Source organism: Pan troglodytes, chromosome 22, assembly GCF_028858775.2.
Source record: "Pan troglodytes isolate AG18354 chromosome 22, NHGRI_mPanTro3-v2.0_pri, whole genome shotgun sequence".
Lineage (NCBI taxonomy): Eukaryota > Metazoa > Chordata > Mammalia > Primates > Hominidae > Pan > Pan troglodytes.
Genome location: NC_072420.2, coordinates 17,621,749 through 17,693,837, shown reverse-complemented (window position 1 = coordinate 17,693,837; position 72,089 = coordinate 17,621,749). Strand labels below are relative to the sequence as shown.

The window sequence follows — 72,089 nt, the reverse complement described above, 5'->3', positions numbered from 1 at the left end:
ATGTAATTATATATGCAGAGTTCTTAAAATGCCTGAATATATAGTAAGATCTTAGTTATGGATTTTTAATGTTTATAGCCTGGCCAAACGGTGAAAGTCTGCTTTAAATTGGTATTTCAAACCTACCCTCATTGAGGTGTCTCATTTTCTGTGGCACGTTCTTTCATGCGCATCCCTGTGAAGAGATCACCAAACAGGCTTTGTGTGAGCAATAAAGATTTAATTACCTGGGTGCAGGCGGGCTGAGTCCAAAGAGAGTCAGCAAAGGGAGATGGGGTGGGGCTGTTTTATAGGATTTGGGTAGGTAAAGGAAAAAGGGGGTTGTTCTCTGGCAGGCAGGAGTGAGGGTCACAAGGTGCTCAGTAGGGGAGCTTTTGAGCCAGGATGAGCCAGGAGAAGGAATTTCACAAGATAATGCCATCAGTTAAGGCAAGAACAGGCCATTTTCACTTCTTTTGTGGTGGAATGTCATCAGTTAAGACAGGAACCGGCCATCTGGATGTGTATGTGCAGGTCACAGGGGCTATGATGGCTTAGCTTGGGCTCAGAGGCCTGACATTCCTGTCTTCTTATATTAATAAGAAAAATAAAATGAAATAGTGTTGAAGTGTTGGGACGGTGAAATTTTTTGGGGGTGGTATGGAGAGATAATGAGCGATGTTTCTCAGGGCTGCTTGGAGCGGGATTAGGGGCAGCGTGGGAACGTACAGTGGGAGAGATTAAGCTGAAGGAAGATTTTGTGGTAAGGGGTGATATTGTGGGGTTGTTAGAAGAAACATTTGTCATTTAGAATTATTGATGATGGCCTAGATACAGTTTTGTATGAATTGAAAAACAGAATAAGAGAAGGAGAAAAACAGGTATTAAAGGTCTAAGAATTGGGAGGACCTAGGACATCTAATTAGAGAGTGCCTAAGGAGATTCAGCATAGTCCTGCCAGCAAAGATTATTTATTTACTTTAAGAGGGAGTTAAGAGTGGCAGTTTGGGGATAGCACCAGGAGATATCAGCTGTGATGGCTTGGAGAAACAGTGTAAACCGGCAGTGTAAACAAGAGCAGGGCATGTATGAGTAGTTGAGAACGGTGAATAGGAGTATGACTAGACAGAAGATAATAGGAATGACAAGTTTTTTGGGGCACAGTCCAAGTTGGTCTGGTGTCTGGAATGAGACTGGGGCCTAATAAAAAGGAGCGTCTATATGGGAGCTCAAGTGGGTTGTACCTTGTAGCATTCTGAGGACAGGCCTGAATTCTGAGAAGGGAAAGTGGTAAAAGTATTGTCCAGTCCTTTTTAAGTTGGTGGCTGAGCTTGGTGAGGTGTGTTTTCAAAAGACCATTAGTCTGTTCTACTTTTCCTGAAGACTGAGGACTGTAAGGGATACAAAGGTTTCACTGAATACTAAGAGCCTGAAAAAATGCTTGGCTGATTTGACTAATAAAGGCCGCTCTGCTATCGGACTGTATAGAGGTGGGAAGGCCAAACCGAGGAATTATGTCTGACAGAAGGGAAGAAATGACAGTGGTGGCCTTCTTAGACCCTGTGAGAAAGGCCTCTACCTATCCAGTGAAAGTGTCTACCTAGACCAAGAGGTATTTTAGTTTCCTGAGTCGGGGCATGTTGAGTAAAGCTAATTTGCCAGTCCTGGGTGGGGGCAAATCCCTGAGCTTGATGTGTAGGGAAGGAAGAGGACCTGAATAATCCCTGAGAAGTAGTAGAATAGCAGGTGGAACACTGAGAAGTTATTTCTTTTAGGATAGATTTCCACAACGGAAAGGAAATGAGAGGTTATAGCAGGCTAGTGGCTTGTACTATAGCATAATCTGCCTTTGCTGGTGTGTGGCGATTAGGCCTGGTGAAACTGCCATCAATAAACTAAGCGTGATCAGGGTGAGGAACAGGGAAGAAGGAAATGTGGGGAAATGGAGTGAACATCAGGTGGATCAGAGAGATACAGTCATGAGGGTCAGGTGTGGCATCAGGAATAATGTGGGAGGCTGGATTGAAGTCCGCACCAGGAACAATGGTAATTGTGGGAGACTCAACAAAAAGTGAGTACAGCTGAAGGAGCCGGGGAGCAGAGAGTATATGCATCAGGTGTGAGGAAGAAAATAGATTTTGGAAATTATGAGAGCTGTAGAGAGTGAGTTGAGCATAGTTTGTGATTTTAAGGGCCTCTAAAAGCATTAGGGTAGCAGCAGCCGCCGCACGGAGACATGATGGCCAGCCTAAAACAGTAAGGTCAAGTTGTTTGGACAAAAAGGCTACAGGACGCGATCCTGGTCCTTATGTAAGAATTCCAACTGCACAGCCCTGCACTTCAGCTGTGTGTAATGAAAAGGGTTGGGATGAGTCAGGGAGAGCTAGAGTGGGGGCAGTCTCTAAAGCTGTCTTCAAGGAATGGAAAGAGGAGTGGGGAAAGTATTTAGGATCTATGGCGTCAGCTAGGTTTCCTTTTGTGAGTTTATATAACGGTTTTGTTAGGATGGCAAAACCAGGTATCCAAAGGCAAAAGTATCCAACCATGCCCAGGAAGGAAAGGAGTTGTTGTTTTGTAGAAGGGATTGGGGTTTTGGAGATTAGCCAGACACGATCAGCAGGGAGAGCACGTGTGTTTTTATGAAGAATTATGCCAAGGTAGGTAACGGATGGAGAAGAAATTTGAGCTTTGGAGGGGGATACCCGATATCCTTTGGAGAATAAATGCTGAAGGAGCAGGAGTGTGTCTCATTGAGAAGATTCAAAGGAGGAGCTACAAAGAAGAAGGTCATCAATATATTGAATAAGGTGAGAAGCGGAGGGGTGGAAAGAAAGTAAATCATGAGAAAGAGCTTGGCTGAAGTAATGAGGGCTGTCCCTGAAACCTTGTGGCAGCACAGCCCAGGTAAGTTGCTGAGACTGATGGGTGTCAGAGTCAGTCCAGGTGAAAGCAAAGAGAGGCTGGGACGAGGGGTTCAGGGGAATAGTGGAAAAAGCATCTTTAACATCAAGAACAGAATAGTGAGTTGTGGAGGAAGGTATTGAGGACAAAAGAGTGTACCGGTTGGGCACCACAGGGTGGATAGGCAAAACAATTTGGTTGATAAGGCATAGATCCTGAACTAACTTGTAAGGCTTGTCTGGTTTTAGGACAGGTAAAATGTGGGAATTGTAAGGAGAGTGTATAGGCTTTAAAAGGCCGTGCTGTAGCAGGCGAGTGATAACAGGCTTTAATCCTTTCAAAGCATGCTGTGGGATGGGATATTGGCATTGAGCGGGGTAAGGGTGATTAGGTTTTAATGAGATGGTAAGGGGTGCATGATCGGTCACCAAGGAGGGAGTAGAGGTATCTTATACTTGTGGGTTAAGGTTGGGGGATACAAGAGGAGGACGCAAAGGAGGCTTTGGATTGGGAAGAAGGGCAGCAATGAGATGCAGCTGTAGTCCAGGAATAGTCAGGGAAGCATATCACTTAGTTAAAGTGTCTCGGCCTAATAAGGGAACTGGGCAGGTGGGGATAACTAAAAGGAGTGCTTAAAAGAGTATTGTCTAAGTTGGCACCAGAGTTGGAGAGTTTTAAGAGGTTTAGAAGCCTGGCCGTCAATACCCACAACAGTTATGGAGGCAAGGGAAACAGGCCCTTGAAAAGAAGGTAATGTGGAGTGGGTAGCCTCCGTATTGATTAAGAAGGGGACGGGCTTACCTTCCACCGTGAGAGTTACCTGAAGCTCGGCGTCCGTGATGGTCTATGGGGCTTCCGAGGCGATCGGGCAGCATCAGTCTTCAGCCACTAAGCCGAGAAGATCTGAGAAGGAGTCAGTCAGAGAGCCTTGGGCCAGAGTTCCAGGGGCTCTGGGAGTGGCTGCCACGTGAGTTGAACAGTCCTATTTCCAATGGGGTCCCGCACAGATGGGACACGGCTTAGGAGGAATCCCAGGCTGCGGGCATTCCTTGGCCTGGTGGCCAGATTTCTGGCACTTGTAGCAAGGTCCTGGGGGAGGCAGTTCTGGAGGAACGCCTGGCCACTGAGGTTTAGGCGTTTGGAAGTTCTTGTGTGCTGGAGATGTGGCTGGGGTTTGTCTCACAGTGGAGACAAGGAATTGCAACTTTTTTTCTATTATTGTACACCTTGAAGGCGAGGTTAATTAAGTCCTGTTGTGGAGTTTGAGGGCCGGAATTGAATTTTTGGAGTTTTATTTAATGTTGGGAGCAGATTGTGTAATAAAATGTTTATTGAGAATAAGACAGCCTTTTGACCTCTTAGGGTCTAGGGCTGTAAAGCATCTCAGGGTTGCTGCCAAACGAGCCATGAACTGGGCTGGGTTTTTATATTTGATGAAAAAGAGCCTAAATGCTATCTGATTTAGGATAAAGAAAAAGGAGCATTAACCTTGACTATGCCTTTAGCTCCAGCCACCTTTTCAAGAGGAAATTGCTGGGCAGGTGGGGGAGGGCTAGTCGCGGAAAGAAACTGTAAGCCAGACAGGGTGTGAGGAGGGGAGGTGATAAAAGGATTATAGGGTGGAGTAGTGGAGGCTGAGGAAGAATTAGGACCTAGCTCGGCCTGGCGAGGAGGGGAGAGATCAGATGGGTCTGTAGAAAAGGAAGATTAGAAAGAGTCAGCGATGCTTGGGGTTGGGACTGAGGGGACAGGTGGGAGGGAAAGAAGTAAGATTTGGGATGAGTTGCACTGGGAACAGAGACTAGGGAGGCACTGATGTGCAAAAGATGCCTGGACATCAGGCACCTCAGACCGTTTGCCTATTTTACAACAAGAATTATTTAGATCTTGTAGGATGGAAAAATTGAAAGTGCCATTTTCCGGCTATTTGGAACTACTGTCAAGTTTGTATTGGGGTCAAGCGGCATTGCAGAAGAAAATAAGAGCTTAGATTTTAGGTCAGGTGAGAGTTGAAAAGGTTTTAAGTTCTTGAGAACACAGGCTAAGGGAGAAGAAGGAGGAATGGAAGGTGGAAGCTTGCCCATAGTGAAGGAGACAATTCCAGAGAAAAGAGAGTAGAGACACAGAGAAGGGGTGGGGGGTTCTTGCCCTCCAGAAAAGCAGAGAAGGCGTCGGGGTGTGGAAATAAGGGGTTGGGGTGCAGAGATAAGAGGTCGGGTTTCCTGCCCGTCCCCCAGAAAAGCGGGACTTGCCGCTAAGGGTGAAGGACCAAGGCAGGCATCCCTGCATGGCCTGACACCTCTGAAACCTGGGTGAATAATCAGAGAGGCGTCCCTGCCATGATTAAACACTAAGGGAAGGCTGCCTTCCCTAGTCCGTGACCAGCGTCGGAGTTTTGGGTCCACGGATAAAACGTGTCTCCTTTATCTCTACCAGAAAATGAAAGGAATTGAAATTAAGAGAAGGGAGAGATTGAAGTGTGGCGCCAAAATTGAAAGGAGAAAGAGGTTGAGGGATAGGGAGGTTGGAGAAGAGAGTAAAAAGAGGCCGCTTACCGGATTTAAAATTGGTGAGATGTTCCTTGGGCTGGTTGGTCTGAGGACCAGAGGTTGTAGGTGGATCTTTCTCATGGAGCAAAGAGCAGGAGGACAGGGGATTGATCTCTCAAGGGAGATCCCCGGATCCGAGTCATGGCACCAAATTTCATGCGTGTCCCTGTGAAGAGACCACCAAACAGGCTTTGTGTGAGCAATAAAGATTTTAATCACCTGGGTGCAGGCAGGCTGAGTCCAAAAAGAGAGTCAGCAAAGGGAGATAGGGGTGGGGCTGTTTTATAGGATTTGGGTAGGTAAAGGAAAAAGTGCGGTTGTTCTCTGGCAGGCAAGAGTGGGGGTCACAAGATGCTCAGTTGCGGAGCTTTTGAGCCAGGATGAGCCAGGAGAAGGAATTTCACAAGATAATGCCATCAGTTAAGGCAAGAACAGGCCATTTTCATTTCTTTTGTGGTGGAATGTCATCAGTTAAGGCAGGAACCGGCCATCTGGATGTGTACGTGCAGGTCACAGGGGATATGATGGCTTAGCTTGGGCTCAGAGGCCTGACACATTCTGCATTCCCATTTATTTCAGAATATTTCCTAGACTCCTGTTATGATTAGTATGTATTGAGAGTTGGGCTTTATACCTTATTCCATGAAAATTTATGCACATCTCCTTTTTTGAGGTATCATTGTTTGCTAGATGTCCATAATAGGGCATTTGTGAATAAACAAAATACTTGGTGCTATGAAATTGGGGACATGATGACATGGATTGATCCTCTTCAAGTGTAGCTTGGTGAGTGCCAGGCAGTTATCCCATTCTGTGAAGAGAAGAGTAAGTTCACAAGTTGAGATCCTGAAAAACAAACAGCCGAAGGTTGCCCCTCCTACTGCTCTTGGTAATGGTCTTCGTTGCCTATTCTAAAATGTAGGTTGTTACAATAAGAACAAAGCTGTACATGAACATGAACCTGGAGAGGGGCTTGGACTAGATCAACCTTTGTGGATGAGGTTTGAGATACCACTTTTCTGCTCCATGGTGAAGGCCTGTAGCCTAATGTCTAGTCTGCAAAAATTCTGTAAGTGAGCTCCACTCTTACCACATTAATAAGCTAAATGTGTCACAGCAATGTGGTATGGTGGTGGGGGTGTTTGTGGGGAAGAGGCATGTCCCAAGACCAGTTAGACTAAAATCCAAGGAGTAATGAAGGATAGGATAAGCAAACGTAGCAGGGAGCAAAACACAGTTTTTTAGCTAACATGTATTTCCTAAAAATGTAAAAAGTTTTAAAACTGTAATTTTATAAAATGAAGTCTAAAGTATACAAGTAAAACATTTCTAAAACCTACATGAAATTTAATAATATTGATTCTAAAATTGTTGATATGTTTTAATATGTTCCCTCTCCTTAGCCAAAATTGTAAATCAGATTTTGCTTAGTGACAGAATAGGATCTCTAGTGGGCTTGCAATTCCCAGGCAAGGCTTAGGAGGAGATAATGGGGAAGGGGGAAAAAATGCAACACAAAAAGACTAAGTATTTTTTAGTATAGTAGATCAGAGTAGAGCCACAGGAGATTGAACACTTTTTTTTTCTGCCAAATTTTGGACGTGGAATTCAGAAAAAGACCAGATTATGTGTGCTGTATTTTTTGTTTACATCCAAGTTGTGTGTGTGGAATTTTGTGACTCTTCCAATTCAGCAATAACCAGGTAAAAAATGTAATGGAAAAAAATCTTTCTAATTTTCACAAAAGTATAAACTTGCCAGAAGTCTATTAAAACATATTTATGAGTCCTATAAGAAAACTTGAATACATGGAGAGATAGAATGCTGCTATATATAGTCAAATATTATAAATTGATTATTGAAATCATCTATGTATTGCTAAGATAAAGTAGTAATGCATTATTAAGTATTGTTTTAACATCCTATACAAATTACATTTGCTAGCATTTCTTCTAGAAATTTGCAATTACCTTCTTAAATATTACCCTCAGTATTTTTAAAAAATTTTCTGCATGTTGTATTCTTTTTCATTTTTTTGCTTCTTATTCCTTTTAAAATAGTAAAGAATTTTTTTCTTTAAAAATATTAGTTCTGTGATTTACTTGTTGATTTTCCAATTTCTCTAATGCAATTAAATTTGTGTTCCTTCTGTTTCTAAGTTTCATCTTTGCTTTATTGTAGTCCAGTTAAGTTCCTGTGATAAAGACATGATTCTTTTACACTTCTTTTTAATAGACTGTTAAAGCCTATGAATTTGTCTCTAAGAACAGCTTTGGTAATACATCAGTGTTGAAACGTGGTGCTGTAATTTAGAAGGTTCTTAAATGGCCTACAATTATGGTTTAGTTTGCCTTTTGTCACAACAGTTATTTAGGCAAATGGTTTTGCTTATTTTAATGTTGTTATTGATTTGTTGTTTGTTTTTAATATTTTTGGGGAATGTTTTTATGAAAAGATTATTTTTTTGTATTATTAAGTTGTGACCTTATGTAATTCCTGAAATTTCTGTTATTTATTTTTATTATCTTGTTCTTAACTAATACTAGTCTATTTTGGTAAATCATAGATGCTTGAAAAATGTATAGTTTCTGTTTGTAGGGTACAAATCTTTTTAAATAACAGTTATTAACTTTGTCTTTTATTACCTTGATTTTAGTTATTTAAATTATATGATTCTTGACTAGTTATTTGATAATTATACACAATGTTTATATTTTATATTTATTTTGTATGTCTCCTTAAAATGTCTACATATATTTCTTATACTTTATACCTATGTTAGTATCAAAGCCAAGAATGAAGCAGCACAGTTTTCCCTGCCCAATTAGGACAAAAATATTAATACATCTTTCCTTTTATACTCCTTTTATTCCCTCTCTTCACATCCACATTCCCTTTCTACTTTTTGTCAATATAATCTATATTTTAACATCAAATTATTGTTGATTTGTAAATCTTTTTTAAACATTTAAATCTTTTAATTTTCCAATGATTTTCATATTTGTATTTATTCTAAACATATTACTAATTATTCTAGAAACTTACCTTTACGTTGGTTTACCACTGTGTTCCTGTCCCCTACACAGAGCCTAGCACATCATATGCTCTCTGGAATTCTGTTAGGGAGCCATTGCAGACCAACAGGAGAAAGAAAATATGAACCTAAACCAAATGAAACTTTAACTCTCATAATAAATATTGCTTCTGTTAACACGTTACCACCAAGATTATGGTAAATCCATAGAGTGGATTTTACCATGATAATCCCATCTCTGCGTGGTCAAAACATTCAAAGACACACTACTCAGAATGAAAACTTTATGATTTCCCATGCGTTAATACTTATTTTTATTTATTTATTTTTTTGAGACAGAGTTTCATTCCTGTTGCCCACGCTGGAGTACAATGGCAGGATCTCGGCTCACCGCAACCTCTGCCTCCCGGGTTCAAGCAATTCTTGTGCCTCAGCCCGCCGAGTAGCTGGGATTACAGGGATGCACCACCATGCCTGGCTAATTTTGTATTTTTAGTAGAGACGGAGTTTCACCATGTTGGTCAGGCTGGTCTTGAACTTATCTCGGGTGATACGCCCGCCTTGGCCTCCCAAAGTGCTGGGATTACAGGTATGAGCCAACACGCCTGGCCTGTTAATACTCTTGAGAGGTGAGATGCGTACATTAACTTCATTGTTGTTAGCTCTTTTAATGAATTCACCTGTAAATAACGGTAAACATTGGTCTCAAACTCTCAGCTACACATTGTAATCACATGAGAAGATTTTTTAAAGATCCTAATGACCTGTGTCTACTCACCAGACCAATTCAATTCAGTTCTCTCTGGTTGAGAGCCAGGCATCAGTATTTTCTAAAGCTCCTGATTTGACTGCAGAATGCAGTTAAGAACAAAAACATAGGAGAATGAATGGAGTCTAAACCTTCAGTCTAGTTATGCCTCTGGACATAATTCAACATAAGAAAGAGCTTTTCTGGATACTTAAAAAGTGATCTTGCTAGGCCGGGCACAGTGGCTCACAACTGTAATCCCAGCACTTTGGGAGTCCAAGGCGGGTGGATCACGAGGTCAGGAGTTTGAGACCAGCCTGGCCAACATAGTGAAACCCTGTCTCTACTAAAAATACAAAAATTAGCCGGGCATGGTGGCACATGCCTGTAGTCTCAGCCACTCGGGAGGCTGAGGCAGGAGAATCGGTTGAACACAGGAGGCGGAGGTTGTGGTGAGCCGAGATTGCACCACTGCACTCCAGCCTGGGTGACAGAGCAAGACACCGTCTCAAAAAAAAAAAAAAAAAAAAAAAAAACGATCTTGGGAAACAGAACTTTCTAAATGATCGAAAAGCACTTGTATCATTCAATAACCATTTCCTCATTTCCAGCATGCAGATGATTGGGAGTGTCACGCTCTGTTTTGCTGTGAAGATGGAGACAAGAGTGAGTCAAATCGCTTAGTTAAAATCAACTTGGAAAACAGATCATAATCGTTTTTCTATATCAAGAATTTGACCCAGTAGCTACTTTTTGATCAATTTAAAATTGATATGAACAGAGTTAATAAACTTAGTAAACAAACTCAGTCTTCTTAGGAAAAAGACAACGTCTACAGATAAGAGTAAGCAAAATTAGCATTGTAGAGCTGAAACCTCTAATTATTCCTGGCCTCTTCCTTGCTAAGTCAATTATTAAGCTGGTAATATCTATTCATTTTATTATTTGTGCTGTTGTTTATAAATATGCTATTATAAATATGCCTAATGCTTGGCATATAGCCTCTTTTTTTTTTTTCTGTTTTTTCGAGATGGGGTCTCGCCCTGTCACCCAGGCTGGAGTGCAGTGGCGCGATCTCAGCTCACTGCAACCTCTGCCTCCCAGGTTCAAGCGATTCTCCTGCCTCAGTCTCCTGAGTAGCTGGGATTACAGGTGCCCACCACCACACCTGGATAATTTTTGTATTTTTAGTAGAAACGGGGTTTCACCATGTTGGTCAGGCTGGTCTCAAACTTCTGACTTAGTGATCCGCCAGCTTCAGCCTCCCATAGTGCTGCGATTACAGGTATGAGCCCCTGCGCCCGACCAGCATATAGTCTTAACTATATTTTGAAGATAGATTTATTTGTAAGGGAATCTAGATTTTCAAAGATAGATAGAGAGCTTAACTGAAAAATATCAAGCAAGCTGGGCATGGTGGCTCATACCTGTAATCCCAGCACTTTGGGAGGCTGAAGTGAGAAGACCACTTGAGCCCAGGAGTTCAATACCAGCCTGGGCAACACAGTGAGTCCTTGTCTCTAAAAAATAAAAAGGAAAGAAAGCAAAATACCTAACAGAATAGAATCCATGGACTTGCATCTTACAGAAAAATAATCAAGAAGATAATGTAAGTTAAGCGTCTTCTTTAGCGATTTTCACATAGTGCAGTGGTTCTCAAATAGTGGACCTGGGCCAGCAACATGAACACCAGTTGGGAATTTTAGAAATGCAAATTTTCTGGCTCTACCTAGCCTTATTGAACAGAATCTGAGATTGGAGACCGGCAATCTTTGTTTTAATAAGCCCTCTCTGTGTTTCAGTTACACTCTAAAGTTTGAGAATTTCTGACACAGTAGAAATGCTATGAAAAGGCACTCATTTTTACTATGTTTAGAAAAAAAATTTGTCGGTAGCAAAAGATATTTGCCCAGAAGTTCATTTTTATCTCTAGCACAAATAATCAGGGTACTTATCATTCTATTATATTTTTTCATTACATGTCAAAGATTCATAAGTAGTTTGCAACAGCTTTCTTCATACACTTAAGTAATCATTAATTCCTTACATTTGCTTTCAAAAATTCTTTCAAACAGCAGAGTTAGATTTCACATGTACTTTACTTACCTCATCGAGATAATGTTTCTATAATGATCTCGCTTATATGTTGCATAATTAGATCTAGTATCTCTCTAATGAGACATACCATGTTATCTGGAACCAGCTGTTATATCCTGGATAGCAAAGGACACTTTACACTAAATTTTCTGAGACACTCAAGAATAATAAAAGTGGTCATTTCATAAAATTATATTTTCTTCCTTTCTTTAAGAAAGTTGTTATTAAATAGTTGCTTTTGAATTGATATTGATATTCACAACAGCTCAAAGGACTAAGGCAGTCAGCTAGTTTTGGCAGGAAGCATAATGTGTAATAATTATTACACTGGGAGAATAAGGACTCTCACTCAGTTCTCACAACTGTAAACAGTAAACTGAGAATGTAGACCAGTTTTTTCTAATATCGTTGCATTTGCATATTTACCATACATCTGAAATTTTTACATTACAGTTTTAAAAATAATATTTTTATATGAAGCATGTATTTATTTATTAAGAAACAGTTGTAAGTAGCCTTAGCAATCTTGCAGTCCTTTTTTCAGTGACTGCTTATGTGTATTTAATAAATATGAGATGGAGGTAGGTAGACATATATACCTACGGGGCTTGCTTTATTGATTATTCACTCACAAAAATATCTATGTGCATTTTTAATACAGACAAATGAATACACAATAGACATATGTGGATATGCAAAATGAACTGCATGAAGGTGTAGCCACTTGTTTACATTCAGTAGCATTCTCACTTCCCTACTCAAATGTAAATACATAACTATTTATCTAAACTGTATTTGCTTGTTAATGAAACCAGAGCACGCAGCATTTTATGAAAGTGTGGTGAATTAATGGATAAGATTACCTCACCTCCCTACAGCCTGAGTCTCTACAGAAGAGGAAATTAAGGGAGACAAACTGAACTGTGATGCTTGGGGACTCCCTTGATTCTGCCTGTCACCGTTTTTAAGCTGGCTCAAGGCCTCAGGGGAGTCTGGCTGTTCTAACCTTCCTCAGCCAGCCAGACGGTAACGGTCCACTGCTTTTATTCATTACCCTGAATGTAATGCACTAAATTTAACAAGTAACACACTCAGCGGGAATTTATTGGCCTTTTGCAGCATGATTGCAAGGTAGGATATGGATATGGATTCCAATTACTGTTGACACCCAGATAAGAAGAACAAAGCCTGTATATAATTATTAATCAAAGTTGATATCTTAGGGAAATGAAATTAAATAAATAAATAAACGTCTCTATACTATGTGATGCAAACATTCCCAAGTTTGGAAAACTCTTTCTGGTTACACAATAGAGGCATTCCAATTAAATATAGCAATAATAAAATAGCAACACGTAAAGGCAAATGTTCTTATAAAGCAGCAACTTTCACATACAAATAGCTCATGGAGCAGATGTATAGAAACTAACAAATTCCAAACAGAGGCTCACACGTAATGTGTAAATAAATAGCCAAATGAACAGCAGTCTTTAAATAAGGATTTAATATTTTAATTAGAAAAAATAATCCACATGATATTGTTATTCCAGAAGGTAGTTATATAGAGATCTACTAAAATAGAAGTAATTTTTAAAAAAATATAGTATTACATTTTCATATCTATAGTACTAGAGTTACCCAATCATGAAAATTATTGCTGGCCTATAGGTAGATATTATGATGAACCTCAAAGTCCTTGGGTTGCAATAGGAAAATGGGAGGAGTCAGATTCATTAACTCACTTCACGCAAGGATTTGCTATTGAAATTGTTTGTTTTATTTATAAAGGCCAGAGGGAAATACAAATGTAAAGGTATAGAAGAGAATGAACATGATATTATTTTATCACACTGTGGATGAAAAATGTTGAAGAATGTAAGTCATACAAAAACAAAAGGGAACGTCATCTTCTATGTGATTAACCCAAATGACCAATTTAAATTAATGAAATAAGAGGCAACATGCATCACTGGTAAGGGCTTGAACCCTCACGTTACACAGAATCATACCCTGGTTTCAATAATTACGAGCTTTCTGACCTTGGGCCACTAATTTAATCTCTCTTAGCCTGTTTCCTCAAGTGTAAAATAGGGACGATTATAGTAGCTACCTGCATTGTTAAACTAAAATAAAATAATCCCAGTAAATTACTTAAGATCATACTGGGTACAAAGTAAATACTCAATAAATATTAGCATTTTATGTTATTTTGTATTAATTTAACCTATTCAGTATTAAAACTTATTAAACTAGAAAGCAAATATCATCAAAACCTTTTTTTAAATTCCTGGATATGCTTTAGTATAAATTTGAGCTGAGAAGTTTTAATGAAGAAAACCGACATTTTACCCTCCTATGGATCAGTTTGGATTTAGTCATGGTTTTATAGCACAGTCTTGTCACATAACTGTGTGAAGTTAAATTTCACTTCTGATACTCAGCATATTTAATGTATAACATTGGCCCAATGATACCTGCCTTTGAGGGCATATAGGGGAAATTGGAGGAAACGTACATCTGTAAGTATGTCCCTGAGATTCAGCACGTGGACTAGTACTATCCAAATATGGAGCTATTTATTATTAGGGTTCTATACATGGACTCTTGTGTTTTGTCATCAATGTGATTCCTCCAGGTATGATTCCCAGTATGTAGCAAATGAAGGCTGAAACATGCTAATTGGTCTTTTCAAGACTTCAGAGTTAATAAAAATGGTAGAGCAAGAGCCTAACTCACCCTAGCTCAGAATAACCATAAGTCAGTGTTCTTTCTACTAAAGAAACTGCCCTCAGTAGATGAGGAAGTAAAGGTAGATAACTAACAAAATGTGTGTGTGTGTGTGCATGTGTGTGTGTGTGTGTGTGTGTGTAAAAGCATATGCTGTTGATCATGATGGTTGGTACACAGTTTGGGTCTTAGAGAGTGGCTAAATGAAAATCATCGAAGTTGTGCCATGTTTTTTTCTGAATTTCCTAAGAATGTCATGGAGGTTACCTAATTGAAGCCATAAATAATTGAAATAATGAGATAAAATTATCTGCAGAGAGATAAAGAAGTACTTCAATGTCAATATCACCTACTGATGCTTTGGGGGCTAAGACTTCAAAAGGCCCATAAAGCCAAAGGAAGCAGTTAAGTAACATGGATTCTGTCAACCTTAGGGAATCCTAGTATAACAATAAAATGATTATTTAAGCCACACACATTAAACAAAACTAACAATCAAATAGTATCATATAGATATGTCTAATTATTTTTTCATTTGATTTTTGTCATTACACTGGAACAATTTTTATTTCAGAATACATGGGATCTTCATGTAAAAACTGTTCAGATAACTTAGAGGCCTAGTCTTCTGAATCACAGAAACATGAATAATACATGATCTTTTAAACATTAAGAAAGGATAAATTAAACAAAATAGTACTTTAAGTAAATAGTGAGTAAATGTTTACATTGAAGGAAATTCATTCATTCATTCATTCATTCATTCTTAAGTGATATGTTAAGTGCCTTCTCTTAACTAGTTCTGTGCTAGCAATGAGGATACAGCACTAAATCAGATAGATGAGGTCACTGGCCTCATAGGTATTTAGATTCCAGTAGTGGAGAAAAATATGAAACAATCATCGATATGGTTTGGCCATGTCCCCACCCAAATCTCATCTTGAATTGCAGCTCCCACAATTCCCACGTGTTGTGGGAGGAACCTGGTGGGAGGTGATTGAATTATGGGGGCAGGTCTTTCCTGCATTGTTCTCATGATGGTGAATGAGTCTCACGAGATCTGATGGTTTTAAAAACAGGAGTTTCCCTGGACAAGCTCTCTCTTTGCCTGTTGCCATCCATGTAAGACGTGACTTGCTCCTTTTTGCCCTCCACCATGATTGTGAGGCCTCCCCAGCCATGTGGAACTGTAAATCCATTAAACCTCTTTCTTCTGTAAATTGCCCAGTATTGGGTATGTCTTTATCAGCAGCATGAAAACAGACTAATACAATCATGTAATTACAATTTTAACAAGGACATTGATTGCAATGGAAGTCTATATGAGGATTTAAACCTACTCTTGGGTAAAGGGTTAGAAGGGTTTCAATGGGACCCAATTTCACATATACTAACTCACTCAACCCTCAAACCAACCTAAAGACATCAGTACTGCTACAGTCACCCTGTTCACAGATAAGAAAACTGAGGAACAAAGGCATTAAATACCTTAACAAATCACAGAGCCAGTAAGGGATAGACCCAGCATCCAAACCCAGGTTGCTTAGTTTTAGATTCTTTTTTTAACCACTCACTGTGCTGTAGAAGTCTGTGCATCTGTCCGGGGATAACGAGAACACACTCCAGCTAGAAATCGAGGCACCTGGGAAAGCCTGAGGTGGTAAGAGCTTGGTACTGGAGAACAGGACTGTCTCAAGTCCTGTTCTTGAGAACAAGAACTGTCTGGGTGCTGTTCTTTTGAAATGTGAAAAATTATTACAAATGTGAAAAATTATGTACGTAATTTTAAATTGTCTAATAGCCACAGTGAAAAAGAGCAAAATGCAACAGATGGGTACAGACACCATGGAAAACAATCGGGCAATCTTATAAAATAAACATGCCGTTACCATGTGATTTAGCAATTGGACTCTTGAGCCTTTAAACTAGACAAATATAATTCATGATTATACAAAAACCTGTACAGAAATGATTATAGCAAAAACAGGAACCAACTTGGTATTTCAATGGGCAAGTAGTTAAATAAAATTTGTGGTACATCCCTACCAGGGGATACTACTCAGCAAAAAAAGAAGAATGAACTGTTAAAATGACTTGGATTAATCTTCAGAGAATTATGCTAAGGAAAAAAAGGCAATCCCAAAAGTTTACATACTGTATGATTTCATTTACACAAAATTCTTTAAATGATAAAAATTTAGAAATGGAGAAAAGACCAGTAGTTGCTAGGGGTCAGGGCTGGGCAGGGACAGGGCACAGGAAGGAGGGCAGAGTGGTTATAAAAGGGAACTATAAGGAATCTGTGATGAAGGAACAGTTCTGTATTTTGATGTGGTGGTAGATACAACCTACACATGTGATAAAGTTGCACAGAACTAAACACCTACACAAACACACACACACAAATGAGTACAATTAAAATTAGGAAAATATGAATAAGATAGTATCATTGTCAATATTCTAGTAGCAATATTGTGACTAAGATTTGCAGGATATTGCTATTGGGAAAACTGGATAAAGGGTACACAGGATTTCTCTGTGTTATGTCTTACAACTGCATGGAAATCTAGAATTATCTCAAAACAAAAATGTTAATTACAAGAAAAGAAATATGGAATTCATTTTTCTTAATCAAATATATTCAAAATATTTGTATTTCAATGTATGAAACAATACGAAAAGTATTGAGATATTTTACATTTTTCTCATATTGTCCATTTGGGCTAACCCCATTCCAAGTTCTCAGTAGACACATGTGGCTAGTGGTGACCATACAAGACAGCACAGGTATAGAGGAACACAGAGACAAGAGGTGAGGCAGACGCTAAAGGTAGGGAGGGTGAGCACTTTGGGAGGCCGAGGCAGGCGGATCACGAGGTCAGGAGATCGAGACCATCCTGGCTAACACTGTGAAACCCCGTCTCTACTAAAAAAAATGCAAAAAATTAGCCAGGCGCGGTGGCAGGCGCCTGTAGCCCCAGCTACTCGGGAGGCTGAGGCAGGAGGATGGCGTGAACCCGGGAGGCGTGAACTCGGGAGCTTGCAGTGAGCCGAGATCGCACCACTGCACTCCGGCCTGGGTGGAAGAGCAAGACTCCGGCTCAAAAAAAAAAAAAAAAAGCAGAGTCTTCGTAACGGCACACAGGGCTTCATGTGCACTCTCCTGCTGCTTTCTCCCTTGCTCATTCTCCTTCAGCCACACTAAATTCCTTGCTGCTCCTGGAAAATGCCAAGCACACATGCTCTGGCCTTGGGCACCTTGCTCTTCATGTTTTCTCTGCCTGGAACTGTTGCCCCTGGATACCTCTCTGACATGCTCCCACACCTGGAATGGTCTCTGCTCAGATGTCTATCATGACATGGTCTTCCCTGATCTACTTCTATAAAATAGCAAATGGCACCTTTCTATGCCCTGCTCCATCACCCATTACATGGCTTTCATTTTCTTCATCATCATACTTACATCATCTGACAGTCTATATATACATATGCACTTGTATATTTGTCAGTCTTCCACAGAGGGCAGGGGTATTGTCTGCTTTCTTGGAGACATATTTCCCAGAGCCTGGAAGAGTTCCTGGCACACAGCATACATGCAATGAATATTTGTTGAATAAATTGAGGAATAAATGATTTATGTTTAATTCCTTCATAGTTTTCAAAACAAACTACCTCAAATAAAATCTAAACATATTTTCCTTGAAATCAAAAACTGACGTAATCAATTTCAGACTTGGGTAAAGTTTCCTGGATGTTTAAAGCATGAAGCACAGAAGCAATCTCTTTGCATTCCAATAAAAATCAATAAAATATTTTTCATGCAAAGATTAAACTCATGGCTAAAATTATTTTGTTTTTTTAACATTGCTAATTATTTTAGAGAGCTCTTATTTCTGTTATAATTTTGTTTAAAGTTTATTTCTATATTCATGATTAATTTATTTATATCTTGTTGCTAAATCTACTTTTTTACCAAGTAAATTCACTCAGAAATTCTCAAAGTTACTCACTACTGGGCCTTCAGGGACATATTACCTTCTTGGAGATGCATTCTTCCAATGACCCCAATCAGATGTTTTTTTTCTGTCTTGGACTTCCATTGTTGTACTAGTTTTGTATCTGAATTTAACACCTACTCCAATCTACTTACATCAGAGATATTTATGAAAATGTTATCACTCCAGAAAGGCAGAAACTGTCTTCTTCTCTCTCAGTCACTAGCATAATGCTGTGCACTTCTCAGCTGAACTTAGATCAATATTTAATGAACTGAATTGAATTATGTTTTTAATAATGTATGCATACATCTAGTCTAGAAGACTTGATAAGCAAGCAGTGCTTAAGATACTTTTCACACACAAATTCAGACTGTCCAGTATTTGTCCCAGAAAATAACTAATATCTATCAAGCTCCTATGATGCATGAAAAATTTTACACATGATCTCATTTAGCCTCCATAAAATATGAAGTGGGTATTATTTGTAACACTGTTATCTATGATGAACTGGAAGTTCAGAAAGAACATCTAATGTTTCCAAGTTTTAACAGCTGTTAAATGTCAGGATTCTCCAAGTTGGCTGACCCTAAAGTACTATTTTACACTTCCTAGTGGGGTTCTAATACTTTAAATTAGAGATAGCTTCTGAAGACAAGCAATAGGAAGTATGTATTTCAAAAGAGGAAGTTGAAATGTTAGAGATTATCTAGAGAAACACATCCAAGACATGTTGAACTTCAGAAACTGTATCTCATATAAACTGAAGAAATTGGAGTATGTGGGGCTAAGAAAATAGCAAATGATACAGCATAGAAAGAAATTTGGCCTCACTCAAAGAGAGGCCCAGTCTTTGTATCTGGTTCTTTGGAGGTAACCTGTAAACCCTTGAAATTCACCAGGTGATAAGAATGTCTTTTTTATTCATCATGGGCTCTTTGGACAACTTGCTATATTGTTAATCAATCAGTCATACCTATGTATTGAAACTCCAACAAAATCTTTGAGTACAGAAGCTCAATTGAGCTTCCCTGTTTGATAGTTCTTCATGTGTATTGCAGTGTTTTGAATACGCCCCCCAAAAAGCATGCATTTAAAAGTTAAATATCCAATTCCAGAGTGTTAAGTGGTAGGGCCTAATGAGAGGCGATTAGTCCATGAGGGCAAAGTGAATGGATTAATGCTGTTATCATGGCGGTGAGTTTGTTATAAAAGGCGTAGATTGACCCTCTTGTCCCTCTTTTACTCTCTCTCCCTCTCTTGCCCTTCCACCTTCTGCCACGGGATGACACACTGAGAAGGCCCAGATGCTGGTTGCTTGGTCTTGGACTCCCCAGCCTCCAGAACTGTGATAAATCAATTTCTGTTCATTATAAACTATCTAGTGTGTGGTATTCTGTTATACCAACACAAAATGGGCCAGAAATATACCATCACACATCAGTAGTAGAAGAGGAATACATCCTAAAGACAGCACAAATCTCCCATTTGGAACCCTTCCAGACTCTGTACTATATGTCTCTTTCTTTGACTGATTTTATGAATCATTCCCCTGTAATAAATAAAACTGTGAGTATAATAAGTTTCAGTGAGTTCTGTATTTCTAGTAAATTATGGAATCTGAAGGTGGTTTGGGGCAATATGGAACTTGTGGTTGGGTGTCAGAAGTAAAGGTGGTCTTCTCTTTAACTTTGTAGCTGGATTCTAATTTCGTTAAGTTAAACTCCAAAATTTTGGGCAGACTTCGTGGTCTGGAAAACTTTATCATATGTCCATGTAGATGCATAACAATAATGCCGTAATTCCAGAGATCCTTAAAAATTTATTGTAACAAATTAAAGGTTTGTCTGGGGAGAAGGGCATGAAAACAGACCTCCAATATTCAAAGTGCTGTCATATAGACATATTTGGTATTAGTCCAGAGATAAAATTTGGTTCAAATAAGAAAAAGAACTTCCTAAAAATTAGACTTATGCAAATAAGTTATGCAAAAAATTAGTTGCCTACGAAAGTAGTAACTTCCTTACCTTAGAAAATGTTAATTCCTTAAGTAAAATGCTATAAGCCAGAGAGATGTATTGCTTAGGAATTTCAGCCTAAGAGAGGGTGGGTGATTTTAACAGTGTCTTCTAACTCTTAAGATTCTGCTATTTTGGCCGGGCAAGGTGGCTCACGCCTGTAATCTCAGCACTTTGGGAGGCCGAGGTGGGCGGATCACAAGGTCAGGAGATCGAGACCATCCTGGCTAACACGGCAAAACTCCGTCTCTACTAAAAATACAAAAAATTAGCCAGGCGTGGTGGCGGGCACCTGTAATCCCAGCTACTCAGGAGGCTGAGGCAGGAGAATGGCGTGAACCCGGGAGGCAGAGCTTGCAGTGAGCGGAGATTGCGCCACTGCACTCCAGCCTGGGTGACAGAGGGAGACCCTGTCTCAAGAAAAAAAAAAAAAAACAAACAAAAATACAAAAATTAGCTGGGTGCGGTGGTGCATGCCTATAGTCCCAGCTACTTGGGAGGCTGAAGCAGGATAGTTGCTTGAACCGAGAGGCGCAGGCTGCAGTGAGCTGAGATCAAACCACTGCACTCCAGCCTGGGCAAAAGAGCGAGACTCTGTCTTTAAAAAAAAGAAAAAAAAAATTCTGCTATTTTGGCCAAGTGCAGTGGCTCACGCCTGTAATCCCAGCACTTTGGGAGGCCAAGTTGGGCAGATCATGAGGTCAGGCGATCGAGACCATCCTGGCTAACATGGTGAAACCCCGTCTCCACTAAAAATATAAAAAATTAGACTCCACCCCCACCCCCCCACAAAAAAATATTCTGCTATTTTTTGGTCACCATTACTATTTCTTTAAAATGACAACAAATAAAGCCTAGCTTACATGTATAATAGGCCAAAGTCTTTGATTTGGCTCTTACAAAGATCTGTTATTTTGTTTTGCTTAAAAATATCAGATCACTTAATGTAATTCAATTAGCTGGACAAATGTAAGTTTACAAGATAGAAAATTGAAGTACTCTAAGACAAAACATTAGAAGTTGTGTAGTGTTGGCTCACATCCTCCCATACAAGTTTCTGTCATTATCATTATCAGGATAAAGTGAGGAATACTTACTTTCAAATGTTAATGGAAAGTATCCTTTTTATAAAAAGCAGCTCTATCACTAACACAGAATTTTAATGATCTACCATGAGAATTGGCATTTTGTTACAAATCAATCAATTTACACAAAAACCCTTTCAAATGAATCATAAATGAATATAAACAAAATTAAAAATTGTCACACTAGAACATAAACTACACATTTGACAACAATTAAATTTAATGCAAATTTACATGAACATTCAAAACAGAAACTTTTTTTTACACTGTAATTATCAGTAAGTGCTGTCACATTGGTTTCTGAAATATACCTTCCAAGCCTCCCTAAGTAATTGCCATTTCTTTTTTGTTGTTGTTGTTTATCCAAAAACAAATCTTTATTTCTTTCTTACTCTTGAATAATAACAATTTTTTTTTTTTTTTTTTTTGCTGGTTTTAGCTTCACAAGTTGGCCTTTTTTTTAAATTTTTTAAAATTTTATTATTATTATACTTTAAGTTTTAGGGTACATGTGCACAATGTGCAGGTTAGTTACATATGTATACCTGTGCCATGCTGCTGTGCTGCACCCATTAACTCATCATTTAGCATTAGGTATATCTCCTAATGCTATCCCTCCCCCCTCCCCCCACCCCACAACAGTCCCCAGAGTGTGATGTTCCCCTTCCTGTGTCCATGTGTTCTCATTGTTCAGTTCCCACTTATGAGTGAGAACATGCGGTGTTTGGTTTTTTGTCCTTGCGATAGTTTACTGAGAATGATGATTTCCAATTTCATCCATGTCCCTACAAAGGACATGAACTCATCCTTTGTTATGGCTGCATAGTATTCCATGGTGTATATGTGCCACATTTTCTTAATCCAGTCTATCATTGTTGGACATGTGGGTTGGTTCCAAGTCTTTGCTATTGTGAATAGTGCTGCAATAAACATACGTGTGCATGTGTCTTTATAGCAGCATGATTTATAGTCCTTTGGGTATATACCCAGTAATGGGATGGTTGGGTCAAATGGTATTTCTAGTTCTAGATCCCTGAGGAATCACCACACTGACTTCCACAATGGTTGAACTAGTTTACAGTCCCACCAACAGTGTAAAAGTGTTCCTATTTCTCCACATCCTCTCCAGCACCTGTTGTTTCCTGACTTTTTAATGATTGCCGTTCTAACTGGTGTGAGATGGTATCTCATTGTGGTTTTGATTTGCATTTCTCTGATGGCCAGTGATGGTGAGCATTTTTTCATGTATTTTTTGGCTGCATAAATGTCTTCTTTTGAGAAGTGTCTGTTCATGTCCTTCGCCCACCTTATACAAAAATTAATTCAAGATGGATTAAAGACTTAAACGTTAGACCTAAAACCATAAATACCCTAGAAGAAAACCTAGGCATTACCATTCAGGACATAGGCATGGGCAAGGACTTCATGTCTAAAACACCAAAAGCAATGGCAACAAAAGCCAAAATTGACAAATGGGATCTAATTAAACTAAAGAGCTTCTGCACAGCAAAAGAAACTACCATCAGAGTGAACAGGCAACCTACAAAATGGGAGAAAATTTTCGCAACCTACTCATCTGACAAAGGGCTAATATCCAGAATCTACAATGAACTCAAACAAATTTACAAGAAAAAAAACAAACAACCCCATTTCTTTATATTCAACTGAATTTTAGGTTCTTGAGTAAAACTCTCAAAATATGGGTTTTATTGATTCAATAAAAACTAGCCCATTTGTTGGTAAAAGCTGCATTTCACGTTTGTATTAATATTCTAATGAAAATTGTCATAAGAAACAACACAAAAGCAACTTACTTAAGATAGCTAATTTCATGGACCTGATATATTACAAAATATGAAACAAAAATATAAGAATCCCATTTGATATAGGGTTAAGCTTCAAAATAGATAAGGAACTCAAACAACTCAATAGCAAAAAGCAAATAATCCAATTTAAAAATGAACTAGAAACTTGAACAGATGTTTCTCCAAAGAAGACATACAGGTGGCCAGCAGATATATAAAAAAAAGTTCAATGTCATTAGTTATCAGGGAAATGCAAATCAAAACTGTGATGAAATATCACCTTACATCTGCCAGGATGGCTATTAAAAAAAAAAAAAAAGACAAGTATTGGTAAGGATGTGGAGAAATTGGAACTCTTGAATGCTGTAGGTGGAAATGCAAAATGGTGCAGCTATGGGAAACAGTACGAAGTTTCCTCAAAAAATTATAAATAGGCCGGATGTGGTGGCTCATGCTTGTAACCCCAACACTTTGAGAGGCCGAGGTAGGTGGATCACCTGAGGTCAGGAGTCGAGACCAGCCAGGAGTCGAGACCCGCCAAATTGGTGAAATCCGATCTCTACTAAAAATACAAAAAAATTAGCCAGGCGTGGTGGCAGGTGCCTGTAATCCCAGCTACTCGGGAGGCCGAGGCAGGAGAATTGCTTGAACCTGGGAGGCAGAGGTTGCAGTGAGCTGAGATTGCATCATTGCACTCCAGCCTGGGCGACAAGAGAGAAACTGCATTTCAAAAAAATTGTATTTATATATATAAATAAAACTAGAGGAGTGAGGGTTAAAAATTACATATTGGGTATGATGTACACTATTCAGGTGACAGATAGATACACTAAAAGCCTAGACTGCACCACCATATAATTCATCCATGTAGCCAAAAACCACTGTACCCCTAAAACTATTGAAAAAAAAAGTTGCCATATGATCCAGCAATATCATTTTTGGCTATATATCCAAAAGAATTGAAATCAAGATCCCAAAGAGATATTAGCATTCCCATGAATAGCACAATGCAGGAGTATGCACAACAGCCAAGATGTGGAAACACCCTTAATGCCCATCGATAGGTGAAATGGATAAAAAAATGTATACACAATGAAATACTATTTAGCCATTAAAAAAAAAAAAAGGCAATTCTGCAGTGTGGGATGACATTGATGACCTGGACGACACTACGCTAAGTGAAATAAGCTAGTCAAAGAAAGACAAACACTTTCTGCTTCCGCTTACATGATGTATCTAAAATAGTCAAATTTGTAGAACCAAAGGGTAATCATGTTGTCAGATGCGGGGGAAAGGGGAAATGGGGAGTTACTATTCAATGGGCATAAAGTTTTAGTTAAGCAAGATGAATAAACTCTAGAAATCTGCTGTACAATGTTGTGCCTATCATCAATGATAATAAACAGTACACTTAGAAAACCTGTTGAGTGTAGATCTCATGCTAAGTATTCTTACTACAATAAAATAAAACTTTTAAAAAAAAGAATCCCATTATATGAGATGTGCAATAATCCTTGACTTAACTTTGTACAGAGTATCTTACTGCTATTGCTCTGCAAAATTATAAGCTTGAAGTTGCCTACAGCTATGATTTTATTTATTTATTTATTTATTTATTTATTTGAGACAGAGTCTCACTCTGTTGCCCAGGTTGGAGTGCAGTGGTGCAATCTCAGCTCACTGCAACCTCTGCCTCCGGGTTCAAGCGATTCTCCTGCCTCAGCCTCCAGAGTAGCTGGGACTACAGGTGTCCACCACCATTTCAGGCTAATTTTTGTAGTTTTAGTAGAGACGGGGTTTTGCTGTGTTGGCCAGGCTGGTCTTGACCTCCTGACCTCAAGTGATCCAACCACCTCAGCCTCCCAAAGTGCTAGGATTATAGGCATATGCCACCACACCTGGTCTATGCTTTTCTGTTTTCATAATAACGGCATCATTTTGTTCAAAGGTTCAGTCTGCTCCAGGTTCCTAACTGTGGCAAGTTAGATATTATATGAAATAATAACTTTAAAATTACATATTAGGTGAAGGAGCTTAATTAAAACCTAGAAACATTCTTTTTAAAAAAAATGGTAACAATAATATATCATAATGAAGCAATGTGTTACAATAAGCAAAATGTTTATATTCTTCCTCTGGGGGCAAAAACAGCAGGAAAATAGAAATACAAGAAGTGGGTCAAAATTCCCACATTGCATTTGGTGCATTTAAGTAACACTTTTCTGGAAAAACCTCTCCAATTCCTGATAGAAAATTAAAATAGATTCAAGGAACTTCAGAATTTCAAGATAACTAGTTAAACTAATATAATACAGCTCTCAGAATTCAAAGAAGATATTTTCTAACAGCTTCAAAACAATATAGGTCTAATTTTAGTGATATTTTACTGAATAATTGGCACATTTATATATAATACCATAGATTTGAACAAAAAGCATCAATGTAAATGGAATACTAACTATATTTAATTAACTCCAATCAATATATAATGGGAAAATGTATTATTTCATTTCTACCTAGTGAGATATGGGATTAAAGTTCTGTCATAATGTGCTAACTAACTGTAAATTAAAGACTACTAATTTTTCCAGGTTGTTTTTTTCGTAAGAGGAATCAAAAAGGCACTACAGAGGTGGCTTTTCAAAAGCCATTCATTTTTGAAAAGCCACAAATAATTACATACTTCCCCCCATTCCCAAGAATACACATATACTTATGTTTTGCAAAGACAACTGACATTTTACATTGTGTCTTCATAGTTTTATCTGAACTCTGCTTCCCAGGATATTGACAGGGATGAACTATTTTCTTAGAGTAGGCTGGAATGCCTCATTGTGCTCCACCACAAGAATCCCCCCAAATTCTGATGCTTTGAAATGCTTCTGTTATCTGGTCCATATTGGTTTACTTAAGGGTCATCAAAGAAGTCCAGTTCTAAAACAATACTCCTCGTTCTTCATTCTGACAAGAAGCAAGTATTCCTCTAGATTGGAGAAGGTCTAAATATGTATCTTGTATTTGTTCAGGAAATTCTTCATACTGTTATCCAATTTCAGGTACATGAATAGAATAATCGATAGTCTGATATTCACTAGGGTAATGCTACTCAAACTTGCTCAGTTGATGGAATCACTGATGGTTAATGTTGGTTTAGTTTTATTTTTTATTTTGGAAAAATGTAATGATGACTAATTTTAATATACGTGCTTGAATATTTGATTTTTAGATGACATAACCATAATATATAGTTTTAAAATCACAAACCTCCTCCCACTAACGTCAATAAAGTCAGGTTCTCTATGTTCTGTTGGGATTTGTTACAATGTTATTTACTATCTATCTGTTTTCATAAAAAAATTTTAACAATTTCTGTCCTTTTTCTGTTATTTCTTCTCTATTTCTATTTTTATTTCTATTTTCATGAACACATACAATATTATTTATGAAGAAATCTTGCTAAAAGAAAAAAAAAAAGGAATCTGATTAAAATATTTCTGCCTAGCTCAAAGCTTACAGAAAATACAGGAAAGAAGAATATGGTTAATGACATTACAGCATATTTCAGAATGAGAGAAACAATAAAGGACAAATAACCCAGTTTCATCAATGAATAAGTTGCAAAAGATTAAATGAGAGGGGGAACCTACAGATTAAAAGGAACTTTAGAAACATGTCAATCAAATAATCCAGGGAGTTAGGAATGAGCGAATGATGTTATAAATGAAACCAGATTGGCCATAAATTGATATAATTTAATTAGTTGAACCTATATGTGTGATAAGCACATAGAGGTTCATTATGCTATTCTCTCTAATTTGCATATATTTGGAATTTTCATAATAGAAGTTTTTAAAAACAAAGGCTATCATTTACTGTGAACAGAAAGCCAAAAAAAATGTAGCAAAGAAACGTGTGGAATAATTCATTGACAACAGAGAAAACTCAACTGATTCAGTAATATTTGGACAACGGAGAGGGTTCTGCCCAGGACTTGGCTGGTGTTCCACAGATAATGTTGATCTAGAACAGAGAGCCCTCAAGAAGCAGAGAAGATTCAAAACTTCAAAACTAATGTATCTGAATTATGTGCTAATAGAAGCATGAGAAAAATATCAACATTAGCTAGAATGTAAAAAGAAATGCTTCCTTTTTAACCTTATTTCACAGACCAAACACTAAGTCATACCTTTTACAGATGTGCAGAAAGCGTTATAGATGGAGCGGAATGGGTGGAGGAGGTTGGAGAGTAAATGGTTCAGAAAGCACTTTTGTAGTGTTCAAAACAGCATAGGTTAGTCTTTTCTAACAAAAACTGAGTGTTTAAACCTAAACTGTGTATTAATGTATTTCAAGGTCCATATGCTTTTTTTTTCATTAATTTCTCTTAGATGGATGCCCATTTTGGAATCCAGTTACCCAAACTGTTGTCAATATTTTTGCCTTTTATTTCACCAGTTTTGCACAACTGGGCTGGAACAGTATTGTATGTGACCAAATAATAGAAGGCATCCATATTACTACTTCTATCTGAGTGTTTGCCTCGAGACTTGAGTGGAAAACTTTACCCTTCTGTCGGCCCATCCCTGGTCTTAGAGTGTATTCGTTGGGATTATAGTCAACTTGAACCTACTATTCAATTAATAATTGAACTATTCTCTTAAGACGCATTGTGTTTAACACTGAAGGAAACTAACACAGCTTGACCCTTGTGAAGTGTTGTGAAGAGCTGCAGTCAAGTGGAGACTTCTTTTATTCTGGTTGGAGTATTTTGTTGCTATCTTTACCTTGAGCTGGGCAGAATCGTGAATAGCTACAAAAAAATTCCTTTATCTTTGTTGCTTCAATGTTAAGAGGCCTTATTAACACAATGACATTAAAATGGGATTGAGTCTGTAGCTAAACATTTAATTTTAATGCTTGCAATAACTTAAACTAAGACGATAATAGCTACCATTTACTGAGTATGTATTTTAACCAAACACTGAACTTGAGAGCTTTCTATACAGCATTATATTTATATACTTTTTCATTATTTATTGGCATTGCAAAAGATTATCCAGCCAATTACTCCTATCAAGCCCACTACTCTTTCCTCCAGACTCTGCAATGGCAGTGAGCAGAGCTATTGTAGCTTTTAAATATGTGTTCAGCAGTGGGCTGGAACCAGCTCATACTTATTCAAGAGACTGTCTTTTCCCAACTCTACATCAAGTGACATCATTCATATTGGTAGTTTCAGATGGCCAGGATGGCAGAATTTACACTACAGAAATCAGTAAGAGAGCCAGTTGCTAAACATTTACCAACACACCACTGTATGCAACCCTCATTCATTCTCCAAGAAGAAATTTTGTCATTGGGAGTATTTGACATGGCCCAGTTATTGCCACTTTAGAGACAGTTTAAAGTTAAGACCTGACTCACTTTAAAGAGATAAAAGGAAAGAAATCAGGCTCAATAGTCATGTCACAGGTAGGCGTTCCACCCTCCAACCATCCCTGAATTTGTCTCATTTCTTGAAAGAACCAGGTGAGGGAGCTATGGTCCTATGGGCATTCTTTCAATAACTTGGGAAGAGGATTTGGGGAAGACTCTAATTCAAGGGTCAGCAAACTACAGCCTGTGGACTAAATCTGCTGATTTCCTAGTTTTATAAATAACATTTGATTGGAACACAGCCACACCCATTTGTTTATGTGTTGTCTAGGGCTGATTCCACACCTCAACAGAAGTGCTGAGTAGCGGGGACACAGACTCTACGGTCCCCAAAGCCAAAAATATTTACTATCTGTCCCTTTACAGATAAAGTATTCCATGAGTGGCTGAGGTAGGGATGTGCTTGGTATATAAATGATGCTTTATTCTGGATTTAGTTCATGTAAGAATGAGGTGAGAATAAGCTCAATTTCTTTGTTTTTCCTCAATCTGAGGAAGAGACTTGCAGAAATCTAAACTACGTGCTTAATTTTATCCTTGTGTACTCATGCAAGTTCATCATTTGGAGGAATAATTGCATTCACTATGTCACAGAAACATTCTTGTACTGGCTTCACATAGGTTGGGCTGCCCGGATACTCTACCTGGATATCTTTATTCAATTATTCATTCATTTTTTCATTCAACAAATGAATCTAATATTTATTAAAGCCCTACTAGGTTCTGGGCACTAGGGGTATACTCAGGAATAATCAAGGCTCCTGTTCAAATGGAGCTTATATTTTAGTGGGAACAGCATATACTTATTTGCTTGTTGTCTAACATAATATCAGGAAGTGATAAGTACTATGAAGAAAACTTAAAGCAGGAAAGGTGTTTCACAGTTCATGGGGGTACTTTTAAAGATGTTTAGGAAAGCTATCTCTAAAAAGATGACATTTGAGCAGAGAGATCAGAATAAAGTAAAGAAGCCAGTCATGCATCCCTGGCAGAGAAAACACAAGGGCTAAGGCTCACTAGCAGGCATGGTTGGGAAAAGGCGAGATGGAGAGTGAAAAAGGGGAAGAGTCATGAGAGACGATGCCAGTAAGGTAGACGGGGCAAGGTCATACCTGGCTTTGCAAGCAAGGAATTTTGCATGTTATTCTTATGACAGGAAAAACCACTGGGAAATTACAAGAAGGGTGCTGATTTAAAATAATTTACACTTTAGATTAGCACCCTCTCTTCTTTGTGTAGTGGAGACAACTGTGGTTGATAAAGGAGAAGACTAGTTATTATGAGGCTATTGCAACAGTACAGGCAAGAAATGACCTGAGTTTTTTGGGCTTAGGTGTTACCGGGAACCATAAGAAGACAGTTAAAAGGATTTTTGATCAAAAATGTCTGCAGACTTTCTAAGTCCTCTTTATAATTGAATGCTAACTTAGTTCTTATTACATGGAACAGAGATTGGGGAAGAATTTATACATTCATTCAACAAACACTTACTGATCTTTGATATGAAAACAACAGCTGCTATGTGCTTGAGATTAGAAGTTAAAAGAAGGTCTGTTCAGTGGAAAATAATGCGCAGCAATCAGTTCCTCACATATTAGCTCCCCTTTTTATTTTTTAAAAACTCTTCCCATTCTGACCTCAGCCTCCTCCATTAAGTTTTCTGCATCCGTGCGACAAGTCTGGGGCCATGGCTGCTCCTTGAGGCTGCTGCCTTTGAGGTGCTCTTGTCATCTAGAGTTTGAGAATGAAAGGCACGGATTAAAATAGAGTACAGTCTATGCGGGACATATGCCTGTGCACATGCGCACACGCACACACACACATACACACACACATCGTAAGTCCAATATGCAATTGTTGAATCTTCTAATCTTCCCTTTCACAAATTTTACCTGTCACTATTAACATGGTTAGGTGATCCTTCAGCCAATTAGGGTATGGAATTCCTTTAACTCATGTTTTAATTCTGGTAAACTCAACTCTCCCTATTCCTTTCTTACCTTTTCATGTTAAGCTTCTAGGTGATATACACTAAAAATTTTAAACAGATTTCCTTGAAGGTCCTTCCCATTGTTTGACCTACAAAGGTACATCTTCTCTTAGTAATTCCACAGCTCTCTGTGTTGCCATGGATATTGTGAATTCAATATCTGTTCCCAAAGTTATGTTTCTGTCTTTGTCTTAAACAAAGGGCAGCTATTTAACTGACTGAAATCTTCCAAATTCAACATGCAAAAGAAGTAGCTGGTTTTCCAAGCCAGCAAGATTTAAGCCCTGAGTGAGCATTTTGGCGTTTAGTAGAGTGGTAGCAGTGTTCCCTGTCATATGGGTCTGCCTGTGACTCCAATGGAACCTTTTAATGTCAGCTATAATTCAGGGTATATAAGAGCAGAGAGAGGAGTGTCAATGAACTGGCAGACAGTTCTCAAAGCTGAGAATAAAAGTACCCACCTAATATTTCTGAGAATAGAGGTTTTGAAATTGAAATTCTGTGGATTCCTAATTATAACAAAAGAAATTTCAGTGTGACTTAAAAATTATTAGAGACTCAAGGAAATAATATGACTACAAAAAGTTTCATGTAGTATATATAAAATACATAACTATATATCACATTGTTGTTATATTTTTTATTTTGAAAATGCTCTATGTGTACAACCTTCACTATATTTTCTTTAGTGTTATGCTAAAGATAAAAAATAAAATGAGGACTTGGTAATCCTCCTCAAGGTATGGGTGAGATACACTGGACTTCCTCTACCACACAAGCGGTGCTTAGGAGTGTGCCAGAGGAGCTTGGAAGGGTTAAAGTTTTGTCTGTGACACTGAAATTGAGGCCAGCTGTAGGTCATATTCACGTCCCAGTCACAGGAAAATGAACCTGTGAGACAGAACCTAATTATCTGCTAAACCAAAAGCCAGTCTCAGTTCAATAACTTACGACAGAGCTAGCAGCCAGATATAGTGTTACCATGGCAACTTTGGAACAAGCTCCACTGCAGTTGAGAATAAGGAGGAAGGGAAAGAGAGTGTAACCCTAAATGTGCTGTAGCCGTTTGATCTCCGACAAGTGGGTCCATCTAGGAAACCAGGTTATTCTGTATGTGACTGCCATTGTCTATTCACTTTCATATCTGCTACAATTATTGAAAAGGAAAATGCAATTACAATGTCTTCCGGGCTTAAAAACGATTCCACTCTTTAACGGCTAAATGGGAATTAATTTTAAAGAAAAAAGTATAAGCTTCCTCCTTCTCCTCCTTCATGCCATCCCTAAATACACATAAAGCAGGACACAAAGGGTGAGAAATCTTGAATACCTCATCATTGTCATGAATGAGGTTTGTGTCCATGAAATTCACTGTCAACCCTATTTTCCTCTGCCTTGCAAATGCCAAGATATTTTAAGGAAAAACTTTCAAGAATTGAAGCAATACCATTTGCTTTTCTAAGGGGTAGGAGTAGAACTGGAGGGTAGAAAAGAGAAATTTTTTTTTTCTGTGGATTCTGCCTAAACTTTCAAGTGAAATAATTTCCTTGGGATATTGAGATAAGAAGAATCAAACATTAGAGAAAGGAAAAAGCCCTGTCAGGTTGGTCATCTTTCTTCTTGCCAGTTCACCTTCATAGTTCCTTCTGGAATATCACTGGAATTTCAATTTAGGAGATGATATGGCTTTATGCACATAAAAACTTCAGAAACCAGTTACCATGAATACTGTGACAACAGCATCTCACTAAAAATATTAGCAGGTAAGAAACAAGAGCTTATCATACAGCCATATGCACTTTGAGGAAGAATTCAGAAATACATTCTCTATCTCTTTTTCATTCCCAATGGAGGCAAATCATGCTAAAGCTTGTCAGTTACAATTGTTGGATTTCAACATATTTGACAATTTTGGTATGTCATTAATGATGTAATAAGACACATGTAGCACATAATGTTATCACTTGGGGTTGCTATCCAGCTGTAATACCAAATTTGAATCACATAGATATCTACGTATAAACATATAGATATAGCAGTGTGTTTCTTTATGTATAACTCATAAAACCATTGGGTTTGGAATAAGGAGAGAAAGGAATACAGAGATGAATAATATCCTTTTCATATGCATGAATAACTTTGCAGTAATGCAAATGAGAAAACACAAAATGGAAAGTAGGTTTCTTCTAGCAGAAATATGACTAAGAACATAGCCTGAAATTTGCCAATAAATTAGACTCACTTATGATATCTGTGGATTTTCTTTAAGATGTCACATCTTTTAAAAACACTTTACCCTACCCTATTATATTATATATTCAGTATATAATTATGTAAATATGGAAATCCACAACTTCAAATTCCTTTAAACTGCCACGATGCAAGAAAGGGAGCTTTAGGATTGTACGACAGAAGGTGTGTTGAGATGTGGGGGCAGAAAAGCAATACAAAGGGCAAAATCAAATTTCTGATTAATTTCCAGGTAGAAGTAACCTAACCTCTGCTTATGACCCTAACTTAATTTATTTTCAAGTAAATGAAGCCAGAAAGTATACCCCTTTCTAAGATAGATGTTTCTGAGATCAGATTATTAAAAGGCTTGCAAAGATGCCAACTAAAACAATGAAGTTCAATACATTCTTTGGATCCTGTTACTCCTAATATAAGTTTTTCTCTTAATCTTTTCACTTACATAAATTAGTTAGGAAAGTAAATGAAGCAATTTTATCAGAAGAACATCTGAAAGAGCTATTGATTTAAATGCTTTTACATTTTAGCCTTATCACACATGATTACCTTGCAGATATGAGTTTAGTAATGATGCAAAGCACCAAATTTCACTGGATTCTCTGTTCCACTTGAATTCTTGGGAAAGATACTAGAAGCACTAACAAATAAATCATTCTTTTTTTTCTCTTGGTGTGTTTAGTCAATGATTTTGAAAAGATGTGCCACGACAGTCTTTCTGAACTGTTTCTTCACACATTTTCTTTAGCACCATCATCAATATTTCTTACAGGCTTGTGGGTAGGTGTGTCTCTGTGTGTTTATGCTTTGTGTTCTGTTGTTGTAGTGTGTTTGTTTTTAAAAGTCTCGCTGTCACCCAAGCTGGAGTGCAGTGGTGCGATCTTGGCTCACTGCAACCTCTGCCTCCCAGGTTCAAGCAATTCTCCTGCCTCAGCCTCCCAAGTAGCTGGGAGTCATGCGCCACCACGCCTGGCTAATTTTTGTATTTTTAGTAGAGATGGAGTTTCGCCATGTTGGCCAGGCTGGTCTCAAACTCCTGACCTCAGGTGATCCACCTGCCTCAGCCTCCCAAAGTGCGAGGATTACAGGCATAAGCTACTGCACCTGGCCTGCTTTGTTTATTTCTAATTATAATCTTAAAATACTAAGTGCGATCTGTGTGAAGCATATGCTCCAACCAGCATAAAGGCCTTGATATGTTCAATTAACATTAAAAAAAATGTAATACAATAAATTATAGCTGAAATTAATTTTACAACTTAAAATAATTTGCTTTCCATATGGAAGGTATTTAATGTATTTGTTGACTGAGTAAGTGAATAAATGAGCCTATCTGCTAAGGATCAAGTACTTGATTATCTGCATAAAGACAGAGGAAAAAGTAAAGTCTGAATGAAACTTAGGAAAAACAAAAAAGACTATGTCCTATGCTACCCCTGGATAAGCTCCATGAAAAAAACATTCCAGTTTTCAAGGTTCTTAATTCACTCACTGAAAAGGAAAAGAAAATCTAGAACAATAGTTATTACTATTGTATCTACAATATTAAAATGGACTAGAATATTCTAGAATGTATGAGAACTTAGTGTATAATAAAGGTGGAATTACACATCTCTGATTTTCACTCCCTCCCCTAGAGGTTGTAAAACTAGCAGTGAAATAGGGAATATTTGCCTATATTCAATTTTCTCTTTTCTCTCTAGGACACTAACGACCACTAGTGTAAAACTAGGAGTGAAATAAGGAATATTTGCCTATATTCAATTTTTTCTTCTCTCTCTAGGACACTAGTCTCTTCACTGACCCCAGTCTAGAAAGTATCATGGTGTTCTATATGATGGATGACTACCTTCAGATCATATCCTAAAGTCTTCTCTATTTGATAGTTAACTATGATAAGTTCTATGATCCAGGTCTCTAGGATTAGGCTAATATTTCTGGCCATGAACTTTAGAAATTAAAAGTAAAACCATTTATTTTTCTTGTGAGTCTATCTCTTCCAAACCAGACCAATTTGTTTAGAGCTCATTACACTTGCTATAAGTTTAAAAAATAAGCTACCAGTCACTTCAAATCTTCTGTTTATTCTGTTCTTGATTGCATCTTCCTTCCCATGAAAGAAAGAAATGTTATAGATCAAATGAGCGGAGAACAATAGAGCAACAGCATAATGTTAGGAGGTAATTATTTTGGTTTAAGTTTTCCAGATATCATTCAACTATACAGTCAATCACTTGACTCTGTTAATTCTACCTTCTAAATTTTCTCTGATCCCTCTTTGCCTTGCTAATCCCACTGCCATCACCTTCATTCAGGCCATTATCATCTGTTCCAATGAATATACCCAGGGAATCACTACATATAATTATATGTATGTGTATTTATCAACATAGTAGTGTTTATATTAGTTAAAAATAAGGTGGAAGTAAATTCAATGTACACCTGTGAGCTGACTGGTTAAATAAATTATATTAGTGTATCATAAAACAATAACATAATAAGCATATGATAAAATAATATGTGGCAAAGTATTCAGTATATAACAATTGAAAAACAAGTTACAAAAGATTATAAAAATATTGAGTGCATGTATGTGATGGTGGAGAGAGATAGAGCACATGAGTTTACATTGTATGATAATAGGAGATATTCTCTGGCTGATGAGACTCATAGTTGTTTTTGTTTTTCTATTTAGTCTGGAATTTTTCATTTTATAATTTTATAAAATGAACATTTGCTATCATCGATCTGTAAGAGTTTGTTACTTTTTCTTTTGTCCTTCCCCAGACTTTATTTTGTAAAAAACCTAGTTATCTTTAGATAATGTGAAAATATCTTAAATTGTTTTAAAATGGTTCAAGACTAGTAGGCTTAGTAACATTGGAATAGGTTTAACTGCATTTGCAACCAGTAATATTATCTTTCCAGTTGAACATGGAAGTGTTCTAATCTTTTCAGGATATGAATCACCTGTGTAAGACAGGTGTTAAAATGTGTCATAAGTTATGTTATAAAGAAATCTGTACATCTTTCTAAGCAAAATATATTATTTAAGGAGAAGGTTGAGATAAATGTCCTCATATTATGGTTGGGTTCATTTATTATCAGATGCTTCAAAATTGTTGATGTTCATTATGACAGGTTGATAGTTTTTCTTCAATATCTACTGCTTTTTTTCTTCTGATTTTTAGCTGGGTAAATAACTACCTAGAATTAAGACTGCATTTTCATGCACCCCTCCGCTCCAAAACTTTGTGTAACTTGTGATTAAGTTCTAAGGACATAGTAGATTCTGTTTATAAAAATCCAAATTGTTTCCTTAAAAGGGAGTGAAGTGCCTTTATTTTTCTCCTTGCATTTCTACTAGAGCAACAAGATGGAAGCAACCTGATCCCTAACTTCAAAAGTGTTCAACTATGTTTCTAGAAGAATGATTTCTGAAGCTATGTAGTCATCTCTAAATTTTTCACTACTGCTTCAACAACTTCCTGTGGTGCCACATTCACACCATGCCTAATATCAAAGTTCTATTAACTGAAATACAAGTCTAAGAGGAAGTTAATGCTAATTCACAAAAGGAATATGATGATTCTAATTCTTTTAGTATCAACAGGTAGAAAAACTTTATGAAATCTTCTCTGCCTTTCTTTCTTGCCACAAATTTCATCCCTATGCAATCTACTCTGTCATGAAATACTTCCAATTGTAGATTCATGAACTTTCTCCCATTTACTTCATACTAACTGGCCCTAGTAGTTCTTAATTTTGGGTGATTTTAGTCTTTGAAAATATTATATACATGGTTAGATCACCTTTTCCAGAAAAAAAATAGACATACACTCAAAATATTACATGCACTCTCATAGGAATATAAAACCCCAAAAGTCTAGGGGCATGTGAAATTCATGTTAGGAAACCCTGGTTTATATCTCCATTTTTGTTCTTCCTACACATTGCAATAGTCTTTATTTCTATCTAATAATCCCTTATATTTTCTCATTTCAGCATTCTCTATCCAACTCTTTCTCAATTTGTGTGTTAGCCAGTCATCTAGGAGCTTTTACAAAACACACCTGCACATTCTCTACCCCAGACCTAGTGAGTCAGAATTTAAGGGGTAGGAAAAATGGTGTGTCTACATAAAGCTTGCTCAGTAATTCTGACAGGTCCTCTGGATTGGAGTATTAAGCCATATTGACTGGAAACAGATTAATCTTGCACTTTACATCCTTGCGTCTGTCCCCAAATATTTAAAAGGTCCTCAGTGCCTACTCCATTGTAAAATTGCACAATCCCCAGGAGAACCTCCCTGAACTCTGTAGCTACTCCATCAACTGATTTCAGCTTACTTTTTATTAGGCACTCAATTACTAACTTTCCAACAATGCACCTAACTTTGCAACAACATTCATTGCCAAACATAGCCCAGCTTTCCTGTTCCTGCACATTTGTATATACTGTATAGTCTCCCAGAAACCCAAGCCCTTCCATCACTTTCTCTAGAAATCCTTCCTATCTAGGGACCAGCTAAATGCAGCCTCCACCAAGGAATTGTTCTTGATTTTCAATGACTAAAATAAATGACTTTTCAGGCCAAGCGCGGTGGCTCACGCCTGTAAACCCAGCACTTTGGGAGGCCGAGGCAGGCGGATCATGAGGTCAGGAGATCGAGACCATCCTGGCTAACACGGTAAAACCCCATCTCTACTAAAAATACAAAAAATTAGCCAGGTGTGGTGGCGGGAGCCTGTAGTCCCAGCTACTCTGGAGGCTGAAGCAGGAGAATCGCTTGAACTCAGGAGGCAGAGGTTGAAGGGAGCCAAGATCGTGCCACTGCACTCTAGCCTGGGTGACAGAGCGACTCCATCAAAAAAACAAACAACCAAAAAAAAAAAAAAACAACAACAAAAAATGCCTTTTCTAGAATCCCAAAACATCAGAACGTTGTGTTTACATCTCCTTTGTGGATAGATCACTTTCTGACTTGATAACATTTTGTTTTTTAAACAAATTCTCATAAGAACGTATTTTGTAAAGAAGGAATTCTAATTTTATTTTGTATTTCCCACCTACCGTAGCATAGGATCGTGTTCTTTTTTCTTTTTCTTTTTCTTTTTCTTTTTTTTTTGATGGAGTTTTGCTCTTGTTGCCCAGGCTGGAGTGCAATGGCGCAATCTTGGCTCACCACACCCTCTGCCTCCTGGGTTCAAGCGATTCTCCTGCCTCAGCCTCCCGAGTAGCTGGGATTACAGGCATGTGCCACCATGCCTGGCTAATTTTGTATTTTTAGTAGAGATGGGGTTTTTCCATGTTGGTCGGGCTGGTCTCGAACTCATGACCTCAGTAGGATCATGTTCTGTATAGATTATGAATGAATGAGTAGATGGATAGAAGAATGAATAAAAAGATTTAAGGGTTGGGAATCCTGTTTGTAACTGTGTGTAGTTTCACTGGTTCCTAGGGCTTTACAAAATAATGAATTTAACAATCAAAGTTTATCTGTTTAAAATTATGATTTGAGACAAAGTTGAGGACTAACAATGAAGATGAAGAGAAATCATCACAAGGCATTGTGGTAATCCCTCCATACTTAAAAAAGAGAGATAGGTAAGGTTAACATTTTCCATTAATATTGTGTCTAGAAGACCAAGGCTTTACTGAGCTTAGATCACTCTTGGAGAGGGATCAAGACAAAACACCAGGAAAGAAGAAATGTCTTCCCCTCCATGCTTTTAAAGAAATGGTAGTATTCTTCTAAAGGAGAAAGATGTAACAGAATAAGTATATTAAAGATTTTAAACATTCAATGCCAAGCTCCTAAAAGCCCTAAAAAGAATTTCTTTTCATACTAGTAAAGTATGAAATTATTTCTGTGTCACTTGGGTCGAATGGTCAAAAGATCTGATGCAATTTAATGCAAGGTCCCATCTAACATAATTAAGTACTTTTAAGTCATCATTGGCTCTAGAATACTTAAAATTTAAAGCTTAAAACTTTCTTGTTATGTCTAAGAACGTAAAAGTGAAAATACTTTTCAAAAGATTTTAAGTTTCATTGAGACCTGCTTGATTGAAGTGCAAAATCACTTGATAATTGCTAATATTTATTATCAGGTAATCAAAGGTTAATCTGGATACGTGTGTACACAGCTTGTACTTTTAAATCAGAGAATATTTTACAAAAGTTTTGCAAAACTAAACAGCATTGGCTGCTATTGCCATTTTAAAAACTATCAGTGCTTATTAGTGATTTTTCTTACATAAAACTTTAAAAATCAATTTTCTCATGTTAGGAATGAAGAAGGAAGTAAGAATATGGTTTTATAGCTTTAAAAAGTCATAATATAACACTCAAATAATCCTCTGATGATCATGGAAATCCCAAATAAGTCTCAAGAAGACACAAGAAAAGGCTTGGAGTAGTCACCCAAGATTTGTGAAATGAAATTGATTTCCATTCAAATCAGGTCTTTTACTCTTCTTGAAAATGTCAAGGTGTCAGCCTTGGCCATTACGAGACTGTGATTTATAGTTGAGACAAAGCGATAGTACCAGCTGACTGTCTGGAGCCACGGTACAGTGTCTGGCAAGGCTGCCGATGACAGCCATCTCTTTTCTTAACCAATCAGCAAGGCTTAAGTAAGACCCGAGTCTTTTTTCCTCCGTCTTGATAAGAAAATGATAAAATACAATCTGGAAGATTTACTTCGTGGGAAATAAACAAGCATTGTGAAGGGAAGTAGGTATCATTTTTCCACGGACTAAATTGCAAACATTATTTATGGCAATCTATATTTCAGCCCTTTAGAAATACATATTCATAATAGGACCATAAACAGATGTTCCAAATATGACAACTTATTTTAATATACTGGAAGCCACAGCATAATTTTGTAATTTGATTAATTAGTAAGAAGAATTGTGAATGTTAAAATACATTTTCAAACTCTCTAAATTATATTTATGGCTTTGCTCATCTGCATCACAACAAAAGCCCAAAATGTTTTGCATTAGAACCATTATTCATAGTAAATTAATCTCTTTCTCATTGAGAAAGATTCCTAAATAGTAGTTCTTGACAGTAAAATGTTAAAAACCACCCAGGTCATACTATGATAAACAAAAGAGCAACAAGGTAAAGGATATGGAATAAGAATCTAACATCCTTATTTTATAACTGTAGCCTTCATATATACATCATACACACAAACACACACACATATGTATATATAATGCATATATATATGTATAATAGTAGTAGAGGAAGAAATTAATTCATAAACAAAAATACAAATTTCCAAGAATCAGCACTAATTATCTCTAACATTAGAGGTAAAAGTGAGGAGGATATAAAATTTGCTGTAAGGAAATGGTCTGATCATATGGTGGTTAAGGATAGACACAATAGGCTACAGAAAAAAATAATCATCTCTTCTTTACCAAACAATTTCTAGTAATCTTAAATAATTTTTAAAATTTCAAATTCCTAAATGAGACCAAATGCTGACTTTCCTGGTATATGTCATATATTACATGCTTATGGAAAGTGTTAATAAAAGTAATTAATCACATGACACTCAAGGTTGAGATTTGCTGCAGCCGATGTTTTATAATTTCCATGCTGTAAGAGGACATTTGGCAAAATAAACTAATGTTGCCTACACATTGATAGGTACCAGTGAGTTTACCAAGACAAACATTTTCAAAAGCCTATCAATCATCATTATACTCAGTAATTAAAAAATGTGTAGTGGTGGTTGTGTGTTCCATTACATTCCCGCCTGCTTTAAATTCCTTTCACTTTCTACCACTGACAGACCCTCACTCATTCCTCATGACCTTGATAGGCTAGTCTTCTTTTGCCTCCCTACATTGGCCATCCAATCAGAGTAGTCCTTGTTTATCAAATAAGTGGATCCACATATGGGCATGTCACCAAAACAGAGCCAATCCAAGATTTTCTGACAACTGAAATTGATGTTGGCATAAAGAGAATCTTTTTGTTTGTTTATTTTTCCTGGATTCGCAGGCTGTAGGATGATGCATGATGCAAGTCTGAAGCTGTATGTGGCCATCTTTGCCACCACATTCAGAAAGCTTACCTGAGAATGAAGTCAACACTGGAGAGAAAGAGAAAGAAAGAGGGAGAACATATCAGGTGAGAGGGAGAGGCAGAGCCAGCAGAGAGAACTTGGGGGAGGGTGGGAAGAATAGATGCATTAATAAATAAATATCTTATTTTAAGCTGACAAATTATACTGCGGAACTGATGAATTCCATGTGGGTTTCATTCTCAGGTAGACTCTCTCCACAATGGCAACAAAGATGGTCACTAGCAAGTCCAAGCCTCCATTCTCTTTAAAACTTGCAATCCTTGAGGACAAAGAAAAACGATCTTTTTTTTCCAATATCTATGTTACTTCTAAAAGAAGATATTAAGGAAAGCCTGTATGAAATTTCATTCGTCAGTCAAGACCATACTGGCCTTGAATAAAATTTATAAGCAGGGTTTTTTTTGTTTTTTTTTTTGAGACGGAGTCTCGCTCTGCCGCCCAGGCTGGAGTGCAGTGGCGCGATCTCGGCTCACTGCAAGCTCCGCCTCCCGGGTTCACACCATTCTCCTGCCTCAGCCTCCCAAGTAGCTGCGACTACAGGCACCCGCCACCACGCCTGGCTAATTTTTTGTATTTTTAGTAGAGATGGGGTTTCACAGTGTTAGCCAGGATGGTCTCGATCTCCTGACCTCGTGATCCGCCCACCTCGGCCTCCCAAAGTGCTGGGATCTTTATAAGCAGTTTTTATAAAGAAAGTGAACATTGTGATTAATAAAATATATATTCTTATAGATGTGGGTATTCCTTATAGACACACATGTCTTATAGATAGGTAAATAATGGGCAACGATAATTTCTTGACTCAATCACTAAGAGATAAGGTAGGGATCACTTTTTTATCTCTTAAATTTAGAAACACACAGTCCTATTATTTATCAGCAAATTGCTCTTTCAGAGTTACAATTAAAATATTTTAAATCGTAGAGCTGAATGTGAGAAAATGAACTAGAAAGAATAAAGTTGAATATTTTTCTTTCAAAGTAAGATGAGCATTTGTTATATGTCTAATTGCTAAAAAAAAAAAAAAAAAAAATACATTATCTCTTTGTCCCATAAATATATTTGGTTGTTTTTAGTCAGTGCACTAGGTGGCCCTCACTAGAGAACATCCCATGGAAAGAAAACACGTTTTCTTTAAACATAAGATACAATTCCTTTGAGATTCTGTTAATCACTTTTCCTCTCTAATTGAAAAAGTCACCACATAAATTAGAGTACAAATTTCATTCTTCTAGAAAGAACCTTAAAAGTTGACATTTCTTTGAACAATTGTTTCAGAAATCCTTTTTTAAGTACATTTTCATTTTCTGGCATGGCTTGAATTGAATTCTAAACTTTCTGCTGCTTGTCCTCTAAGCCCCTCTGGTGAATTTAAATAGGCTTCCCTATATATTTAGTACATTGAAGAATTCTTTGTTGCAGTGCCTACTCTGCTTTATTATTAGAGAGCTGCCTCGGAAGTACAGCAGCCAGTTTGTTTTCTGCCATTAATAAAGAGTCTACTTTTTTTTTCCATTTCTTTGAAGAAGTTGAAAAGGCTCCATGTTGGGTGGGAGGGGGGCCAGGAAGAGAGGGAGAAATGGAGGGAACTGACTGTGGTGTAATCCCTCAACAAAAACTGTTGTCTAAAGTAGAAACCTCCCCGAGGTTTACAAATGCCCAGGCTGGGCTTTAGCATGATGTATAAGACAGTAATAAGTTAGCTACAGACTGGTCTTCCCACCCCCAAGACTAGGAAGTGTACTACGAGTAAGGCACTGCATTTCAAAATTCTACAAAATCAAATGCTTCCATTGGCTAATGTTTCAATGCCACCCAAGTATTTTCTCAAAGATGTCCAGAAGCTGTAAAAACAACCACAATGTAAATCTATAATTTCTTATACTTCACTTATATGTCTAGAACAAATACATAGAAGAATTTCATAAAGACCTACCAATTTGGATGTATAAACTACTAATGTTGACCCATGGCCTAGGGAAAGCGAATTCAAAGGCAAGGACAGATGATTCCACAGAGTAGTCACTTGAGGCTCACAAATCATCAGACACCTATTGACAAAGAGGAGAAACTTCTCAGAAGAGAGGCAAAGTTAAATCTATCAATCAACACAAGAACCCAAAACACCTCAAAAACCTTATATGGCCAAGACAAAACCTAGGAAGTTTTTATTCTTATTTACTTGACCTAATGAATATAGTCCATGATTATTTTTATACCTGTTTTGTTTGTTTAGAAATTAATTATTAAGGTAACAGATTTAAAGTCACATTACTTATATCAATAATGAAAAATTTAGTTCACCTTATCAGAATTTTTCACTTTTAAGTTGTCCATAAAATATGCATGAAATTAACTGTTTATATAAAATGAAGCTATTTAATCTTAAATTCACTTAATCTCAATTACCTTCAAGTTCCACCTGCTTTCAAATTCCTACAAGTAAACTATTACATACAAGTTAATATTATTGGCTGATAATGTACATCATAAAGTCACATTTAACATGTAGAGATGTGGAGAAAAGCAACATTTAATGAAAATTGAAGCTAGCTCATTGAAGAAATGGTGTGAATCATTTTATGAAGATATCTCAATTTTTACACTGTTTTTACTAAACCTTTCAAGAAATAAAGACATATAGGAAATAAATATGTGACCGACTGTATAGTTGGTCACTGAAAGATAAGAAAACCAGGATGATGATAGATAATAAAGGTACCTAAGTTTCTGCACACTAAATATGTATTTGCAGCGCTACACTAAAAGTCTATTTCTCAAATGTTTACAAGGGCCCAGGATTTTTTTTTTTTTTTAAACTTCTCTATATTAGGAACTTTGTTTTCCTTATCCAAATGCAGTCTCTAAGGGATCAGTGGGATTTGAGTGCTAAGTTAAATGTCTAGTAAAAAATTAAACAAAAGAATTCAAGCAATCAAAATGATGCCTGCATTTGCTGCCTACAGAAATGTAGGCTGCATTGCATGTGTAAATGGAAAGAAAATTTGGGCGTTAGCTAACCCTTTATATACTGCTTTTCTCAAACTCATCCAAACATGACAGCTTGTAAAACCATTTATATATTTAAGGTGTATTAGACCAAGCCTAGGCACATGTACCAGCTTGTCCATTTGAAGAGGAGTTTAAGGCAGAACATACCCTTTCTAATTTCATTAGTAATTAACTTGTGCTATAATTCTCCTGAGATACTTATTTCTCTTCAAGACACTATTAATGTAGCCTAATGCTTAAATGATTTAAGAATATCTCTACACCTCTTCTGTAGCTCCACTGGAATACTAAACTGTTTGGGACTTTTATACTGAAAAAGATATTGATCCCATGAACCCTGAAATGAAATATAATCATATTTAGATTTGGCAAAATTTCAGAGTGGCTTCCTTGATGGATCCTAAAAGGCTTTAAAAAATGCTATTTTGGAAAATTGATGTTTTCCTTACAGAGATTAAAAGTTAAAAGCATGAATATCACAATATTATCTGAGCAATACAAAAGAGACAAAAGAAAAGCTAATACTTCATTGGTCTTTGGTAGATGTTGAAGTTGAATGATGATTTTTTTTGCCAAAAAAAGGAACTTGAAGTTCACAGTAAATTAACAAACAATATGGGAAAGAAAATGAATCAGGCAGGGGTTAGTATATTTATGTAAAACAGTGATTGGCTATTTCAAAATTAAAATGTACAAATAAGCTGGTGTCAGAAAGGAGATGATTCCTCATTTCCACCGCATTGAGCAAGCTCACATCGGCAGCAGACAGCCCTTAATATATGCGTCTGGCTCAGGCTGGTCTCCCAACCAGGAAGCCATCGAATTGTTAATATCACTGCTTTTTTTTGCATGCAACACACATCATTTTCTCGCTCTTTGTTGTAGATCTCTCCTTTTTATTTTAAGCTTAGTATGATCTGATTTTCCAAATCATATCATAAAGCCCTAAAACAATATTATCCTGTGACAGCTGAGATAGAAATGCAGAAAAAGTGGCATCTGTCTATGCACATACAGCATAAAGTAGCCTACATAAACAAAGTCACCCACTTAAATCTATATACACCTTTATGAAGTAAAAGAAAAGCTTTATCAATGACGCTCTCGAAAGACTGTTCATATAGGAGGGTTACATAGAGAAGTTCCAATTGTGCAGGATTATCAGTAAAAAACATTTTATATGTTTATGGTGAAAATGAACAAACATGACTGCATTCTCAATTCAGTTTTGGTATATTTCTTTTATGAGACAGAAGTTAATATATAGTGTGGTTCATGAATATGATAACATTAAAAACTTTTCACGTTTGAATAACCTATATCTGATATCACTATAGCCAATAAACATCTACCCCTTACATTGTTTTGGAACTAACTTGATGGAACCTTTCATAGATATTATTTATGATCATGTTAAAACAGATGTCAGTAAACACATACTTGTATGTGATATTCTTTTTTACAAGAAGTACTTTCAGATCCATTGTGTGAACATTGCTATTAAATGTAATCAAGCTTCCGTGTACATGTAGACACACATACATAGATTTCTTTGTATTAAGAAACTTATGGTTTTAAAAAATACTCAATTCCAATGAGAATGAGGTCAAAAGAAATCAAAGATAAATACTACCAAAACTCTTTACTGTTTATATTACCTCCTTTCATTTGGAGCTTTAAAACTTATATTTATACATATACATACACACACCTAAAATTTCAGAACTTCTAGATAAATGAAGTAGATGATATAAATAAAGAATCTGAATAGGTACAGTGTGCATACATGCTTAAACATATTCTGCATGCTTTATATAGATGTGTATGTTTATGATATTGTTATAGTAATTTTTAATAACTATGACTAATAGATGATTTGTATTCTGTAATATTTCAAGTAGGTATTATAAGAAATTTTAAAAAAGATGAACAAAGACTCCATACAGTATTCTAAAATACATTCATAAATTTATTTTAACAATGCAGAAGACACATAATTTATGGCACCCATCTAAGGCAATAGTTAAAAGAATGAAGCCACTTTGTTGCTTCTATTAAGGAAAGTCTGTCATCTCCATTTTGAATCTTGATATTTGTAACATTATTGTAAAATTTTTAAATAGATTTAGCATACTGATTCTATCTCCAAGAAAGACATATCTGATGTGGCAATGGCTATTAAACTTTCAAATATGACATATTACTTATGGTTGGAATAGTTACCTCTGATAAAGCTAAAATTCTTATAAAACTAAAACTATGCAGTTCATTTGCAGTTGCTAGTCAAAGCAGTTTGACTTCATAGGTGGCGTTTACTGTTTTATCTCACGTAGGCCCATGATATGTACACAGTAAACTGTAAAAAATTTTAAAAAGACATATTTTCCCAGATTATTGGTGAAACTTTCACTCTTGGACTCTCGTAACAAAATAATTGTTAGAATTGTTAAGACATATAAAGTATGTTGGTTGGATAGAAGACTCAGAAAAGCCCTGGCAATAAATACAAAGTATAAAACAGCATTCTTCTTAAATCGGTAGTAAAATCTAATAGGGTCAATAAAGAAGATTGTAAATCATGTTATTTCTAGGCCTCAAGCATGATTATAGCTGTATATGACATAGTCTGAGCCATAGTTATATGGAGGCATACAGGATTTATTTAAGTAGCTAATGTATATATTTCAATGCATATGACAAGTTATAAATATAATCCCCTCTCTTCATTAACTGAAGAGATACCCTCTTATACTAGCCACCTTAAAATGCACCAAAAGGAGCATTTTAAAACACTTATATTTTAATTTTGCTTCTTACACAGGTTTCTTATATTGCTTTTGTATGATCGTTATAATACAAACGCCATTTCAGTGCAACTGTGTAATCACTTTAGAGTACAGTTTCTGACAATAGTATTTTTGGGGGTGGGTCATGGTGAAAACATTGCTGATGATAAAGAAAAGCATTGTTCTTTTCTCCTAGGCAGAATCTATGTATGTTCTTTTGTTCTGGTGGTAACTGCAGACAATCAATAAGGTCCAAAGCTGCTGGTTCCCCTCCGCCTAGGTCCCAAGAGCCTGACTTGTGATGTTACTAAAATACCTCACAAGTTAGGGTCTCAGGGACTAGGAAAAGTCTGGTTTGATGCGGTAGAATTCTTCTTCCAGAAATAAGGATAGCTTAGAAATTACAGTTGGGTTCACTTAGACTTTTACCTGTAAATACTATTTAAAATACTTCAGTAGAAATATATATGATATATAAAAGTTAGGATGAGCTGAGTAATCACGACGACCATTTATAGACTAATTCCAGACCTTAAAATAATGAAGAATATGAGAAACAATGCAGACAATGAACAGTTAAGAGTCATTCCATTAGATCCAAAGAAAGAGACTAAACATGGGTTAAAATCTGCTTCTAGCAGATTTGTACAGCAACACCATAGCCTCTATTACATTAAAGAAGGATTATATGCCAGTTAATGGGACCCTAATTGAAATTTTGCTTCTCATTACACTGTTATACAGCACAACTGGTAAGGTGGGCCCAGGACATATAATACTTTAAATCGGATTTAAATATATACCGTTGCAGTTAAGAACAAAACAAAAACTTTTCTGCATGTCATAATTTAATACCTCTGAAGCTTGATTTTTCTCTTTGAATCTCCAAACTATTCAGACAGCAAATATTTCCACGCATACTCTGTAGTTATTTGAGCAATGCCACTTAATAAACATGTAATTTAAAATGCTGGCAACATCATAAAAAAACCATGATTCTATTTCTTGAATAATTACATTATTATAAAGCTCAATACTTTTAAAAATACACAACCCCAATCCTGTATATTCACTGAATTTCCTCCGATCTTTTAGCCTTGTTTGTGGTTCGAGAACAGAATTTGTACTTTAGGAATGATCCAAGGTTTAGTAGCATAGAACGCAGGGTAAAACAATCGGACCAGCCATAATATAAAAGTCCTGGCCACAGAAGTGGAATCTGGCTCTTCTGAGGTGGTTGATCTTAAAAGGGAAAAGAGGAGGAAAAAAAAAAAATGGAAAGAATTAGAATGTTTTCCTGTAGAACAGGTGAATCATCCATTTCCAAGTAAGCTGCAAGGAAAGCTATACTGCACAAAATATTTGCTAACTGGCCCCCCTCCTCCACCCTAGTACCACACCCCTTTCCAACCACCACCCCCCACCCCCTGTCCAGATCTTTACTCTGCCTTGTAAGACTTTAAATATTCTGCTCCATGATGTAATGCATCATTATATAAGATCTCTTTCTGTTTATCATTTGATTTCCCATACTGAATCACTTATGGCTTAAAATAAATAGTTAAAAAACAAAAACCAAAAAAACAAAAAAGCAGCACTCACAAAAAGCGAAAAAATAAAACCGCCCTTAGATCTAAGTCCATGCTTTTCCCTAAAACTGAATATGGCTTTACAATTTTTGACCATAGCATTCAACCAATTATCAGAATGAAAAATCTCACCCCTCCATAAAAATGACATTAACATAATTATACCACCCCCATCACGGAGACCCATCCTCCTTAGGGAATACATCTGATGCTCCAAAGATGGAAATCAGTCAGATTTTAGTTGCTCTCCAACGTACCTTTGCTTCTCACTGACTGACTGGCTTTTACCCTCCACGCACTCACACGCCACCCCCTCCCCTCGGCTAGACACGGATGCCCGAGCGAGCACGCGCGCGCACACAGGCACACAGATACACAGCGAGAGGCGAGGCAAAGCATCTGATGCTGACTCAGAGCGCTTCTGTGAGCAGGGGGTGGCAGCGGCTGGTATTTTCACTGCGCTCATCATTAACATTAACTCACAGTCTAGCATCCACCCTCTCCCAGACCTGCTGGACTGCAGCATTTGCATGACGCTGTCACTCTAGCCTTTGCAGGTCAGATGATGGAAGCAAAAAAAAAAGAAAGAAAAGAAAAAAGCCCCAAGGCTGTCTCATAGGAAATGCCTTCATTTCTTCCAGGGTCTCCTCATTTTTCCACCTTTCTACTTCCTCTCTGGCTGTTTCTCAGTTGTTTGACATCTTTCCGGAAGAAAATGTCTTGTGCTTCATTGAGCCAGTCGTCAGTTGGTCCTCCCCTCACCTCACACTCCTGATCCCCACCCCTTTCCCCCGCTAATCAATAAGACGGATCTCCAAATGCAGTTGTGGAAACAGGCTCCGGCACAGTCTCATCCTGGATCCCCTACCTCACGAAGCAGGCAGCCAGGCTCACACGTGATAGAGAGAAGTAATGCCAGCAATTCTTTAATAGCCCTAGATTGTATTCTATGCCTTCATTTTCCCCACCTTGGTCGAAGGAAGAGCAAAGGGGACTTTCCACTTCTACATGAAGCTCCCAAGCAGCCCAAAAGACACATGAGTGAGACCAATCTGTATAGATCAATCATTTCTATGTGATAATGAAAAAAACCCTATGATTTTAATAAAAGTAATTGCTTAATATTTTTATTAGCTGTGCTCTCATTTCACAGGAATTGTAAGACCTGCCAGGATCTGAGTCATCAATATGATTTAAACTGTGTTGAAATCCTAAGTTGCTTAATAAAATCAACCAACAGAGATATTAGTATATTTTATTTTTTTTTTAATTTAAGAACTTTTAAAATAATAACAAATAGCTGTGTGGGAGTGGATATGTAAAAGTCTTTGAGATTGAGACATGTTTGCAGCCTATAAATATGAACAATTGACTATATACGTTTAAATAAAATATGGATTCTTGTACATATGTGGAGACAACCTTCTATATGCGTTATTACAAAAGGAAGTAAAACATTTGGCTGAACACAAATGTGTTTGTGCTACAGTGTTTCGCAACACAAAAGGCAATATATAGGTATTTACTCAGTTCCTTTGTTCTTCAATTGCTCCCTTTGATGACAGAGTGTGGTAAAGTCCCTACCTTTCCTTTCTACATAAACAGCATTTCTGAATTACTTGCCAGACAGAGCTAGCCATCAGTGACTCGGCAGCATACAAGAAATACATACAAAGGGAAGCAAAGTACGGCAATTCTCAAGCCAACTCTAACGCTGTCTGGTGCTGTAGAAATTTCAGTTTACTCACACAGACATATCCCAGCATGCAGTGCGGCACTGCAGGCTCAACTAAGGTAGCAGATTGGCAACAGATCTGTGGCAACAAACAAGAAGGACAACCATTCGCAGAGGTTCCAAAGAAAACATCACACAACCTATAAAGAGATAGAAGCATCGGTAGTAGGGTATGTATCTCTAAGATCAGTTCCTACAGGCTCCTGATTTGAAAGCAAAAGGAAAAAGAAACCTCTCAAATGCAAGAATAAAAATAGAAAAAGAAGTTGGCACCAGAAGGAAACAGAATTAAGAATATACTCTCATGAGAGAGAAAAGCAAGAAGGAAAATAATAACAGGGAAGAAGAAAGGGAAACACAGAAATGGGAAGAGGGAAGGGAAGAATGGAAAAGGAGAGAAAGAAACAGGTAGTAAAGAATCCCTAAGCATTGAAGCAACAATAAAATATGAAATTAAGTTTCTGACATGGCAGAATAGGAGTAGTATTCAACAAGCTTAGAATCTAATGAAAAACTAAAGCAAAAATTAACTCATGCGCAGCATAGCTTAAAATACTTGTCATTAACGTTGAGACACCTGCTGACTTCTTCCTGTTCTATGTGGATTAAATAAATTGGTCATCTCTTAATCTCTCTTTGCTGAGACCCACCTTTTTTGTTGTTGTGGTTTCTTTTTTAGTTCTCTGGCATCTGTGTCCTTTATGCTATTTATTTTTCTAGACAGTTGCCCACAATACTTTGGATAAATTAATGTCATGACCTCGCCATGGCTATCAGACATAAAATGTTGACTATTTTAATAATTGAACATGTGCTTACAGCAACTGCCTACTGATATCCCAGCTCTGTGGACTCCACATGAACACTGCACTCCTAGCTCTGTGAATCAGAAACAACAAATGCAAATACAACTTTTTTTTCCCCTAATCCATGCTATCTCTCTATTGCATAGAGAGATATACACACGCACAGGCCTTAACTTTACAGAAGGCATAACAATGTTAACTGAGGAATTTAGAAAATCAAGAGGAATAAATATTCGCAAAAAAATTCATACTTAGAACTGAATGGCCATGCATTTAAAATATTTATATCCAGATAGAGGTTAGCCAGATCCGAGTGCACAGGCTTCTGATAGGACTTCCGTTAAGGCCAATGGGAATGCAGACTTGATTAAATCAATATTTATTTGAAAGAAGATGTTGCAATCAATTAGTCCAATTAACCACTGTCATATATACAGGTTTAAGGTCTCTTCTAATTCTTAACATCTTATCATCAATATAAAAGCATCCCTAAATCAGAGTTTATACTTTGACTATGGCTAAAATATTTACAAAGTAAAATTTTGATGCTGTTTTACATTTAATTTAAGTCGTATAATGCAAGTATTGCCTTGCTAGATCAACTATTTTTGTGATTTTGGAGATTTGTTCTGTTAACTTTCTAAAAAATAAGAAAGATAGATATGAATTTAATGTCAAAAAATATTTTCAGTTAAAGGAAGTAACAACTGACTACTCTGAAATACTTTAATACAACCTGCCTTCTACCTGACTACTAAGGCAGGAATCTTTTATTTCTTATAAACGCCATTTGAAATCAGTGCTAAGAAGGGGATCATATTTAAATTATTTAGTGAGATTTGGAGTAAGAAGGATAGAAGACAAAAGACAAAAAATCAACTACAGTTCAAATTTTGACTCAAAATTCATGGATGTGCAGAATTTATTGTTTATTACTTGCATTTTTTCTGTTTTACTTAACCTGCATTCTCCAATAAGCTGTGACCAGCCATGTGTAGCTATTTAAATTTAAATTAAAGTGAAAATTCATTTTTTTTTTCTGTTGCCCTAGCCATGTTTCAAATGTGTAGAAGGGCACATGGTGGTGGATACCATTTTGAACAGTCTGGATATAAAACATTTCCAACCCTGCAGAAAGTTTTATAGGAGACTGTTGACTTAAATTTTCCTTGTGAAAAGTTTTATAGCATAATTGATTATTGGATCTCAATATTTTCTTTCAAGTCTCTTTTAAGAGAATGAAACTATGTTGATTTATTTGAAGATCTAAAATAAAGAGAATTTCTTTTGACTGAAGAGTATCTATTATTTTTATTTACTAATAGTCTGGAAATATGCATGATTACTTAAGGAAAAAGGGTATATAGATACTAACTTTGAAATAGTTGATAACAATACTATCAGAAGACACAAAAAAACTACTCAAGCTAAAGTCTCCGAATAAATATGAGGTGTTTATTTGTCTAACTTTTCCAGAAATGACAGTCATTCTCTTTTTAGAGCCAAACAACACATATTACATATTTCTGCTTTCAATAAAGAAGTGATGTAATAGTAGTGTGAGTAGAAAAATTAAAAAAAAAAATCTTTTCTAAAAATCCAGTTAAAATAAGGAGCAATCAGCAGTTAGGAGCATACAAAACTGTTTTTTTTTTTTTTTTTAGGAGACAAGGAAGAGTAATTAAAGGACAAGGGAGACAAAAATCAGATTCTTGTGGACTAGGATGAACTGGTTGGGAATTTTCTTTTTTTCTGTTTTTGTTTTTCAGATGGAAAGTTGCTCTGTCGCCCAGGCTGGAGTGCAATGGCACGATCTGGCTCACTGCAACCTCAGCTTCCCGGGTTCAAGTGATTCTCCTGCCTCAGCCTCCTGAGTAGCTGGGATTACAGGAGCATGCCACCATGACTGTCTAATTTTTGTATTTTTAGTTGAGACGGGGGTTTCACCATGTTGGCCAGGCTGGTCTCGAACTCCTGACCTTGTGGTCTGCCCACCTCGTCCTCCCAAAGTGCTGGGATTACAGGCATGAGCCACCACTCCCAGCCCTGGTTAGGAATTTTCTGCAGAATTAACTGAGAAAAAATCCCAGATGATACGAGTGTGTTTGTGAGTGTGTGTGTGTGTGTGTGTGTGTACCTTGGTATGACAATTTTGATTTACAAATCAGATTCTAGAACTAATAATTATTTTAAGCCAAATTAAATAATGTAAAATGTAAATTTATATGAGTTATTACTTTAAAAGATTCACGATGAAAGAGATCATTGGTTTTTAACAAGGAAAAAAAAAACTTGACCTATATTTTCTTTCAAGATTTTAGTATTTGGACAAGAAAATGACTCAGTGTTAAATTCAGGCACTTTATGACCAGGATGCAATAGGTTTGCCAACCTGAAATTACTTTCTTTCTCTTTCTTTTGATATATGTAAGTGTAGAATATCACAACTACCATGGAAAAACAAATAATCAGAGATTTCTCCTCCTTTTAGGAATGATCCTGGCATGTAAAAATCTAATGTTCATTCTTGCATTTAGTAATAAAAAAAAATTGTAATTCATTGTAGCAATCTCTTTTTCATGGCTTCCCTTCCCTGTTTTCTTTCCTCTTGCCCTCTCCCCTCTTCTGCTCTCCGGAAGTGTACAACCTACTTTCCAGTCTAGTCTGTTAGTCACCAGTATCCACAAGGGGACCTCATTCAAGGCACACTACAGAGATGACACTGAGATGAGGGAACAGAGCAAGAAGAGGAACTTGAGGAAGGTCTTGAGTTAAAAGTGATGTGAACTTTGTTGTGCAACCACACATAGGAACAACTAGGTCTTGAGGATGCTGGTGGAGTGTTTCTCTTTCAGGGAAAAGGCAGGGAATGATAATAAGGGGCAATTTAGAGACCACAAAAATTATACCCTAACAAATTATATACAAATCTGAGGCCAGGCACGGTGGCTCACTCCTGTAATCCCAGCACTTTGGGAGGCAGAGGCGGGTGGATCACCTGAGGTAAGGAGCTCAAGACCAGCCTGGCCAACATGGTGAAAACCCATCCTACTAAAAATATAAAAATTGGCCGAGCATGTTGGTGCACACCTGTAGTTACAGCTACTCTAGAGGCTGAGGCAGGAGAATTGCTTGAACTCAGGAGGCAGATGCTGCAGTGAGCCGAGATCACGCCACCCTGGGTAACAGAGCGAGATTCTGTCTCAAAAATATAAATAAATAAAATAAATAAATATATATATATATATATACACACACAAATCTGGAAGAGTATTTTTCAATAGTTCTCCATATTGTACATACTAATAAGTAATGTTTCTGCTGGGTTGATGTGCTTCCTAACAGGTGAGAGAGAAAATAATTAATCCTGGCTTTTTAAGAATGAATATAAGTGAGAAGCCTTCAAATGACTTCAGAATCACTGTTGTATTTAGACTGTGAATATTATGGTACAGGATCAATAAAAATTTATGTTTTAAGTAACGTAACTATAGAAAAGTACTATTTTCCATATGGTAGGCTATGTACAACACCATGAAACGAAGTGAGAAAGTAGAAAAATAACTGATCTAAGAGTGAGAAAAACTGGTTCTAGTGCCAATTCTGTAATTAATAATGTCTATCATCTTGGATAAGTCATTTAACTCTTGGAACCTAAGTTCTCTTATTTTTAAAATGAGGAGAGAGGACTAGGTTATCTCCAAAGCCCAATTTAGCCCTAAAATCCTGTGCAATGGAAGGACAGTACAATTGGAAACACATCCTGGTAATTACTATCTGCTATTTAGATATCTGTTTACATAATTATCTAATTTAACCCTCATAATAACTGTCCAGTAACATTTATCCCCAGTAAAGCTAATAACATAGCCTCTTCCTATATCCCTGTGGTGTCTCACCTAGTAGCTGAATTTCAAAAATGTGTATGATCTCAGGCCAGGCGTGGTGGCTCATTCCTGTAATTGCAGCACTTTGGGAGGCTGAGGCAGGTCAATCACCTGAGGTCAGGAGTTCGAGACCAGCCTGACCAATATGGTGAAACCCCATCTCTACTAAAAATACAAAAATTAGCTGGGTGTTGTGGTGTGCGCCTGTAGTCCCAGATATTCAGGAGGCTGAAACAGGAGAATTGCTTGAGCCAGGAGGCAGAGGTTGCACCGAGCCGAGATCAGGCCACTGCACTCTAGCCTGGGCAACAGAGTGAGACTCCATCTCAAAAAAAAAAAAAAAAAAAAAAAAAAAAATTGTATCATTTCACATTAGCTGCATAATATGGCAACTTCAAAATGTTATACTAGATCTTTTATGTAGATTACTTTATTCCCACTGAAATTTTTAATTATTTGAAAAACTATATAAAGTATTTTCATTTTATAACTAGATAGTAATTTTCTAAGATTTAAAAATGTGTAAACACAGTTATGGCATAGGCACTGGGGAGAAAACCTCATAATTTCATTGGATGACTGCAAAAATTAGCCAATGTGGATTAAAAAAACATTATAGGATTCATTGATCTAATAGACACACTTTAGCTTTAATAAGGCATTTAAAATTTGTCAGGATAAGATATATAGTTTATAAAACCTCCTTAAGTGGATTTCTGAAATTTGGAATACAAAGGAAACCAGAAAAACAGGTGAATCATAGGTTAAAAATTCTCTATCAACTTGCAAAAACTTTAAAAACATCTTTTTTGGTTTCAAAAAATATTCATTTTTCAAGTGCTCCTTAATTGAAGGGGAATAAAGTTATTAATGGATTGGTATTATACTGACTGTGCATAATCATTTTTATTCTAGATTTTTAGAGTTTTCTTTCATGGAAAAATATGCTAATTTTGTAGGGTTCTTTTCATAAGAAAAGAAAATGCTTTATCTACTAATTATGACAGTTAGCAGGAGCACAAAATATAGAGTAAATTATTTTAAATTAAAAAGTGCTCTCTTTTTATAAATACTTTTTTCTTTTCTAAGTTTTTCATATTAATTTATATACTTTCTTTTCAAGATTGAATTTCACTTTGCTATCTCTATGCTCAGTAATAGAAATTGCTCTCACTTTTAGAAGTATAAGTAATGTGAGATGAGTTTAACTTAAAAAAAAAACCAAAAACCATGTTATTCTATGAAGGATGCCACTATAGCATATTCTCAAACTCTATTACTTAGGTCTTCAATCTTGGTTAAAGAAGCTTCCATTACATGGAGTTAGTGGAAAATGCTTCTAAGCATTATAAACATCATTTAAATATTTCTGAACAATGAAGGTTCAAGTGTATTCTGCATTCTCATGCTTTGTTCTATCTTTTCCAATCAATTGTATTGATTTTGTTAAGGGTTAGAAGGTATACTTTCATTGATCAAGAAAATAGCGTAACATAGCAAAACTGACTTTCAATTCAAGACAGATCAATCCCACCTTTGTCTCCTATTAGATACATTATGCTTATTTATTCTGCATCTTTAAATTCCATAATATATAGCTGTTTAAGAAAGGAAATAGCAAAGAACTGTCTATTTTCTTGGAAAATATAACACATTCCTGGGTGTTCCCCACACTGAACTGCTACTGAACTTAGGAGACCTTGTGACACCTAGTCAAGTGCTTGGCCTCAGTCTCAAGTTCACTGAAGAATGTGGGCCCTTTTCAGGAGTTTAGAAAGCATTAAAGAAAAAAATAAACTTCCAAAAAATATTGAAATCATTTAGCAAATCAGTGTTTGAGAAAATAATGATGAAGACATATCATCGTAGCTATCTGTTCCAGAGCCACCGCTCACTTTTTTAATGCCACAGTGGAACTGGGTGAGCTGTAAACAATTCATTGGTTCTGACAGCTTATAACTTAGGAAACAGAATGATCCAAGTTAAGTTACCTTAAAAAAATAATGCAATAGAACAAACAAAAAACTCCTCACACAAGATAGTGTTAGTATATTAGTCTCTTTGGGGAGGTATTTTGTTAGGCTCTGTATACCAAAGCTCCAAGAGTTAGCATTTTGACTTTTACTAGCCTGGAAAGTTATATGCTGATTAACGCTCTTCCAAGCTCTCCATACAAAACTTTACTTTTATAACAAAGAAAACATTCACAAATTCAAAAGCCTAATAGCCTAAGTGGCCCACAGGCATGTTAATTTTTTACAGTAATGTTTGACTATATTTCTTTATACAGCAATTTAATTAATGTATTTTCTCTTATGTGACACTAGCCATAACTCACTGAGGAAAAGGGTTAAGTTAGAACTTATGTTCAGATACTTTGCTATTATAAAGTATTGAGTTTAAGAGAAAATGTATTCCCATTCCCGTGCCTGACAAAGACATGTTTTAAAGTACACATTAAACAAAAGAAAACTGCTTTTCAATTACTAAATGCAGTGCTCAGTAGGACAGAAAACGTACTGCTTCTCTTAAATGCTAGACCTTTAAAACATTTGCTGGATGACAGCACTATAAAAAAATACAGTTTCTTTAGTAAAGAATTAAAGCTGAATATGCAACATTTCTTAGAAGCATTGAATAAGTCTATTTGTCCAGCTTACTTTGCAAAGACTGCGTAGAAAACAGCACCATAAACACTTTCAGTCCCCACACAAGGGCTAAACAAAGAGTCCTCTTTCCAGCCATCTAATCGGGTAATTTATTTTTTCAACCATCACATAAATCGAAACACAGCTGTAACCAATGACTTGCAGATCCAGTTCCCAGCCAGCTGGAATCAGTTCTGCTGAAACAGCAAGATTTTTACATTGTTCACTTCTGTACATCTGGAGAAATCATTGAGGTTCAAAGGTGACCAGAAAAGCTCTTTAAATAAATTCAACTGACAGTGAAGATTTGCCTAAGGATCTACAAACTCTACATTCACTTCTACAAAATGTTCATGTCATGAAATTAATGCTTATAAAGGCTATTTGCATCCCAGTCAATATAGACTTCATGAGTTGCTAACTGAATTAAGCACTTAAATGCCAATTTCTTTCAAAAAGCTTGCATAGGTTTCCTCGAAACTTTTTCCTAGGAGTTGTTGCTATTTAAAGACGGTTCTATTAAAATACTACATTACAGGCAGAAAATCAACCATAAGAACCTGTAACAAAACCAGATACTAGAAAGGTACCTACTCATATCTCAAGTTCAATCGTTTTTAGCTAACATAATCCTTTATTTAGATAAAATGAATAGAAATATTATCTGAAAGAAAGCAGAGCTGGAATACCTCCATCCAGCTAGGCTGGCAAATCCCTCAAAGGAGCCAGAGTCCTGGGAGAAACAAATGTGGGTTAGGAATGTTCCATAAGCAGTCTTGCAGGGAAGTGATTCTGGCACAAGAAGGAGAGAAACCCACGAGCACCAACAACTTTTGCTCTGCCTTAGAAGCACAGAGCTGTACATAGGGCAAAAGCTAAGACTCCCCAGAGCAAAACCAGAGGCAGTCAATCTTTGATGTAAACAGCCCTACATAATAATTGCATAAACTTAGAATAAATAAAAATCTAGAAGAATAAGTGTATTATTGGTATTTATATTATGCACAATATATCAATTCCAATGCATCATTTTCTTCACAAAAGCCATCAAAAAGATACCTATTTGTGAAATAAATATATACGTCTGACAAACTTCTCAAGTCAGTTTTTATTGTGGTTAGAAAAACAATGTACAAGCGAATCACAAATGCATTTTACTTTCTTTAGTTAAATCAATATACAGGGAACAAGTTATTTTCATTAACCATCTTTTTTCAAATGTGTGGGCATTTCAATTATGGTGGATCAATAATCAGTAACTTCCTTAGGCATTGTGCCTTGAAAAAGATTGAACCAATAAATAGTGATAATGTATAGTTCTCAGTTCATGCTGAATGACAGATGGTGATCACATAGTGAGTAGCAATTCACAATTAGATATTAAATTCATATAAAGATGTTTAAGTTCATGCACTTGTTAAATGTGACTGATTTTTATGTGTCAATCACTGTGTACACAGGCTATAGAAACATGGTCTGGAACAGTTAGAAATGTGATTTAATAAATAATAAAGTATTCAATATTCGAGGATTACCTTTAAGACTTTCAAGGTAATGAAAAATTACACCTACCCAAAAGGCAGGCGATCTGCATTCTTGCCCACCACTGGTTATTAACTCACTGTAGGATGTGGAGGAAGGGGATCTAGAGAGGCACACAACCTCTCTAGATCTCCCGTAGAATAAAGGTCTCATGTTGTTTCCAGCTGGCTGGAATATGCATATTTTTGCAAGGAATTTTTAAAATCCTGATATACATCTGCCAATACTATTGCTTCTGAAATGTAAAATGCCAAATTTTCTCCCTTAAAAGATGTCATTACTTTCTGAGTAAACACCATTTAAAAAAATCTCTCCTTTTTAAGATATGAACCAAGCAATCCAGAAGTAACTAGAGTCTACTAACTTATATAGTTGATTAGTGCAGGGAAAGTTAAATTTATAGGGAAAATTTGTGAATGAACATTGCTAAACTTTATGAATATATCATTTAAAAGTAAGCAGCCAGTTAAACATATCATTGTTTTAAAACTGGACTAAAATTAAACATCTCCCATACTCTGTTCTCTACTGTGATATTAAGGTATTCTTCATAAGCAAATTCACATGACTGAGTTTTCAGTTTATAAACATTTTAATGATTTTAATTCACACATATTCCAGAATTCTGTGGTCCTGTGATGTATAGTTATTCAAATATACAATGTTTCTAAAGCATCTGTAACATATGACAATGTACATATATTATATATGTACAATTTACATATATAATATATGTACAATTTACATATATTATATATGTACAATGTACATATATTAATATAAGTGAAGATTTACTATATTTGTAAGAGTAAAAATATCCAAGAATTTTTATTATTTATGATAGAATGTCAACTGAACCAATAGCAGTAGAAACTGTCACACAAATACTTGTTCAGAAAAAAACATAACAATTCAGCTAAAAGAAAAAAAACGGGGGCGGTGGGGGGTAAACCTTATTAGAAAACAACTTGTTTTAGGTGTTTCCCAAAAGATGATATCTTGAAATATGCCCAGCTAACATGTAAATTTCAAAAGTTAGTTTCTTACTTAAACTTATTATTATCAAAGTTTGATCTAATATTTTTTACCCAGTTTCTTTTTTCATAATTCCTCTAGACTGTAAATTACAAAATAAATATTTAGTATGTGATCCATACAACATATGCTATGAAAACGCTATAGAAAAATGCTCTATGTGTCACTATGAGCTTGCTAAACTAAAAGTGGGTGCCGGGCTTTATTCTTTTACAAGAACTAAAAATAGGTTTCTCATATAGATTTGAGCTGGTAGACTGAAGGAGAAAGTTCTAACATAGGTGAATATTCCATGTCTATTTGCGAACATATTTTACTCTTATTACTTAGTACATTGATATTAGCTTAACTCTTTTTAAAGAGTAGAGAAACATGGCATTTTATTAATATTGCAAGTTTTTTGTTAGTCATATATATAAAATATTGTGATAATAATAGTTTTAATTTCTTAGAGCTAGGTGTTAAAGAGTCACAACATACATTTTTAAAGTATGTATTGAAATATAATTGCCATTAAACTAGCTCTAAAATTATGTTTGATTACTATTTAGTAAGGGCTTTTTAATCCTAATAATGGTTTGGTAATGATTAAGGCAGCTTTCATTTATATTAGTTATTTGTTTATATGCCTATTTTGTTTGTAATAGCACATAAGTCTCCTTGGAAAATGGTAGAATTTTAGATATTTAAAAGTAGTTTGGTGGAAAGTAATGAAAATGTATATTCAGAGAAGGGCGAAAAGTTTAGTCTTTTTGGATAAAGTATAACATGATGAGAATATTGGAAGGTAGAATTGGAGAGAACCATGGAGTGAAACAGGGAAGGAGCTCATAGACAAAATCAGATTCTTAACATGCATTCTAGAATCTTCCACAATCAAACAATACTTCCAAATTAAGACTTAATAGGAATTAATTTGTCTCTTTATTATTTAAAGAAAAATATGTAATATTTAAACAAGTTCTTCTCCATTTCTGAAGAAGGAGAATTGGAGCTTATACTGACTTGCAAAATTCTCACGAATTGTTTAAGTTCACCATTGTATACAAACAGAAATAAAGATTTTTCAAAGTCTACAATGACCTTGATCATTTTAAAATTGGATGGGTTTTCTTTGCCAACCAAACTCTGGCAAGTCCAGCCACTTTTTTTTTTGAGACGGAGTCTAGCTCCGTCTCCAGGCTGGAGTGCAGTGGCACTATCTCAGCTCACTGCAAGCTCCGCCTCCCGGGTTCTGCCTCAGCCTCCCGAGTAGCTGGGATTACAGGCACCAGCCACCATGCCCAGCTAATTTTTGCATTTTTAGTAGAGACGGGGTTTCACCATGTTGGCCAGGATGGTCTCGATCTCCTGACCTGGTTATCCACCCACCTCGGTCTCCCAAAGTGCCGGGATTACAGGCGTGAGCCACTGCGCCCGGCCAGTCCAGCCCCACCTTTTTTTTTTTTTTTTAATCAAGTTGGATCTTTGTTTTTTTGTTTTGTTTTGTTTTGTTTTGTTTTTTGAATCGGAGTCTCTCTGTCGCCCAGACTGAAATGCAGTGGCTAGAACTCGGCTTACTGCGATCTCCGCCTACCGGGTTCGAGTGACTTCCTGCCTCAGCCTCCCAGTAGCTGGGATTACATGCGCCTGCCACCACGCCCAGCTGATTTTTGTATTTTTAGTAGAGGCAGGGTTTCACCATGTTGGCCAGGCTTGTCTCAAAGTCCTGAACTCCCGTGATCTGCCCGCCTCGGCCTCCCAAAGTGCTGTGATTACAGGCGTGAGCCACTGCGCCCAGCCTATCAAGTTGGATCTTGGTGATATTCATTCAATATGAAGTACCAAGTGAAAATGATCAGGATATTTAAAAATCCTAAGATTATAGTTAAGCATTTTGAGTGTATGATTGGGTTATTGATTACACTGACTCCTTGTCAGTAGGTAGATATCACTAGCCATTTTAGAATGTTTTACAAGAGGGTTTAGCCAAAGTCTTTGTCAAAAAGGAACACGCCATTAATTTGGGTGTAAATTTTTTGGGAGAAAATTACGTGCGTGCGTGTGTGTGTGTGTGTGTTTGTGTCTGTGTGTGTGCCTGTGTGAGAGACAGACACACACACATAGACAGAGAGAGAAAGAGAGACAGAGAGAGAGACACATACATACACACAGAATTTTGTGGTTTAAATCTTTCAAGTTGCAGACTTGAAACTCTAAGAGGGCACGGAGATTCCTGTAAAAGTGGTTCAAAGAGGAGCTTTTCTTGTCTTTGGAGGCCTAATTAATATTATGTGGCAATAGGTGAAGCTATTAAAAATTTTTGTTTTCATTACACTAAAATTAGAAACTCTTTCAAGATCAGCTGACACTCATGTTCAGGCCAAGTTTTGGCCTATCCTTTCCCCCAGTCTTACCATCCTCATGGTTAATCAGTTTTAAAGAACTACAATTTCTTCCTTTCTAAAGAGAGAATTCTAAGACATTATATTTGAAAACTCTTGAGTTTATTTTCTTTCCAGAGGATCCATAAGTCTTCCAAATCGACCATGTAAATCAATTCACTTATCTCTCCCTCTCTTGAACTAGTAAAATTTCCCAAAATGTTACAGATACTGTTTTAAGCAAGCCAGGATAGAGCTTGTAAATTACCTAATATGCTTTGTTCATGAACTAGCCCAGATGGAAAGATTATATCCACATAATTGTACCCATTAGCTTTCTATCTGTGCAATAAATTAAAATGAAATGTGAGGGGGGAGTGATTCTGTGTCAAGTATACCAATACTTTCAGCCTTTTAGAACCAACTTTATGTATGTGAAAATTCAATATGTAAAAATTTAAAAAATCATATTCAAATGGGCACTTCAAATGGCACATCTGTGTCAAGAAGGGTTACACGAGGTTATTTCTAGAGCTTTCAGTCACTTGAATTTAATTTGACATATATTTTATAAATATCCACTGAGCGCAAGTTACCAAGTTGCTAAAAGAATTACAAAAATGAAGGGAGAAATAGCTTCTGTCTTCAAGAAGTTTAATATATGGTAGAGAGTCAGATATAGAAATTATGATCTATGGAAAGTGTGAAGCATTCTATCAAATACAAAGTGCTATAAAAACACAGGAGAAAAAGACAGTAAATACTGAGTGCTTTATAGAAGGCTTCCAGCAGGAAGCTCCACTAGACTTAAACCTTGAAGGAAAAGGACTGTTCAACAGGAAAATCTAGAAGAGGGAGAAAAGACATAGTCTGTGGGCTGAGCAGGAGGAAAGGCTTAGGGTGGGAATTCACACAGTTTGGGGGAAATGACTAGAACTGCAAAAATGCTGGCTTATACAAGGAATGTTACTAGGAAAAATGGCCAGGCAGTTGGATTGGGGGTTAGGTCAGACAGGGTGTTTGGTGTACTAAGAAGTAATACTTTGGGCATAAATGACCGACTAAAATCTTTTTGAGTAAAAGTTTTAGATTAGCATAAGACACACAACAACAATGCTAACAATTACTATGTACTTAATACCAAATCCATACCTAGCTCGGTGCTAGTACATTTAATGCCATTTTATCATCCACTGGGTAAACAGTATAATTATTAGCAATTTGTTGACAAGAAATCTGAGCTTCAAAGAAGTAATGTACCCAATGTGGTACCATTAGTAAGTGGCCAGAATTTGATTGTGGCCTATCTGATTCCATTCATTCCTTTCTTAAGTCTTCAGTCAGATTACCTCTCAAAATTAAATTGGTCTCTCTGCAAGCACAGTGTTAAATCTCAGTACACCATAGGATAAGTAGTCTGTGTCAGGTCAGGGAGGATTCTACAAAGAAACTAACAGTGCGCACAGATTCCAGGAGTTTCTTTATATTTGGAACATTTTGCAAGTGACAGAGGATGCAAATATAGGTTTTTCTGATCCCAAAGCTCATGTTCTTCCTTTTATGTTACTATTGGACTAATCAATATTTTAAGTAGCTGTGAAAAATTTCATCTCAGGAATGTATTTGTTTAACAAATTCGCAAATGTTGAGAATCTCTAAGGCTTCAAATTTGGGAACATGGCCAGGCACAGTGGCTCACGCCCATAATCCCAGCACTTTGGGAGGCCAAGGCGGGTGGATCATGAGGTCAGGAGATCGAGACCATCCTGGCTAACATGGTGAAACACCGTCTCTACTAAAAATACAAAAAATTAGCCGGGTGTGGTGGCACGATCCTGCAGTCTCAGCTACTTGGGAGGTTGAGGCAGGAGAATGGCTTGAACCCGGGAGTCAGAGGTTGCAGTGAGCCGAGATAGTGCCACTGCACTCCAACCCGGGCAAAGGAGTGAGACTCCGTCCCCCCCACCCCCCAAAAATATTGGGGATCAAATGTATAGTGTTAAAATGAATACTTTTTTCCATGTGTCTTTTTCCTCTATTTGAATTCTCTCCTTTGTATAACATTGTAGAAGTGAGAAGGTTATAATGATTTAAAGCAGCTGAATAACTTTGGCATAACTGAATAATTGATATCCTAGAGATATTTTCCATTTTTATTTGAATTCTATAATGTATCAAGCATAAAACCATAATATCTAATATGAATTCATTAAAGTCTTTGCTTGTCAGTTTCATTCATTCATTTTTCCATTGGCTCATTACTTAACTATTGTGTTGTCCATTCACTTCTTATCCGACTACACATTATATGACTGAAGATAAGATTAGACTTTTCATTATCTAGTAAGCCTGTGAGAGTAGTCACTGAATACCTTAATGTTCAAGAAAACTTAAGTCATTAAGAAGTTCAGGAACTTAAATATTCTATCCCATGTGGTAGTCTCAAGTTTCATGACAAAGTAGACCATTTAGTGATACATCATGATGTCATTTCCAGAGGAATAAAGTCAGTTCTTGGAAAAAAATTTATAACAAAACTTCCATGAGCGTTTTAGTTTTACCAGAATAAAATCTATCCGTTTGGAGGCTTCTTTTTGCATTCCTGTATCATTCATATTTCTAACTACTTTTTTAAACTTTTTGAAAATAATCACTTAGACTATAGAAAAGTAAGCATAAATGTATCACAGAAAAAGTATTTTTTAGGGGTCTAAATTAAATTTGAAAGCACATCACACTTCTAATTTGAGAATTTAATACGTAAAAGAGAGACAGATGAAAGAAAACAAAACTTAGAAACTGAGTTCTAATTTTGTCTCTGCCATGTTCATTGTGCAACTACAGACAGGATACTTAACACCTCAAGGCTTCGGTTTCTTCCTTTGAAAATGCATTACACTACCACAGTGGAATGGAACATCAATTTTGCAACTTTAAAACCATTGAAAACAAAAAGCGCCATACAAACATAAAATAACATTTCCTTGTAACAGATTGATTTGGAGTTATTTTCCCTGCTACTTTTAAAGTAAATTTTGTTAAATGGAGAAAAAAAAATCCCAATTCATGACTATTTCTTAAACTTGGCTCTATGTGTCTGGAATTCATTGACAGAGTTGTTGATTTTTGAAGATGTGAAATGCAGCAAAAACGAGGATAAAGTCTGAACTCCTATTGATTAAGGTACATAAGCTGTAGTGGGGTAAAAATAAATAAAGACAAGTAGTTAAGTTTTCAGGATCTGAAGGCACTGTTATTTTGAGTTGAAGAAGCAGATGAATACAGTTTCCAAACTATAACAATGCCATCTCAAGTTACATATCCCTTCCAAAAGAGTTCTAGATTTAAAGAAAACAATGACAAATATGAAATGCATTTTAGACTCCTTTGAAAAAGCAACTTTTATGATTATATTTTTAAAAAACTGCTTGCACATAGACCCTAAAAAAAAGAGTACACTTATGGGAAGGAGGAAGAGGCAAGTGAACAAGTCAGAAAAATCTAATATTTACAGGTCCTTTTACTGGTTTATTCCATGCACCATGATGATTTTGTCCTGAGTAGCAGCAGCCGAGGACTTCTTGCATTCTCAAAAACCCCAACCAGTTTTAAAGGAATCTGACTTGTGAAAGCAGTAATTTATCCAAACCTCAGGCATCCAACTTCTACAACTGTAAAGTGAAAGTATACGCCCATATACCTTGGAAAAATTTGTTTAGTTTTTAATTTTTATGGGTACACAGTAGGTATATATATTTATGGATTACAGGAAATATTTTGACATAGGCATGCACTGTGTAATCACATCAGGGTAAACAGGGTATCCATCACATCAAGCATTTCTCCTTTGTATTTCTTTTGGATAATATTTATATCTTCTTTTCCCCTTTATTATTTAGAAAATACTCAATAAATAGTATGAGAAAATAGAAGGCATATTTCTATTTCTGACTACCCTTCATCCCCTGTTCAGGCAGCTTTGAGGGTATTTAAAAAGATTTTTATCAATATTCTAGACAACACTCGAAAGTAGGCCTCTATTAACTCAAAGAAAATTTCAAATATATATATCACGTTGTTTAGAAGTGAAAGTATTTTAGTAAAGCTTGTTTCTTGAAGAGAGGGAAAACATGTTGGTATTGCATGAATTAGAAGCATACATTACAACAACAAAGAGACAGCAGCAACAGAACAAAGTTGAGCTTGTTTAATAAAAACTGCTTACTCATTCATTCATTCTTTACAGTCAAAACCCTTCTCACAAAAAGGCTATCATGAACAAATCACGGAGGTGGAATTTCCAAACAAAGAGGTAGTATTTGACCTTCCTAATTTTTAGGATAGCTACCTAAACTGCAACTATGATTCGTTAGGATCCACGTAATTTAGAGTTTTCACATACTTCAAATATGTCAGAAATGTTGTGTTCCTTTATTCGGAATGGTTTGCCTTGAAAAATACTGAGTTAAGAATTTAAAGAAACCCTAAAATTTCCTTAGAGATTTTGTACAAAACGTGTTAGAGACTATTTTTAAAAATATGAAGATAAGAAAGAAAAGTCACAGTCTATTCTTGAGGAGAAATAACAATGGAACATAATAATAATTTTAAAAGATGAAATTCCTAAGGGCTTCAGAACTTAACAACATGTGAGGTTCAAACATATTTCTATCACATTCCTCACTCTCCTGTTTCATGGCTTATATCCTCTTCCATTTAAGATTACCAGACAACCTCCATATCATCCACTACTCATCCACTGAGCAGATGTGTTGAGATAATGTGAAAACCATGCCTTCTGGTGTGCATTCTTAATCACTTAACGCAGCCTTGGATAACAGAAATCCTACTCCAGTTGGCCAGTTGAATGTACCTCTATTTCTACATTCAGGATGCTTTTTTGCTGCCATTCCTATCATTTCCATTGGCTTTTAATCACACTTTTAAGTAGTTAACTCATTAGACCTGGTAATTTTGTGACTGTCCTGTTTTCCTTTGAGACTTCAGTGATTACGTCAGAAAACATCTTATTCATTTTACTCAGTTGTCTTCATTTGAAGTTTAGGTGGGGGTAGTTTAGCTGGTGTTCTGTTTACATATGCTGATTCTATTTAACATAGTAATTTTTAGAAATGTGCTACACCTTGTTTTCAAGCAATAATGTACCTCTACTTCTTTCACCTTATATGTAAAAAATTCATTATATATTTTCTGATTGTGACTAGAACCAAGAAAACCTTTAAGTCCTCCCCAGGAGGAACAATGAAAGGGCTCTAAGGAAAGATAATTTAAATAAGAAAGAACTAGCTAGATTGGGTTCCATGTATGTAATAATAAGTTGGAGCTTTAGGTCACTCTAACCATGTTTCCAATAATGAAAGAAAATTCATATACCTTGAGATCTGGTTATTAGAGAACATGGCTTAGTTCTAGGTTAAGAGTATTGTAGAACAAGAAAACCATTGCCTATTAGCCTTATCTGAAATTAACAGTAATTTAAATTTTGAAAAATTATTAGGAGATGATTTACTAGTTTTAAAATTTTTATTGAAGGATGGATCTAATTTACATATGATTTAAATAATGTGTACATCCATGGAAAGCTAACATAACAGACTAATACTATAAGGCTCTCTCTTCCCTGGTGAAAATAACAAATGGAAAAGAAAATGCTGGAAATGATTAAAGATGCATGCATCAAGAGGAAGGACAGCTGCCCATAGTTCAAAAAGCATTGCTCTAGCTATGTTGGTATGAACTGTTGACTCAATCACTTGATGTAGACTCACTAATCAGCTTACCTGCCAAACACATCCTTGTTCTTCCTGCACGAGACTGGACTCACCTCTGCTACTACTAGGTAAAAGGTGCTCAGAGGCAGGTGGAATAATGATTAATTGTAATAAATACTGTAAGTAGAACTGAACAAAGCCTGAAATCTGAGCTTCAAAAAACTATTTGAATATCAGCATTCTAAGTAATCCAGTGAAACTGAATTTAATATAAACAAAGATAATTACAGTGATAGACATTTGAAAAGAAAAATTCACGAAATAGATTAATTAATAAAGTGTGAAGAAAATATGTCCTTCTACTAGTGCATAATAACTTGACATTTTGGGTCTACACTGGCAAAGAGATGTGAATTTTGGCTGCTCCAAAATATATGACTATCACTGAGAAAAAGTGCCCAAAACAACTTAAGCCACTCCCAAGATAAGCATTTCCTCTTTTTCAGAATGTGTATTAATGTAAAACAAATGCAAGAAACAGGAATATTATAATTATCAGCACATTAATTTTTTAAGATTTTCATATTCTAGTTATATGGATACGGTGATTCATAGCTATTCACAATTTAAAAGTTTTATTTAAATAAGTAGACATAATTAAAAGGAATATGCATTATTTAAAAAAAAGCAAGATTAATGCCGACAAAACAATTAAATAAACAACATGAGAGTAAGTCTTTCAAAAGAGACAGGTAACAAAGACTGTTTCATTTAGAAAACTTGTCATTTCCCTGCAAATAGATAATGAATATCAAAATGCCTATTCAAACCCTCACAATAAAATAAAATAACATTTTCCCCCCAAAGTCTATGACTCTTTCCTGAGCGGAAAATGTTTCACGTATAGGTATATTAATTATGGAATTCAAAGTAATTATTATATTAAAATACAAATAGTTCAATACAAATAGTAGTGTTCAAATACAAATAGTTTATTGTGCCAGTTTATTCTTGTGGCCCTCACTAACTCTTATATGTATATAAGCACAACTAATTCATCATAAGAAGCCCTTTCTTGTTGCTTTCTTGTATTAGTGTAGTTTTAGTTCAGCTTATTAGAGAGACTCAAGGAGAAAATGTACCTGTAATCAATTCTTCATCCCAAGATCCAGCAGAAAGAGAATATATACAGGCAACAGTTTTTGAGGCATTAAAAGTAGCAGCCCCAGGAGGGATAAACACAGACTAGGAAAGTTCACACTACATATTGTGAAGCGTAAATTAAAGAATGTTTATTTGGCACAAGAGACACCCCTTTTCTGTACATTCCATAAGATGGTGGTGTCATGTTTATATGGCTATGACACCTTGCAGCAATGCATTCTTCAAAACAATTTCTAAATGATTTTAATTACTTTTCTTCCAATACTATGCGGTATTCCCACACTAAATTCAATCTATGTTTTGGAACACTAGGTGCTGACAATGTATTTTCAAATACATTAGATATCTTTCTACAATACTGAAAAACAGATCTCATATGTAAACTGAGTTCATTGCAAAAGATTGCTATGCATGCACATGTGCACACGGGTCAACTGCCCAAGGGAAGAAGTGTAAAATTGGATATTTTCTTATGTGTAATACTTACTTTTCTTGGTTTTCAAGAAATACAAAGCCCGAAGCTTTCTTTTATCCAACTGAACAAGAAAATTAGCAAAGAAATTAATCTAAGTCATCTACAGAGGCAAGAGAACCACATAAACATATAAGGAAGATTTTTTTCCCCCAAGGAAAAACATTAGTGCTCACTGTTGAAAACATTACAATTAATCATTTTAAGTAAGAGCTCCTAGTATTGATGCACAAGGTTTGAGATTGTAACAGCCAGTGAGTAAATAAGAACATCAAAAATGTTAAGGTTTAAGTAGTCTCAGAGTAAATCCCTTAGAACATTGAAGACTGGGAAAATCTGAAAAAACATGGGAGTCCTGTATTAATCTTAATAGTTCAAAGTAAAACTTGATATTTTTAGTACACATTAAACTTGATTTAAGGATTATGGGATGAAAGTTGCTAGATTCCCACACACAAAAATACTTTTCTTTTAATTGACTATTTTACAATACAATCCATAATTTTCCACTTCTTAAATATTAACATTAGGTTTCACAACAGTAGTCAATCATTAGAGGAAGTAACTGGGTATCATGAATGCCTTTCAAATTTAAAAGATCTAGATTCTCTCTCTAAAGCTTTCCTTGAGAAAAAGAAAAATAACAAACCTGCTTTTAGGCAAGTGACAAAAGAATATTGTAAAGTTATAAACTCATAGTATTGAACATGGACAGAAACCTCAGAACCATCTAAAAGGAAACCCTAAAAATCTGCTCACCTATGTTCTATAAAAGAAATTTAAGAACCTAAAGCAATGATTAAGTAGGCTCTAGAATCAAATTAAAAATTGATCTATAATCAAATTAAAAACAAATCATTCCATTTGATGAAAAGTGTTAAGATTTTAAAAAATATACATTTTATGAATCTAGGCTACAAAATATATGGACATAGATATCATAGGCTGACAATGCAAGATGTAATTCACTACTCAAGTAACTCTTTACTAATTCTATTTAATATTCTATGCACCGTTCAACAGGCACAGTTTTAGGATCATGTTGAAATAGTTATTATTATTTAGAATTTTATATTCACTTTTTAACTCTCAATCTTGAACATATACAATAACTCTTTTGATGTTTAAATTATAATATTTAGAATATTTAAAATGTTTTCCATATATTTATTTTCACACTTGTTCCCCAATTTATGTTTTTAAAAGCCATCACATTCCACACATAGCCCACAAGAGGAACTTTGGGATACAAAGTCAAGTAAAAATGGGTAAAGAATATGGCAAGAATGAGTGGTAAGGAGTAGGCACCATCTTTAGTGGCATAGAGGGGACATATCGGACTAACAAGCCACATTGGTTTTAACATCAAAATCTTATTCAGAGTGTTACAGGTACACTCCCTCCTAACTCTTGATGTCTCTCCGCTGACCCACAGACATACATAGATAAATTGCCTTTGGAGATCTCGTTTTGTAATGTATTATATCTTCTATAGATTATTAGTAAAGGCAAGACACTTGAGTTAATTTATTCTTCCTGAGAATGATAAAACTCACAAATGCCTAGAATAAGTAGCTTTAGTATTAGGAAAACACCATCCAAGTAACATCCAGGAACTGACAATTTTTAATTGGCAGAATGGCATAAGGAAATATACACATTTTGGGGAAAGTATATTTCTAGATATTTTTACTTGATTTTTTTTCTTTATAGAGACAGGGGTCTTGCTATATTGCACTGGCTGGTCTCAAACTTCTAGCCTCAAGCGATCCTCCTGCCTTAGTCTCCCAAAGTGCAGGCATTACAGGTATGAGCCAGCATGCCCAGCCTGTTTGTAGCTTTTGATCCCATAAAACTAACTTATTTTACTAAACCTATCTCATAAGAAGAATGGACTAGAATTTAATACCTTAAGAATCAGAGTCAATTAAGTATAAAATTCACTTTTAATAGAAAATGACATAATAGGCAATGATAAAAACCATTTATCCTAAAATATTTTATTTAAACATTTACATAAAGTTTTCTAAGCAAGATGGAAATATATCCAGAGTTTGTTCTGTGGCAAACACATACTTCCATACCTCCTATATCTATAATTAGAAGAGATGGATTGTTAAAGCAAGATTATGACCTTAAGTTAATATGCAATCAAAATGAAAAGTAAATGTTACATTTGGTTCCTCCTAGAACACGAAGCTGAAAGATAAAGATTTTTTTCAAACAAAAAGCAGTATGCCTATCTGATGAAACTGTGATCAATATATCTTACCACAGGTGCTAATACATAAGGACAATGTAAGAAAAAAAAAAACCACAAGATTTATAATGAAATCATAGTAAACAGATAATTAGATTTCACTACAATTAACTTGCTTTATTACAGTAGAAATTTTAGTTATGTGAGGCTCATTTTTTAAGCAAAACACAGCTGATATTGATAAAATGTGAAAGAATTGGGAGCAAGTCACTTACATATACATGAAGTTCTGGAGAGATATCCACAGATATCTGTATAGTAAAAATGAGTGACATAGTACAATTAGTCCACTTTGCTGAATTACTGCTTCTGGTTATCAAGGGTGGGATGAGTT

General features: G+C 36.2%; 1 non-coding gene across 1 annotated transcript; it reads right to left on the bottom strand.

Annotated features, from left to right (window-relative positions):
* Nucleotides 1–46,788: 46,788 nt before the first annotated feature.
* Nucleotides 46,789–46,877, bottom strand: MIR125B-2 (microRNA mir-125b-2). The gene has a single exon (NR_031980.1). It is a non-coding gene; the product is annotated as a microRNA mir-125b-2 (primary transcript).
* Nucleotides 46,878–72,089: the final 25,212 nt, after the last annotated feature.